This window comes from Lactuca virosa, chromosome 7, assembly GCF_052849685.1.
Source record: "Lactuca virosa cultivar CGN04683 chromosome 7, Lactuca_virosa_CGN04683_v6, whole genome shotgun sequence".
In the NCBI taxonomy this organism is placed as follows: domain Eukaryota; kingdom Viridiplantae; phylum Streptophyta; class Magnoliopsida; order Asterales; family Asteraceae; genus Lactuca; species Lactuca virosa.
The window spans coordinates 290,756,988-290,829,076 of NC_136432.1; the positions used below are offsets into that span (position 1 = coordinate 290,756,988).

Sequence of the window (72,089 nt, forward strand, 5' to 3'; positions counted from 1 at the left end):
TTCCGCGGCAGCTTTAGCAGCTGTAATGACGGCAAGGGGAGGATCTGGTCAAGCTTTCCAGTACTGGGACGTATTCTGATGAGCGGAGGGCTGCAGTTACTTGTGATCAGGGATGTATTCTATACTCATTATTTTTTCCGTGGGCTGAGCGGGAGTGGCTATCAGGCGTGTATGGATTTGAGGCTTCGGGGGTTTTGGTTGAGGCTGGAATGTGAGTTGCGGGGACTCTGGGAAGGAGTGATGATTATGTCCGGCTGGGGTTTTGATAGCTGGAAGTGGAATGGTTAATTTATGGATCGGGCTGTCGTTTATACGGCAAGGATTGTGCCCTATCAGTTTTTCGAGCTCGAAGGAGTGAGCAGACTTGTGACCCCAGGATCAGGTTGTATTCCAGCTCGGGGTCAGTTGGTTGCAGGAATAGGCAACATTATTTCAGCGCCGGTGAGCACAGGTGGGCCGACGTGGCATAAGTATTTGTGAGGTCCGGTTTGACTTGGATCTCTTGTATCGGACGGTAAGGATTGATTGTGCGATCTAATTCACTTTTGGGATTGAAGACTATGTCTTGGGAGTAGTTTGTAGCCCGGTTTAGGGTGGAGGTTGTTTCAGCTGCTGCATTTGAGCTGGTAAGTGAGTCATGGTGCGAACCCTGATGAGAATGATTTCTAGACCCCGAGAGCGGGAAGCTTGTTTGGAACACCTTTGGAAAAGGGGTATTATGTGGGAGGTCTGCAGATAGGATCCCACAGAAGGGTTATTCAGCATTGTCAGGATTTAGTGGTTAGCAACTGTTAGTGATTGCCGGACTAAAGCGCCAAAAGAAGTAGCTCGTTGCCGAGTTATTAGTTTGAGCATCTATCTGGTGGTCTTCAGGACTTGAGTGTGAGGTCATTCAAGCATTAGTGACTGTCGGTTCACTGGGGTTCAGAAAGTGTTCATCTGGTTCTTAAAAAGTGTGTGATCAACTGGGATTGGCTAGTGATGGAGCACTGACGGGAAATAGTTGGTTGTCATCGGGTCGATCGTTGGAAGTGAGAAGGATTGGGAATCCTCCAATCTTCATGTATTATGAAGGCTTGGTCGAATCTAAGTGCGGGAGAGTTACCCCGGGATGCAGAGCGGGAGAGGTTTTGAAATGGGGATAAGTTTCACAACCCGACGGGGAGAATGGAGGCCCTAGTGGCTGCTTGGTTTGAGGGTTGTGTTGATTGGAGGTTCGGCAAAACTTCCCAGCATTAGAAACACGTCTTCTTGGTGCTTGATAGCAGAATTTGGGGAACCAGGTTGGAGTTCTAGTCAGTAATTGAGTTCAGTTCGAGTATTCGGTCGAGGGTGTGCTCGACTCTGAGGGTTTTTGGATTGATAGATTGAGGGTTTTGCTAGCTGCCAGGGCTCAGCAGTGCATTCAGCACGGGTGCACGGGATATTCAGCGTATGTGGCAGACCACAAATTTCTGAGAGGGTGGACGATCGATATGAGGCCTAGGGTTAAGCCGAAGTTTGAGTCCACGGAATGGATCTGGAGTTCGGAACCCCAAGTGGGTGAGAACAGTTTGCATGGGAAGGATCACCATTAGGGGTGGTCCAGGGAGATACTCAACAATTTAGAACGGTCCAGACATGCTGAAGGCCCAGAGGGGCGGTCCAGACATATTGAATGTTCTGAGAGTGGTCCAGATAGACTGAAGGCCTGGTGAGGCGGTCCAGTCATACTGAAGACTTTGTATGTGTTTGTAGATCTATGTGCGGGTATTGAGTATGCTGATATGCTATAGCAATCAACAGGTCTGTCCCCAGGTATTGAGCATGTTGTTGGAGTAGGCTGAGGACTCCAATGTATTTTTGGGTTTGATCGGAAGTTATTATTAGAGATCGGATAGAGTACAGAGGATCTTGGTGATCTCATTAGTTCGGAGTGCCTCAAAGGATTAATATTCTTGGATCGGGTAATACTCCAGTTGGGGACTGGGAAGTAGATCCGATTGGGTATTCGTCAGCCTTAGGAGGGCTTGGGATTAGAATATCCTGTCATTCAGGTTCTGGGAACCGGGTTAGATCTTTCTCATGATTGCCTATGGCATTTGGATAGGGTTGAGGCGGTCCTGCTTTATGCGGTAGGCCAAGATACCTGGTGCGGGCCGACTGAAATTCATAGGCATGGAGGCTCAAGGGGAGCGGTAGGATTGAGGCAGTAGGCCAACAAACCCTGAGAATTTCAACTCGATAGTTGAATTGATTAGACATGTTGGTATTCCAACCCAAAGGGGGTGATATGGTGTAACATCCCAAATTTCAAGGCCAAAAAATTAATTTTTAAATAAGTTATTATAAAACCAACAGTATAAGAAAATATCCATAATATCATGACATGTCAAAACCAAAGTAGAAATAATCAAAACGTGTTATCATGAAACAATATCAGTGTGTAATCCCAAGGATCTCATGTGCGGAAAACCATAGTGTGATGCGCTGCCATCAAGCCGACTCCTTTCCTTTAAAAACAAAGTACCTGAAACCAAAACTGAAAACCGTAAGCACGAAGCTTAGTGAGTTCCCCCATCATACCACATACCATACAACCACGTAGCATACATACTGCCGGGCATTTCTAGGGTGCTCGACCTACCCATGTCAAGCCATTCTAGGGTGCTGACCTACCCTCCGGTCTATCTCAACAGGCAACGGGGACTATTTCACCCCTACTGCTATCAAATCATAATCATACTATCATAATCATGTTGTCATAATCATACTGTCGGAATCATACTATCAGGCATTCCTGGGGTACTGACCTACCCATCGGTCCTAACGACCGAGGCGAGGGACTATTCCCTCCTACTACCGCTATCACATAAAGCATATCATACTGGCACATAAAGCACATCTAGTAATAGCAACCTAGATAATTATCACACAGACAATCATCTAAAGACAATCCCTGCTGGTGGGCCGGCATTGTGGTCGTAGACTCACCTCTACTAGAAGGTAACTCATCTCACAATGCTGAAGTCCCGTAGACATAACCCCCAGCTGCTGGATGACAGATTCCCGAACTGTCAATATAAAAACATCACCCAATTAATAATTGGGTTCCAACACATAACTATAAATACATACTTGGGGGTAAATACTACTTTACCCCTAACTTAGCTTTAATACACAATTCCATTCCAATGGCCCAAATGTGGGTCCCGATAAGTCCAATCCCATAAATCAATTATTAGGGTTTTCTAAACCCTAATTAGGGTTTCCAATCTCCATCTTAGTCCAATAGGCCCAATAGCTAGGTCCTTTGACCAATTAGGGTTCACTTGACCCATTAGGGTTTCACTAAGCCCATTAGTCACATGTTCGGGCTTTTAGGTCCAATAGAGCTTCATTGGGTCCATTAGGGTTTAGTCCCTTTGTCCAAACATTCCAAACGAGTCACAATTCAAACAAGGCACACCGCCACCTGACACGGCGGTCGGTGGCGGCAGCCACCACCCTACGATGGTGGTTTGAGTTTCATTTCATTACTCTTCTTTTAATTACATATTACAACCCAAAATAAACAAACACACACTAAGAGGTAAACACACACACAACCACCCTTGTGGTGGCCGGCGGTGGCACGTGGCGGCAGCCACCACCTCACGGTGGTGGCAGTGGCTTTTTCTGATCCACAAAACACATATACAACCTCATAACAACCGGAAACATCAATAACATATGAGCACGCACCCATATAAACATCCACAGCCACCACCCACGGTGGCTGGTGGCGGCGGAATAAGGAAGAAATGGCAGCGACGCGTGATTCCTTTCAGCTCTTCAGCTCCGCCATCTGTCAACCGGCTCGCCGGTCCTTCAATCATTGGCATCTCCGGCAACGACGTTGTGGCCTGGCGATGGCGAAGGAGCGGCAGCAGCAACAGTGGCTTTCGATGACGACAACCACGTTCAGCTCTTCTGGTCTCTCCCAAGAGTCCCATCGCCCCCCATCTCGTTAAACCTTGTTCATGCCGGCGGCAGATGCAATGGCAACGACAATGTAACATTACCAGCTGCAACAACAGCGGTTGGCGGCGGCGCCCGACAGTCCTAGCGACATTGGCAGCATGGCGGAAGGCGAGATAAGAGAAGAAGGAGGGGAATGTTCGAGATCGACAGCAACATTGCCGAGGCGGCAGGCGGCGGTTGCTCGGGACTGCATCTGGTCGGAAAGCATGAGGGAACTCGGAGTGGTGGCGGCTGTGAATCCTTAGGGTTAGGGTTTGAATGGCAAGGGTGGCTGGTTATAAATCCCGACCACTCAACATCTTTTGCAAAATTACACTTCTGGCCTCTCCCTAATGCATCTTATCAAATGTAATCCGAATTTTACCCTTTCTACCCTGGCTTTGGAAATCTTCTTCAAATTAAATCAATAATTACCATCTAAACCCTCAACATTAAAATCCTTTACATCTTAGGTACAAAATTTACCAAACAACCCCTAATATTTTAATTATGACATAATCAGCCCTTCAACCTCATTTCCTTTTAAATTAATTCCAAATAATTACCACAGAGCCCCTGTCTTCATAAATAATTATAAACTGAGTCCGGAACTTACACTTTTTAACCCTCAACTTCTAAATTATGCCAATTAGCTCTTCGAGACCATCCTTTGATATATAATTATTTATTTTAGGGCTACCGTTCGTTCATTAATTTATTTATTTATTTAATAAATAAATGGGGTGTTATAACTCTCCCCCACTTAAATTAGATTTCGTCCTCGAAATTAGATTACCGTCTTGGGTACACCCTAGCCTTCCCAGGGTAGCCGTGACCAATCTTCGCGAAGCCCTAAAATCCGTAGATGGAAGAATTCCTCACAACAAGATAACATCCACTCGGTTTGAAAATCTGTTGTCTCGAGATGGTCTGAATCCCTGACAGCCTACTCATACTGGATCATTATCGGAAAATCCAGTCCGTTTATCCCTCAACAGGCTACTCAACTTTTGGATAGATCGAGGTTCCCACTATAAAACAGGGTCACAACCCAATTATCCCTACTGGTCACTTAGCATGACCCAAGCAATCTATTATTCCGTCCGTATTTGCAACCCAAAACACAAATACTAGTACTGCCCAAACACAGAAACTGCCTGACGCAGTATGCTGCTACATAGTTGCTTCCCAAAATCTATCGAGACCTCCCTGGTCTCAATTCGTTCGCCAATCGTCTGAAATATCGGGTTTTCTGCCCGGCTGCGGACCCAAAGGACTCCCACTTAGTCGTCTCACACGACATCTGAATGAGATCCTTCTCTGGAACTAATTGCGACTAGTTATCATACCATTGTGGTTCTAACAACCTCCTGATCCAACTGATCAGGTCCATGCGTCGAATCCTGACGTTACCGAATCCAAGACAAAAGGTGATTGCTACCCGACCAATGGTAGCCTGATATCCAAATGACCTTATCCAGTCCATTACTTCCCTGATCTCATAACTGTAGGGACGTTCCAACTATCGTATCGCTGGCTCAACCAGATCCAATCCATTTGGGTAATCCCGAAATCGAATCCGTGGATTTCCATATCCTCACTGCTACACCCGAACTGGTGGGTACTACTGTTCCTTCCGCGTCCTAACAATGCACTCATGCTATCTACCAACCTAGTGAATCCTATGGCTACACCCGCAAACTTACAACACTCTAACACTATCTGGCTGCTAGTGAATGCTACGGCTACACCCGCAGACTTACAACACTCTAACACTATCTGGCTGCTAGTGAATGTTACAGCTACACCCGCAGACTTACAACACTATAACACTATCTGGCTTCTAGTGAATGCTACAGCTACACCCGCACACTTCAACACTCTAACACTATCTGGCTGCTAGTGAATGCTACTGCTACCCCCGCAGACTTACAACACTCTCCATACTGGTCGAACACGCACTCGACCTAACACACCACTGAACGTGAGTCCTAACCGGAACTCTAACCTGGTTCCCGAAACCTGCTATCACGTGACCCCACTGTATCAGTACTACACCCATGCTCATGATTGAAGCGTCACAGTAAACCATGAAATCATCTACACCCTCTGGCAGGGTGAGAATCGGTGCCTCGCACAACCGCTGTCTGAGAGTCTCGAAGGCTGCCTGCTGCTCAGGCCCCCACCGAAAGGCCACCGATTTCTTGGTCAGTCGGGTCAAAGGAACTGCAACCTCGGAGAAGTCCCGTATAAATCTCCGGTAATGACCTACTAGACCCAGGAAAATCCGAATCTCGGTTGGAGACCTCGGAATCTCCCGCCGCATTACGGCCTCTAACTTGGCCGGATCGACTAGAATACTCTTCTGGTTGACAAGGTGCCCAAGAGATTGCACCCCACGCAACCAGAACTCACATTGGAGAACTTTATAAAAAGTCTCTTCCCCACTTAGATTCGACCAGGTCTTCATAGCACGCGAGAATTGAAGGACTCACAATCCTTCTCGCTTCCTAGTATCCCACTGATGACAACCTGTGCTTACTAATGCTAGCGATCAATCACCGGTTACATCCTAAGATCGCCCATCCTCTGAAATCTTGAAGAGTACTCATGAAACCTGGTCCAATCTGACACCTCAGTCCACCTCCAATGCTGACAACTGGAGGCCTCAATCTTCATCCCAGTTGATGAATTCTCGTCCCCACTTTCAAACTTGCAGCACCACTGGACTCTAACCGAATACAACCCATGCAAAAATACCATTCTTTCGAACATCCAATGACCGAACACTTATGCATCTAACCCCCACAACTAACAATACCATCTTCATTCTACCAGTCCTGTCCTAGCAACGGTAGTGCATTGAACTCCAAAGTTCATTCATAGACAATTGTCGACCATACCTGAACCATGATAGAGCCACTGGGCGCTAATTTCACTGAAGAACTATCGCTCTAACCCTGACTTGATATTCTCTAAACACTACTCCTGCATAGGTCCTGGCAAAGTTACGGAATGACAACGGTACACACGGAACCCACTCCACAAGATACGTTCCTTTGTAGGTTCATCAAGGACCTTTCGGCATGCAGGATGGCATATAACAATCCTTGATAAACCCCAAGCAAAACAGAGAATCGACTCGAGATCAGACTTATCCAACTCTCTCACAATTCTGAAGCGATACAGATTCCCAATATCCACCTTGAAGTGGCAGAAGATGACATACCCGCGAACATCTGACGAAATCCTGGTCTTGATGACAGGAACCAACTATAGATTCTTCCTTCCCAAGAATTCTAAGGGTCCACAAACCTTGGGTTTCAAATGAACCCCTAACTTCCCCGCGACAATCTGGCCCATAAGGCCCCGAGACGACCACCAAGAGCTCCTAAAGTCCTTCCTTGGCTGAACGAAAGACCACCGAGGTCCATTCCCATAACTCTGCAAGTAATCTCCGATGAGATGAACTTCTACGATCGCGCCTTGACTGGACCAGGCCCTGCTCCTGAGCCGGAACCAGAATCTGAATCTCATTCTTGGGTGCTTAACACCATTCTTAACTGACATTCCAAGGATTTGAATATACCCAAGAATCCTTACCACCTTCTGCTGGCATGACCAACCCCGCTACCTTGTAGCAGCCTAAACCCTTGGAGCGACAAACTCCCTCGTGCACCTTCCTGTACGTGCTACACTAACTTCGACCCTGCTGGACTTTCACCCGATGATCAGAAGTCATGGGTCTCTTCCTGGGACCCTGAATCGATCTCGCATCTAAAACCTATTGGAATTCATATTCTTCAGGGTCTGACACCCTGTCACGCCCACCAGCTCACTTGCAATGGCTAAGCTGCCACAACTGAAACATCCTCTGTCCCCAATCGGGTCATAAAATCTTCCCCGAAGCTTCTCAGATTCTCCAAGACTCTCACCGATTCGAGTATAGATCCTGTGCTTTCAGTAGTACGGGCCCAATACTACCTTCCATACCTATCCATACTTCCCTCAGCAATCCTCCTGAATCCTCCAAGTCACTTCCTTAAACTGGTACCCTGAATGCTTGAAAACAGCGCAACCAAACCCACTAAAGCACTTCCTAGGCTTTCCTATGTTCCCGAACTCACCCAGTCCTCAGCTACTGAAAGATTCCCAGTAATGTCAACTAGCTACCTCATGAATATAGCTAGCTCACATTACTAAGAGTCCCACAAAGCACAAAGCAAGCAGCATTCAGACAATGGAAAATCTAACCATCATATTCCAATCACACCTTTCTATTCTCTACTCAGGGATCTGTACATGCAATTCAAAGGTTCCTACAATCAGACATAACCCATACAGGCTATCCTATTACTGACTGATCAGTACTAGCATGCAAGTCTAGAAGCACATACAATAGGCATATAAGGCATCCTTCCTAGATCCTCAGCCCTAATCTAGCATGCAGTTCTCATAATCATAGAATAACATAAGATAACATGTATGGGTATCTTGGGGAAAACTTACTTGAGCTCGGCTGATTGAACGCATCACACACCTTGTTCTTTTCAAAGTTCTTTTCTCCTTCCAAATTCTTTTCAAACTCTTTTAATAAATGATTTTCTTTTGAAAATTTTCATACCAAGTCCTTAGTTTGAGTTCAGACACACCCGAGAGTGTGCCCGAATCCCTCAAACCAAGGCTTTGATACCAACTTGTAATATCCCAAAATTCAAGGCCAAAAATTTAATTTTTAAATAAGTTATTATAAAACCAACAGTATAAGAAAACATCCATAATATCATGACATGTCAAAACCAAAGTTGAAATAATCAAAACGTGTTATCATGAAACAATATCAAAGTGTAATCCCAAGGATCTCATGTGCGGAAAACCATAGTGTGATGCGCTGCGATCAAGCCGACTCCTTTCCTTTAAAAACGAAGTACCTGAAACCAAAACTGAAATCCCTAAGCACGAAGCTTAGTGAGTTCCCCCATCATACCACATACCATACAACCACGTAGCATACATACTGCCGAGCAATTCTGGGGTGCCCGACCTACCCATGTCAAGCCATTCTGGGGTGTTGACTACCCGTGTCAAGCCATTCTGGGGTGCTGGCTACCCGTGTCAAGGAGTTCTGGGGTGCTGACCTACCTTCCGGTCTATCTCAACCGGCAACGGGGACTATTTCACCCCCTACTGCTATGAAATCATAATCATACTATCATAATCATGTTGTCATAATCATACTGTCGGAATCATACTATCAGGCATTCCTGGGGTACTGACCTACCCTTCGGTCCTAACGACCGAGGCGAGGGACTATTCCCTCCTACTACCGCTATTACATAAAGCATATCATACTGGCACATAAAGCACATCTAGTAATAGCAACCTAGATAATTATCACACAGACAATCATCTATAGACAATCCCTGCTGGTAGGCCGACATTATGGCCGTAGACCCACCTCTACTGGAAGGTAACTCACCTCATAATGCTGAAGTCCCGTAGACATAACCCCCAGCTGCTGGATGATAGATTCCCAAACTGTCAATATCAAAACATCACCCAATTAATAATTGGGTTCCAACACATAACCATAAATACATACTTGGGGGTAAATACTAGTTTACCCCTAACTTAGCTTTATTCAAGCCCAAGGCCCAATCCAAAGGCCCAAAAGTCAACTATGAGTCAAAGCCCAACATATGGCCCAATTTTCCAAATTGGGCCCAAACCTTTACAAGGTCTTACCATAAGGCCCAACCATTTAGTCCAGTCCAACATTCAACATTCTAATGCCCCAATATCACATTATCATAAAAGGCCCAAACTATGGCCCATCTATGGCCAGATTTTCCAGATTGGGCCCAACTCCTCATATGGGCCTTACCTCAAAGCCCATTAATTATTCTAGTCCATTTGCTTGATCTTGGATGGCCCATTAATAACCCAATCATCATGGCCCAATAGAAAGGCCCAACAATAAACCCAAGTGAAATTAGGGTTTCTCATAAAATGACGATTAGGTTTAAGTGTTTCTCACTTAACCCATTTAGTTTGAGGGACGCAACATGTTTAGCATCGTGTACTTGAAATGTATCCAGGAAAGCTTGAGTAGTCATTGCACATGAGACTAATGCCTTTAACCAATAAAGATGAAGTTAAATCCCCTTGCGTAAGCATAGTTTTTATAGGATTTTTAGTTTGAGTGAAAAAAAAAGAAAAAAAAAGAAAAAAAAGAGTGATGAAATGTTCGAATAAAGAATCTACAAAGCTATGAAGACAAAGAAAAATATCATGAAGAAAAGCAACAATGTATAAAAGATTTAATCAAAAGTTGTATTTTTCTTTTATTTGTAATTTTCTTTTCTAGGTTATTTTATCGTATGTGTGATTGGGGATTTAACCAAAAATGACTTGAGGTTAAGAAAGTTTTCTAGGGATGGATTCGGAGGGATGCATAAAATGAGCATTGTTCAAAAGAAGTGGACGAGTGTTTATGAGGATTGTAAATATTTAGGATTAGGAGGGGTCCTTACAAAAAATTTTAAACAAAAATGCGTGCGTTGCGGTCTTTACATAATGGTTGGGTTCGATTGGGATTGTCTTATGTGGTATTAGTGTGTTAAAATTCAGTTTTGCTTGGGGGAAAGCAAAAGTCAAGTGTGGGGTATTTTGATATGTGCATATTTAGTTATAAAATTCATGCATTATCTTAATACTTTATGTTGATTTTATCTCAAATAATGAACAAAAGGTGCTTAATTAGCTTAAATATTTCATTTTTAGCAATAAAGACATGCTCAGAAGGAAGAGGAAGCGGATTTAGTAATTGGAAGCTTGGATATTGGATTGAAAGAAGGATGTTGTTGGACAGCTTGACCCCTCTTCAGTGTTTTGGCCATATCTCATGAACCGTAACTCCGATTGACGAGATTCAAAATGTTCTGAAAACTAGACACAATTTCAGACGTCTTTCATCTTTTGAGAAAATGTTGATTCCAAGAGAACTCGACGAGTTGGGCCTCAACTCGAAGAGTTGATCAGAAAGTTCGTGATTCTTGACACAGACTTGCCATACACGGGATTTTAATGACCAAATCGATGATCTGGGTCACAAAACTCGTCGAGTTGGCTCTGTTTTCAGAATTTATATATAGAAACGCTTTCATTCGAAACCCTAACTAATGCTGGAAGCTTTGGACGATTTTTGGAGGCCATGAGGGTTTTAGAGTTGTGGTTTTCGAGAATTCAACCTAGAAGTCAATTTTGAAGAGATCAAAGGCAAACAAACATTAATTTTATCTTAATCGTTTGTGTGAACCATGTTTGAATCATTAGATTTTGATTTTAGGATGCTATTTGCTGTAGTTATGAGCTAAAAGCTTCATACTTCTGTTTAGACGAGATGAACTTATGAATATGGTGTGATTTTATGGCTTGGATTAATTCGATTTGATGAATTGTCTTGTTAAGCTTGTTAAAGACCCTTATGTGTTAGCGATAATTATTTTCTGTTAACAATCAAGTTATTGAGTTGCATTTACATCTTCTTAATTGCTTGAATCATATGGTTTTTGTGAAAACAATATTGTATGCCTAGTATTAGTGAATATGAACCTAGGATTAACAAGAAAATAAGTAAGTTAATCTGTAAGCATGTGTGATGAACAACCATACATGAGTTGATTGAATTGATAAATTTAGTTAACTAATATTACAAGTCTTACTTGATCCGAAGTGAACACTAGGAAACTTGTTAGTTTAATCAACTAATCACTGTTTGAATTAACTTGTTTGATAAGGATTAGTAATAGTGAACATGAACCTAATCACATTAGAAATCGGTAGCCAATGACATATTAATCCATTGCACTTGCTACGAAATCAACTATAGGAATAAGTGAATCGAATCTAAACGAAAGTCTCTTTAAATTGATTGAATCTAGTTGTCTTTTGTTTCTCCTTAGTTGTTAATTGTCCTTTGTTTAAGTGTTTAAGTAGTTGCTTAAGTTTCTAGTCTTGTAAAACTAGAGAAGAACCCTTCTTTTTACTTATTTTATTTAGATAATATTAACATTTATTTTAATTGTTTACCGTTCCCTGTGTTCGATACCCTACTTACCTGAACTAAATTGCTAATCGATAGGTACACTGCCTTTCGTGTGTTTTTCTTTGTGTTTAAGTTAGTAGGATTAAAACTAGTACATTCCACACACATCAAAGTAATTTTGATTTTGACAAATATTATAACATTCTCATGGAAAAAAATCATCTTAAAATAGTCTACATGTGTAATAATGTATATACATAAGATTGACAATTCTCATCTATACTAGTTAAATACTACATGTGCAATTGTAACTTTCCAACAAGCTTATGTTCTAGTTCATGGTATAATGGTAAAAAATCTCAAGAAATTGAAGATAATATTTTTCTTTAAAAAAACAACTTACCAAAATGAGATCTACAGCCGGAAGAAACTCGGCTTGGTGTGTAACATAAATCACAGTCTTTTCCTTGAACATTGCAAGAATGCGTTTCTATAATAGGAAAAATAATTAATCAACAGATGTAGAGATTTTGAGACAGAGAAAAATTGTCAACAAAAATAGTTCATATTAAAGACATGCATAAAGAGACTTAATAAAAAAAAGGTTAGCGACTCATGAAAAATTATAGAACACGGAAAAAACATGATAAAATGCCTAGTTTTCCCTTTATTTTATTGTGTAACAAACAAATAATCATTGTGGTTCTATATATTATGCATCATAAAAATTAAAGAATTGAAAGTCTAAAAGATTTTTCAAACCTGGAGGAGTTCAGTTCCTGTATGTGCATCGACAACACTAAACGGATCATCAAGCAGATTAACATCATCATACACAACACAAGCAATTTGAATCCTTTGTTTTTGACCTTCACTCATGTTTATCCCTCTTTCCCCGATCTCCATCAAGTCTTCGGTGCAAAAAAGCTCAAAATCTTTAGTCAAATCACATATTGTTTAAGCTTGATATCTTTGGCTTTATTGTTGAAGTCTTTGTTTAAGCCTGGTGAGATGGACTTGGAGTTGTTTGGAAGTAGTGTCATCACATCCTCCTAAAGCCTTAAGTTCATTCTCAGGGCATATGATTGAAGCTTTGTCTAGAGCGCTGATGTTAACTTTTACAGATTTTGTATAGAAAAAAGGGTAAAAAACGGAAATAGAAAGGAAAAAAATGTAATTCTTATATAATTGTTATAAAAAAATAATATACCACAAAGCTCTTTGAATGATACTTTGAGTTCATTTGCTTTGGCTGTAGTGATGTTGATTATGATGACAAATACGGAATACAAATGGGTTTGTAATGAAACTCTCTCTAAAACTAAACTCTCCAAATATTACATAATGGGAGTCACTCACTTCCTATTTATAGGAAAGACTCAACTCATTTACACATACAAGAGGGTAAGCACTAACACTCCACATCTGTAACATCCCCCTATCGCACGTATCAAGATATTGTCCGCTTAGGGCTCCCGGCGCGAAAACTTCCCAGGGGTCACCCATCCCTGGATTGCTCTTGCCCGAGCATGCTTAACTGCAGAGTTCTTATGGGATCTGTTGCCCTTACGGCTTTAAAACACGTTGTTACATGGAAGGTATCCACACCCCTTATAAGGAAATGTTTTGTTCTCCTTCCAAGCCAATGTGGGATCAGGTGCAACCCACCTTCACCCCCCATTATAGGGTTCGACGTCCCTGTCGAACACATCGACCTATGCCCTGGCTCTGATACCATTTGTAACATTCCCCTATGGCACGTATCACAATATTGTCCGCTTTAGGCTCCCAACGCGAAAACTTCCCAAGGGGTCACCCATCCCTGTATTGCTCTAGCCCGAGCACGCTTAACTGCAAAGTTCTTATGGGATCTGCTGCCCTCACGACTTTAAAACGCGTTGTGGCATGGAAGGTATCCACACCCATTATAAGGAAATGTTCTGTTCTCCTTCGAAGCCAATATGGGATCAGGTACAACCCACGCCCTGTTCCGAATCGCTTTCGTAATTCGAGACTGTAGCCTGAAGATCGGTTATCATAAGGCTTAGGGACCTTGGAAAAAGGAGATCTAGACCTATTTAGGTACAGATCATATAATTGAGGTGATTCGGGAGTTCGAGCTGTGTCTTGGAGCCAAGGGGTATATCGATGAAGTGGCAGTTCGGGCTCTTTATGAATTTTGGATTTTTGTTCAGAAAGTTTTGGGGTAAGGATAAGTTGATAGATGTGTAGGGCTTCTCGTTACCTTTCTGTGGATATAAAGAACGTCAAAATCAGAGTTAGAACGAAGAAGTTATGCCCGTTTGAAGTTTGGTCGGTTTTGAGATATGTTGTGTACGCTGGGCATACAGAAGGGAGTACGTTGGGCGTAATGAAGCACCCTTGTGTACGTTGGGCGTACCATAAGTACGCTGAGCGTACGCAATCAGTGGCCAAACCCTATTTTCGTGGTTTGAGCCCTATTTAAGCTCCTTAACTCCCCCAAACTCACTCTATTCTCAGACTCCACACCTCCAACACCTCTTCCATGAAACCCTAATCCTAGTTGAGCCTTTTATGCTAAAAGAAGGTGTTTTTGAGTGCTGTGGAGTATGCATGGTGCACCTTGGAGAAGAAGGAACTTCTTGGAGAAGTGTTGGTTTCCTTGGAGCTTGTAGATCTAGACTTTGTTCACCTTGATCTATCTTCTAAAGGTATAAAGTTTGAATCTTGATGATGCATTTGTTAGATCTAACTAGTTTTGGATGTTATTAACTTTTGGTCATTTTAGTGCATAAAGTTTAGATCTTGGAAGTTTGTGACCTTGTTATGGATAAAGTTGGAAACTTTATCCATCTATACATCATTTTGATTCAGATCTAAAAGTTGGAGACTTGTACTTAATGGATTAAGTTTAAAAAGATGAACTTTTGGGTCCCTTTAAGACTTAAAGTCTAGATCTTGTTTGTTGGGACCAATATAATGGATAAAGTTGGAAGCTTTATCCATTATAAAGCTATTATGAACTATAAAAATGTGATCTTGGCCCTTCTAACCCTTCCATGCAAGAGTTGTGATGTCTTATTGGGTTAAGAACTTAGGGTTTTAGATATTAAGCACTTTATATCCATGAAAAGTCATAAAGTCGGGAACTTTATGACTTAGGACATCATTTTGGCCTTGGATCTGAAGTATGGACGTAAGAGCTTAAACCATTAAGCTCTAAATGGAGTTTTGGAACTTGTGAGGGTACGCCCCGCGTTCGGAGTGGACTTTTGTATTTTGGGCCTTTTGAGCCATCTGGGACTAATTATTGGTCTAAGGGTGTATTGAGTTTTAGGATAAGGCCCATATGGGGATTGGGCCCAATTTTCCATAAGTGGGCCTTTGTGGATTCTTGGTTTTGGGCCTTTTGGTGCAAGTTGAGTCAGGGGTAAAATGGTCATTTTACCCCAAATTTGGATTATGGATCATGGTTTGGGAACCCAACTGCTAATTGGGTAATATTTTGGTATTCATAGCTTGGGAAGTATTCAGGGCAGCATCTAAGGATTTCTTGCAGCAAGCTTCAACATTCGAGGTGAGTTACCTTCCCTATATTAGTGGGTCGAAGGCACCAATGTCGGCCCACTAGTAGTTGTTTATAGGAGAGATGATTGTCTTGTGATAAATGTCTGGTATGCCACTATCTGTTGAGATTTATGTGTTTACGGCTATGTTATATGTGGTAGTGGTAATGGTGAAATAGACCCCGTAACCAGTTGTAACAGACCGAAGGGGCAGGTCGAGCACCCAGATATGATCAGCAGTATCCGGTTGAAATAGACCCAAGAGGTAGGCCAGCACGCAAATATGCTTTAATAATCTGGTAGAAAGAGACTGAAGGGGTAGGCCAGCACCCAGATATGCTCGGTAGCATCATGTTGAAAGAGACCGAAGGGGTAGGTCGATCACCCCGATATGCTCGGCAATATCCGATTGAAATAGACCGGAGGGGTAGGCCAGCACCCGGATATGCTTGGCAGTATGTTTGTTTTGTATGTGGTATGTTGGGAGAGCTCACTAAGCTTTGTGCTTACGGTTTTCAATTTGTGTTTCAGGTACTCGGTTTTCAAACAAGGGAGCTCCGGATGATTGCAGGGCACGCACCACATGTTTCCGCATTTTATAATTTACTTTGATTTGAAATAATACTCAAACACTTTCTTTCTTAAACTTGTATGGATAATGTTTGGAGCACTGTCTTTATTTGATTAAAAATGAAATTTTATGGCCTTATTTTTTTGGGACGTTACAGCATCCAAGCGTGACTTTGCACCCTAACATTCTCCCCTCAAAGTTAGGATTGGATGTCCCGGATTCAATATCCAACTAGCTCGCACGATCAAGACCAAACTCCCCCTCGAAATGATACCGGTCTTCAAATCCGCAAATGAATACCTGAAGCTTCGAATACCCACTTTTCATTCTCCCCTTTTTTATAATAAAAAAGTGATTATAAAACCCATTAAGGGTGAGAAGTGCCCAAGGATTAATCTTCACAAAACCCCCCTTGATGTGTGCCAAAAATGAAACACCGAAAAACTTGCATGGAAAAACAATCACGAAAAAGCCTTGAAAATTTTCCAATTTGTGAAAATTTTCGACTTTTGGGTGAGAGTTAGAAGATTTTCCAAATTTCGGGTAAAAACTGCCATTTTCAGAATTCTACGGGGACCCGTTGCACCAAAAACATTTTAAGATGCGAAACTCTACACCATTTGCGAAACTGGGCATAAAGTGTAAATTCGCATAAACTGCAGAGACTGAACTCGTAAAATCTTCAATTTCTCAGCATTATTACCCCAGTTTCGAAGTTGGATTATTTTTGCCAACATTTCGAACACTGGGGACTCAATGTGAAAATTTTTCCTTCTTCATTATCTTTTTACACCAATGTCGATTTTGGGTAATTTATGTCACATTTATGAAAGATTAGGGATTTGATTTGGAAAGTTTCCTTTCTTCCCCAATATACTTGTTCCAGTCGACCCTCGACTCTGATTCTTGGTAACGACCTTCAAAATCAGATGCGTTCAAAGAGAAAATTTATACAACGAAGGTTGTTTTACCCCAAATCGAAATAACATAGCCAACTCGATGTCGACTTCCCTTCCATTCGCTATCAAACAAACCAACTTCCCAATTGAATTCCTTCGCTTCCCAGATTAACAACACTCGATTGTGTTAACTCGACATCCAAATATGACTTCCTCATGTCGACAGGCATACATTGAACACGACTCCAATAACCCACAATGAACCTTGTTTCCAATTCGATTCGACTCGATTCAATTGCTTGTTCACATGTCAACATCGAACTGGAAATGATTCATTCGATATCAAGTAGTTAAAATTCGTTCGATACAATAACATCTACCATTTGATTTTGACTCAAGATCAACTATCAACAACAATTTTGACTTCAGTTCCATTCGAAATCAAATTCTTCATCGATTTCACAATCTTCGTTCAATCGACTTCCAATATCAACAGTTCGTCCTTCGGCAATAGCAAACTATCATCGACATCATCCGTTCTTCAAAATCAAAAGTCAAAATCCTGAGACTCGACTAATAGAAAAACGATATCAAATCGACTTCACAAAATCGACTTCAACTGCAATTGATTCCAAAAACATTCAACATTTGCAACCTAAAGCAGTTGACAATCGATAACCCCTGCATTCGCTTTTTCATTCAAACCAAAACATCAATAAAAAATTCAACATACGATTTGAGTCTTTAAGCTTTTGCCAATCAAAAACCAAACTCAGTTACGACCGAAGACAAATTCAAACTTCTCAAACATCAAAAACCCCATCTGCTTTCAGAATCAAATCTATACTCAATGTTCGACTCTTTTCTTGCGAGTCAGTCGTAACAATCGACATTATACAAATCTAATACCAAATTACCTCAATGTTCGAATCTTTTCTTGTGAGTCAGTCGTAACAATCAACATTATACAAATCTAATACCAAATTAAGGGGGGTGTTTGGGATTATTTTTAAGTGCTCAAAAGTCCTTTTGGTGTTAACTTTTGAAGGAGCAAAAGCCAAAAGTTAGTTTTAAAAAGTGTTTGCCTTAGCTTTTTTTCAAAATGACTTTTCAAAAGTTGGTGACTTTTTGAAAAAGCCAAAAGTTAAAAGTCAATTTAAAAGCAATCTCAAACACCCTCTAAGAGAGTTTGACCCCCAAATCAAGTTTGACAATTAGACTTTAACAACTTTTGACTCAAAGTCAGTCACAAAATTGAGTTCGACTAGGATGCAAACGGAACAGATGCGAACAAAACCAAAAACATCTGATCCTCAAATTGTTCACATATGCGAATGTACAGTAGCAATAAACAAAGATGATTTAAACTCCAAACAATGAATTTTCAATTTCGATTCATCAACAACGTAAGTTGAAATTTCAATTCTGACTTCAACCTTCGATTTTGACTTTTAAGAACGACTAAACTGATTAATTGTAATATTGGACTAAACATAAATGAGAAGAAAACAAAATGGACTCATGATATGAACAGTAACAAGACTTTTGGATTGGGCTTATTTAATTGATGAACAGTAATATTCGAATGAACAGTAAAAAAAATTTTGAATTTGATTTTGATTTTTGTGATTTGATCTAAACAAAAAATAATTGGATTAAACAAAGTGGTTGAAACGGATTTGATCCAATGAGGTAAGTCGATCAAAAATGAAAAACGCAAAGTACGAATCGAATTCATGGACGTTTTGGAATCCATTTAAGAATTTAAGATACCTTTTTGACGAATCGAGTTCCATTTTCAATGAACGAATCAAATTTAGAAGATCTTGGTTCTTTTGTTGGAACGAGAAAATCTCCAATTTGAACATTGTACCACCCACTATGCGTGATGTACAACTCGTTCTTCGTGTTCTTCAAAGATCCAAGAACATCTTCATATGAACCACCAACACTTTTGGGTTTTGAATTCAAATTCAATGCAACACTTAGAGATTGTTGCTTTGGAACCCAAATTTGCTTCACAACAACACTTGATGATTTTTGTGAGTAAACCCGCTTGTTTTTGCGTTTAATCTTCTTCTTTTTCTTTCTCAACTTTTTGCATCTTGAAGATTTGATTTCATGAACAAACCCACTTTCCACAACTTCAACTTTGCTTGCGAGTTTGAATCAAATCTTTGTAGTTTGATACTTGTGAATTTCTTGGATTACTGGCTTTCGATAAGGAATCATTCCTTCAAACGAATCACAAAAACAAAAAATATCATCGGTTTGAACTCCAATCGAGCAAAAAACTTTTTCATCTTCATGAGAATCAACTTGAATCTTTTTATCATGAACTTCAAGAACATCAAGAACATCACATTGAACTCCATTGTCTTGAACTTCAACAAACTTAAGAGCAAGAAGATTTGGGTTTTCAATTAGAGAAATGTATTTCTTATTAAACAAATCTCTTTCTTCTCCTTCCTTTTGATTTCTACTACGGACTAACATGGACAAGGTAATTTTATTCAACCATACAATCTTACATAGTGGTTGAAATATCAAGCTTCCATGATCATCCTTCAAGCCTCCATAAGAAACCTTATTACCCCATGAAATCAACCCGCTTAACAATAACCCATAAAATTGATTTTCGTTGACTTTGTATTTGACATCTTCAACGATCACAATTCAAGAATCATACTGCACTTCCACCATCTCCGATAAATCAACAAGATCTTGAGTTTTTCTAGAGAGAGAAAGTGATTTGGAATGGGTTTTCTAGAGAGAGAAAATAAAAATCACTTGAATTCTAGTGAAGAAAATCGAATTATGAATAGAATCAAAGATGAATTCGATTTCTAGAATCCAAACTCTCTAAAACACGAAGATCAAAAAGCAAATGAAGAATCACCAAATCTAGAATGCCATCATGGATCAATTCATGATCAAATCAAGAAGACTCACTCTGATACCAATTGTAGTGGTGTTGATTATGATGACAAATGCGGAATAAGAAAAGATCTAGTGAATCATCATACAAATCATGAACACATGGAGTACATAAATCTTTTACGCTCTCATTAGTTGAATTAGAAAGAGTACAAATGGGTTTGTAATGAAATTCTCTCTAATACTAATGATCTTGCCTTCGGCTTTGGCGGTGCATTTGGCTTTAAGGCCACAAAAAAAATCGATTAATTATAAGATGTTATAATTAATTGTAAAAAATCCACTCCTAAATGATGATAAAATGGGTCGTAAAAAGGCCACAAGATTTGTCTATACATACACGAGGATCCTTCATAGAAGGCCTGGCTAAATGAAATAAAATAATAGCTACATATGTTCATATATACAAATGCCACACGTATTTCACTTCTATTCAGGGATAAATATTACGTAGTTTGTGAATTGTGATGCATACGATAGGTTTGCTTCCTGACCTTTAGCACATCCCTTGATATTAACCTTCAAAACCAAACTTGTTATCAAATATGCATCAAAAAATAAGTTGCAACAAAATATGACAACAATCTCGATCAGTTTTCTTCCTTCCATGATACGATTACTTTGTTGTAAATATATGGACTCTTTATTCATAGTTTACAAAATACAACACATGATCTACCTTGTTTCAAGAAAAAATATATATAGATATTTACCAATATCAGTTTCAAAACGTAAGATAAATGAAAAGTGAATTAATTAGCATTTACTTTTCTTTATAAAGGATATGTATGAGAGGGTTAAAAAGAAACCAATCTTAATTAATTTCAAAGAACATTAGGAAAAGAAAAGAAGAACTAATAAAAAAATAACAATCACAATAAGAGCAATAACATCTCTCCACCTTATCTATTTAACTAATAATACAAACAAACATAAAGAAAATACAAAACAAAAATTCGTGCAATAAACACTACCTCAATATTTATGCATCATGAAATAACAAATTAAATAGAAAGTAGTATAGTAGCAATGCTTAATGATTTTATAAATGGAAGAAAGAAAGCTACTCTTCATTTGCAGCAACATCACAGAAGATATTCAAGAGAATTTCTCTCAAAGTTTAACACCTTTGAGGCCCGTAAGGTTTAAAAATTTAAGAATTAAATCAAATCAACACCCAAAAAATTAGAACATAATCAATACAGTAGACTTTTATCTTACATTGGAACAAACATTTCTTATAATATGTAAAGCATAATCTTCAAAATGAGAGGAACCTTGTTTTTAGAGAATGAAGGTCTGCAAGAGTAACTATGTCTTTCTCTTTTGATTTCAAAGTGGGTCCGTATTAGGAACCTATAACTACAAACTTTTCTTCTTCATTATGATCACCAATACAAGTTGAAACTTTCACTTGTTATGCAACAATCAGCTATATGAAAGTTTATAAGAGAAAATAAATCATAACTCATGTTTCAAGATCTACAGTTAATACATGACCATAATCTATCTCACTTATATATAAACCCATTCCCACCCACACCTAGATAAAATAAAAGAATAACAATAGATTAAAACATAATTATATGAAATCAAGTTCAAAACCGATATAAAACGACCATTATACCCTTAGAATTTTTTTTTGTGGGAACCCAATTTCAATCCAAGAGTGAAAGGTCCTCTTTTTTTATACTTATTAACTTAACATTAAGCCCAAAAAATTTAATCGGACTAATGTAAGACCAAACACCCTTGACAAATTTTCTTTTATGTAGACCAATTTTCAATACAAGATACTATTAAATATGAAACAGTCTTAACATGAATTCATAGAAATAATTACCTTTTTGAGTATTTAAACAACAAAGACCAGTAAAGAGGATGAGAAATATACTTACTCCATATACTTACAATTCAATCCATTCCATACTTACTCCATATACTTACAATTCAATCCATTCCATAACACTATACGACTTTTTTATTATATATCTCTTCTTAATGACATAATTTAGCTGCATTTGTAGATGAAGAAGATTTTGCAAAGTTTACTGATGTTGTGAGGGAATTTGACAGCATGGTAATTAAGAAATAGCACTATACATTCATTTTTTATAGCATACCATTTTTCTCACTTTCTATCATGATACTTTGAATTGTCTTGTGAAATTCGTATCCAACACTACAAGAAAAAGACCCTTTTACGACGCGCAAACCACGACACTCATTGATTTATGTTACGCAAAAGAGAGTGACATTAAAAAAGTGTCGTCTCTTAAAAAAATTTAAGGATTTAGGTCACGCATTATTGAGTGTCCTTAAATTAGTGTCTAAACAAAAAAAAACACGGAGGGCACCTATAATAAAATGTGCGTCGTCTAATGATGTCGCTTTATAAATTTTAATGGAACGCGCGTTCCATCCTTCCCCCTCCCGACATTGACTGCCGCCTACTTCTTCCCTCTTGCCCTAATTATCGACGCTCCTTCCTTTCCCTCTTGTCTCTCTCGGTCGCTACCTAGGGTTTTTATTGAAAGCTTGTTACTCTTTGAAATCGGATGCAATCCTACCTTCGCCCAATCCTTCTTGTCTCTATTGGTCACGACCTAGGGTTTTTCGTGAAAACGTGAGTCGATCGACTAGGGTAACCAAAGGGTAAGCGAACCAGGAAAGGGAAGCAATAAATCCAACACTCACTCTCAAATCGATTCTACTGGACAAGGTTTTAATTTGGGCTCTCTACATTCTCATCGATTCTACTTTCATTCAAGCTTACATCAGTTTTTTTGGTATCCAGTAACCGAAGGGGTATTAACATCAGTCGGAGGCACTCCTTAAACATTCAAGATCTCATAATTTCCTTTAGTCTACATCTGAGTTGCAAAACGTATCTCAAGATCTGCAAAAAAACTGGTCAGTTCCTTCTATCTAAGTCTCTCAATGTGTGTGAATCTGCATGGGTGTGCATATACATACAGATTTATGCATACTATGCATTGGTGATAAATTAATATCAGTCACACGTGAGGCTGCTTAAGATTCAGAAAATTTTAACATAAACCAGATAGATCAGATTTCTCCCGATGTTAAAGAGTCGAGACAAAGAATTGCTCCATCGGATTCCGGTTCTCATAATGCAAGGGCTACTTTTGAGCAAGCTCGCTTTAATCTGGTTAGTAGATTATTATTATTTGTTTCTGCCACTTATTAAACAATGAAAGAATTCTTGGTTTGTTATTTAGGTTACAGCACTTTCTAATGTTGAAGCAAAAACGAGATTTGAATTTCTGGAAGCAGTGAGCGGTACGATGGACGCCCATCTTCGTTACTTCAAAAAGGTAGACAATTCAATTCGATAGCAGCAGTGTGTGTTTGTGGAGCTTTATAAAATCTAAATCTGAATTATTCTTGTTGTAGGGATACGAGCTTTTGCATCAGATGGAGCCGTATATAAATCAGGTTTGGTATTTATTTTAGTTTAGAGATTAGACATACAAAAAAAAAAAAAGAATGCATGTTGTGTTTTATTTTAATTTTAATATAAAAAAAAAACTGGGCAGGTGTTGACATATGCTCAGCAATCTCGAGAGAGATCAAATTATGAGCAGGCAGCTCTGAACGAAAGAATGCAAGAGTACAAAAGACAGATTGATCGGGAGAGCAGGTGGTGTTCAAATTCAAATACAAATACAAATGGTTCCAACGGATCTCCAAATGGTGGGGATGGCATTCAAGCCATCGGGAGAAGCTCCCATAAAATGATAGAGGCGGTCATGCAGTCTGCTTCAAAAGGCATGGTTGAAACCATTTTCCAAGCGCTCCTCAACCCTCAGGGGCGACTGGAAGCGAAGGTTTTTTTAGTTCTCGATAGCCGAGGAATGCTCTACTACTACCGCAAACAAAGCAGCAAACCATCTGTAACTCAAGTTCCTTTACTTTACTTCAGTCTTTACTTCACTTATTATACATTTATATTTTTATTTTCGGCAACAGGGCTCTGGCAGTCAAATCTCTGGTCAGAGGAATAGCCCTGAACTCGGTCATGGCCTGCTGAGTCGTTGGCTTTCTTCTCATCATCACCATGGTGGAGGCGGAGTACATGATGAGAAATCTGTTGCTCATCACACTGTTAACCTCTTGACTTCAACAATAAAGGTTGATGCTGACCAATCCGACCTTAGGTTTTGCTTCAGGATTATTTCCCCCACAAAAAACTATACTTTGCAGTCAGAGAGAACCCTTGATCAGATGGATTGGATAGAGAAGATAACAGGAGTTATTGCCTCGTTGCTAAGCTCTCAGGTTCCCGAGAGGGTGAGTAATCTAGTTCGACGGACATATGAAATTATGAATATTAAATATCTTGTGTTTATGTTTATGTTTTCAGTGTTTATCTGGTAGTCCTATGGGCAGTTGCCATCATCGATCCGCCGGTGATAGCAGTTCATTTGAAAGTTCTGATTTTGATCACACAGCTGTTGAAGAGTATGCATCGGAGAGGGAGAGGCGTGCCTATCCAAACCCCGGCCGCCTATCAAGAATTTCACATCATCGTCAGCAACAATCAGCTCTGAAACCTGAGAAACCCATAGATATGCTGCATAGGGTTTGTGGAAATGACAGGTGTGCAGACTGTGGTATCTCTGACCCCGATTGGGCATGCTTGAATCTAGGAGTTGTTGTCTGCATTGAATGTTCTGGTGTCCACTGCAACCTTGGTGTGCACATATCAAAGGTTGGTTGATACACTCACTAATCGCTGCTAATTCATTGAAATAATAATAATAACAACATATTAACATTGCATTGCAGGTACGTTCATTGACACTTGATGTCAAAGTGTGGGAGCCGTCTGTGATCACCTTGTTTCAGTCTTTAGGCAATGCCTTTTCTAATTCGGTTTGGGAGGAATTATTACAGTCCAAAGGTGCCTATAAGACGGAACTGGTACCTACTGGGTAAACACCCTGCCCCCCCCCCCCCCCCCCCCCCAGTTCATTTCTTCTTTATGTGAGGTAACTAACATGGTTTTTGTATTATTATTAATTTACTACATATGTACTAGAACTGCATGCACATTTAATATATATATATATATATATATATATATATATATATATATATATATATATATATATATATATATATATATATATATATATATATATATATATATATATATATGTATTTTCTTTTATTAATTGCTGCAGCCTAATTGTTATACTAACGTTATAAGTGTGGATGGTCAGAAAAAGATATTTATTAATGCAAAAAGGGTTTTAAAGTGACATTTTCAGCCTGATGTGCAGGAGTCACTTTCTTTTCATGATTAAATCTTATCCAGATTGAAGAAGATCAACACCTGTATCAGGTTAGTGCTTTAAATCGATTCCATGTTTCTTATAACTTTACTCTGTTTTTTGCTGGATACTCAAACTTTTAGATGCAGACATGCAGTCCATTGCTTTTTAGCTATTTGATTAATTTGTTACTTTTGGTGTACGGTCTTCTGTTTCTTTTAATAGGGATGAACAACTTTTAATGCTACCAACAGGTATTTGAATTGTTTCAATGCCCATATCTGATTGTTACGTTAATGTTAGTTGAGCTCTTGAGAGTTCAGAATTAAGAAACCATAAACAGTAGGATGCTAAGACCAACATAATAGCATCTTTATCCAACTATAGGATAAGAGTAGGGCAAAGGGAATTAATTTATGCTAGGTAAAAGCAAGGTGATGTTTATGTTTCACCTTAAGATATTTCAAATTGTGTTAGAATATTGAACAAATTAGGGATTGTTATTTTTTTTATGCCCTGTGTGTGTCAATTGGGTTTATGATATCTGTTTGTATGCCTAATTTGGTGTAAATACTAATTCCTTTCTTATGTATCCCTTTCAGATTCTATGTTTACCCATCCACTTGATGTTAGATTGAAAAGAAAGTTTTTTGTTGCACACCAACTGCTTGATGAAATGCTTGAACCATATTTCTAATCAAATGGAAATTGGATTCAAGAACATGAATGAATAGAACTCAAGAAATAGAAAAGATGCGTATTCAAAAGACAAAGCTAATGCATTTTCACTACTTGGAAAATTTTTTAATTAGGTAAATTAGTTTTCATTATTTTCAAGTACATTTCTTTCTGGGTCTTTTTTTTCATTAACATCTTCTTTATTTTCAGTTTCTTTATTTGAAATATCTTGAGATTCTACCACTTATAAAAGTGTTTTCTTAAACTTCTTGAACATTACTAACATTGGCTATATTACTTAAACAAGTAAACTGTATTGATATTTTTTATAACTTACCCTTTATAATAATAGTTTGTTCAAAGACTATTACATTACTTTCATAATTACTTGCATCAGAGTTTCATTTACAACGTTAATAACATACTCACTTTTAATTGGCTGGAAACCTTCATAAATGATGGTTCTCATTGCTTCTAGGACAAAATTAGAATCTCGAGAAGGTCATACCTCGTTGCAAGATGATGGAGCAACATATTATTAGTTGCTTGTATTATAACATTCTATTTCTATTTCTTTTTATTATAATCCTATACTTCAATTCTTTTCTTATTTTGGCCTTTTATTTTGAAAATCATACCAACATTCAGCAATGTACTTTCATTTTCCTTCTTAGTAAGACACTAAATTATGCTTTAACAATATTCTTGGGCATCATTATTGATCATCTTTTTACATTGTATCTTTCAATTTATCTTTTCTCTTCACCATGATGAAACTTATCTTTGATATCGATTCTTGTGGGCTGTGATTATCACGGCCCATCTAAGTTTCCTAGTGTGTGTGTGTGTATATATATATATATATATATATATATATATATATATACAAGAATACTAGTGTAAACTTTGACAACATCTTATTTCATATGATGATGATTCACTTCAGGTAGAGAATGTTAGTCGTGAGCTGAATAAGACGTTTCCTGCTGATGGATTGCTTCCTATCTATATAAACCCACACAAAGGGACAACATTATACTCCACCATTACTTTTGGGGCCATGGGGGACAGGTATTTGATAATGTTCATTGGATTCGATTGTTTTCTAATGATATTCAATATATTAAGTTTTGTAAAAAAGTAACTTTGTGCAGTTTCTATGAGTATTTACTTAAAGTGTGGATACAAGGAAACAAAACTGCAGCTGTGAAGCCTCTAATATATTTTTTTTTTTGCTAGCCACAATCCAAGAATGGTGTTGATAGCTTTAGTGGTCTGGGTGCGATTTTAATTGACTCTCTTGATACATTATATGTAATGGGTCTTGATGAGGAGTTCCAAAGGGCAAAAGAGTAAGATTCAGTAACTCTGTTCTTTAAAGCTTTTTCAATAAAATGAGGAGTTCCTATTTTAGGGAGTGTAGTAGTAAAACCGAGGTTTGAAGGCATGCTGTTGCCACCATTGTTATGGCCTCATTCGCCATTGTTTTAGACAGGTTTGCCTCCCCCTCTCTCTCTAATTTCAAATTTTATTTTTCTCTATCTTAATTTTTTTTCATTGATTAATTATCATGCAACTGTAACAGAAAAATACTGTCAAAGATGACTCGCCCCATTTTCATCAAGCTTATGCTTCTTGCACTACTCAAATAAGTTTTTCTCGGTTTTCTATAGCTATTTTCGTTCATGACAAAACGAAGGGTATTTTTGTCTTTTTACAGGAGATCAACACTCTCTCTAACTGAGCTTTCTTTGACTGCTTGGATATGTTTATTGGGAACAACAGAGGGAGCAATAGTGACACTGGTGATGGAGAGGGGGAACACTACTTGGATATGTATTCTTATAACTAGTTTGATTTGTTGAATCATAGTACATATAATTGATATTAACTATAAACATCATGAAAAAGAATACAATTTCTGTGTTGCTTCTGTTGGTGCTTTGGTTGGATGTATTTCCATAGAAAGACCTAAAGAGGTAAACATGTATATTTTTTTTTTCAAAAAGCTTTTCTTATTTCCTGTTAATTTATTTAGGTTTCAGCACTATCAGTTATTTATGAATGTAACAGATTCTTGAGTCATCACCAAATGGCGTGGAGAATGTTCTACTTTGTTTGTGTGTGCGCCTTCGCAATATTCAGGTGAAGTCTTAAATATAAAAATAGTACAAATAAACTAAATGTCTGATATCATTTTTTTAAAACGAATGAACTTACAATAATCTATCTGAATTGGTTCAGAGAGCTTGTGGATATTTCAAATACTAACTTTGCTCATAATATCTATGTTCGGTTAATATCTCCCAACTCGGTATGTCTACTTTTCTTTATGAATAGCAATGCTTCATTATTTATTTATTTATTTATTTTAGAACAGCTAGTGTTAATGTAAATGTATTTACTATATATATTCTTGTAATCCTTCCTTACGTATGATTTTTTAAGAATACAATTCCTTATTCACCAAGTTTATTTTGGTATCAGAGCACTTTTATCTCTAACCCTAAAGCGGCCATAACAACCCCTCTACACCCATCGTCGACCAGCTACTACAATGGCAGACATCACGATTTTTTCTACTACCGAGAAAACAAGCCACAATTCTCATAAATTTGCTTTTACTTTGACTCCAAGCAATTATGGGTACTGGAAAACCATGTTACAACCATTCTTGATCACCAACAATTTGTTTGGTTATGTCGATGGCACCATATTGTGCCCTCCAGCCACCATCGTATCCACCACATCTTCTGGCAAAGAAGGAGACGCAGTGACCTCCACATCGACAGCCAACCCTTGTTACAAAGCTTGGGTATCCAATGATGCGCATGTTCGGATGCTCATTCTGTCCACCATCTCAGAAACCTCTTTTCAACATGTTCAAGGTAATTCGTCTCGTGACCTTTGGCTGTCTTTAGAACGTGCTTATGCTCCTCATACCTCCTCTCGTGAATATACTCTTAAAACCCAACTCTTGAAAATTTCAATGAAGGAAGATGAATCTTCATCTGCCTATTTAACCCGGGCACAAGAGTACTCTAATGCTCTAGCCAACATTGGTGAACCAATGAAAGAAAAGGACCTCGTGATGCTTGTTATATCAGGTTTAAGAGACGAATATAATGGGTTGAAATCCACCTTGTTAGCCCGACACTCTCCCACTGCCTTTGCTGAACTTCATGGTCTTCTCTCCGACCACGACTACATGATCAGAAAGACCTCTACAGAGGTACCACCAGCTCAAGCATTCACTGCTGCCACCCGACAACCTAATCCCTCTCTTGTCGGACACTCCCTGTCACGAGATGATGCTGTACATACTATTCAACAACTCGCACAACAGCTTGGGTTACAACTTCAGCCAACAAGTTCACCACCAGCCCAAGCCTTCTACACAAACCGATCAGGCAACAATCGCAACAATCGCTCAACAAATGCTCGCACCAAACATGTTGAGGTTGATTTTTCACTTTGTTCGAGAAAAGGTTGCTCAAAAACAACTCTTGGTTCAATTTATTTCCACGGATGACCAGATAGCGGATGTGTTTACCAAACCTTTACCCTCGCAGCGTTTTCAGTTCTTACGGTCCAAGCTAAAGGTCGCTCCCCGGCCTTAGCTTGCGGGGGAATATTAGACGATAGTTATAAAGGATAGAAATATATATAGTAAATACATTTACATTAACACCCCCTGTAGGTTCAATTTATTTCCACGGATGACCAGATAGCGGATGTGTTTACCAAACCTTTACCCTCGCAGCGTTTTCAGTTCTTACGGTCCAAGCTAAAGGTCGCTCCCCGGCCTTAGCTTGCGGGGGAATATTAGACGATAGTTATAAAGGATAGAAATATATATAGTAAATACATTTACATTAACACCCCCTGTAGAATATACATGAACTTCGAGTCTCGTCTCGCTCTGTTCCTGTTTTGTGGTGTGATAATCTTGGCGCAACGTACTTATCTGCTAATCCTGTCTTTCATGCTCGCACCAAACATGTTGAGGTTGATTTTTCACTTTGTTCGAGAAAAGGTTGCTCAAAAACAACTCTTGGTTCAATTTATTTCCACGGATGACCAGATAGCGGATGTGTTTACCAAACCTTTACCCTCGCAGCGTTTTCAGTTCTTACGGTCCAAGCTAAAGGTCGCTCCCCGGCCTTAGCTTGCGGGGGAATATTAGACGATAGTTATAAAGGATAGAAATATATATAGTAAATACATTTACATTAACACCCCCTGTAGAATATAAACTATATATATTTCTATCCTTTATAACTATCGTCTAATAGCTAGCAATGCTTCATTTATATTGCAATGTCTTGATCAAAATTATTGTGTTCTTCCATGATCAACATGCAGTAGACAAGAGTTATGAAAATTACTTGACCCACAAGCTTGTAGATAGTGTGTTTGGTTCTTTTTAAAAGGTATTATAACTAGTCCCCAAAACATCATTATTATTACTTCATGGCTTGTAGAGGGCATGTTTGGTTTTTTTCATTTGTTGTATTTTAGATTTTAAGATTGTTGATTGTGTATTACAATTTTTTAATATGATGTTATTGGATGAAATTGAAGCTAAGAGACATGATGATTGGTTGGATACATGATGGGTTTCAGAGCTTCTTAAGACAGCTTAATGATGAGTTATTGAAACAAGAAGGTACCCCTTTATAGCAAAGTAGTATTAGGTTATATAGTTAGGGAAAACCTCTTAATAACATTGTACAATCAGATCCCTTTACTATTAATGTATTACAATTTTTTGATATGATGTTATTGGATGAAATTGATTGTTTTGGTATATATTTGTTTCTATATTTTTGTATTATGCGTAAAAGAGTATCGTAAAGGCACGTCGTATATGTATATCGTAAATGGTTGTTGAAGTTTATGACACACAAATGCATGTCATCTTCATTTATGACGGGTTTTAATGATACGCAATGCGTGTCCTAAACGCGCGTCGTAAGGTTACGAGACGCAAATGCATGTCGTCTTCCTTTATGACAGGGGCTTTAATGATACGCAATGTGTGTCCTAAACGCGCGTCGTAAGGTTACGACACGCAAATGCGTGTCGTCTTCATTTATGACAGGGCCTTCCTTGATACGCATTGCATGTCATAACTGCGCGTTGTAAATGCGTATCATAAATGCGCGTCGTAAATGCGCGTTGTAAATAGACGACGCGCAAAAGCGTGTCGTCTCTCGTTATGACAGGGCCTTTCTTGACACGCATTTGCGCGTCGTCTGAACGTTTTACGACACGCATTGCGCGTCGTAAAAGGCTGTTTTTCTAGTGCAAGTATGGCATTCTACTTTCACTTGTTTCTTATTCTAACATTTTATTTGGGAAAACCTACCTAATTTGGACTCCATTGTTATAACTGGATGTTTTAAAGTAAAATGTTGTAATAGGAATAAATGAAACTAGGATGTCGTAGTAAACAAATCAATAAACTCATCATACTATATACAATCAAATGATAACATATGTAGTAAACAAATCACTAAATTCATCATCCGCAAAGTACATTACTTATTATGACGTTATATTTTGAATGTCATTTAACATCCACAATTATTTGCGTGCTAATTGGCGTACATTTTGGTTCCTTTATTTTAAACGGGTTTTCATTTCGTCTGTGATATATTAAGTTGGGTTTGTTCGGTTTCTGTGTTTTTGTTGTGCTTTTTTCAATTGATTCAAGGGCATTGGCTGCTTAGGAGGTGTAAAGGTTTCAAAGGGTAATTAGGGAATTACATAAGGGTATGTTGATTTGCCATAATAAAATAAGTGAAAATATATTGTTATAATAAAATAAGTGAAAAATGTTATTTCAAAGTGTAATGTCCAAAAAAGAAAAACAATGGAAGTACAATGCTATATTTTGATAGATTTTACAAAGACAGTGTCTTATTAAGCTAAAAACTATAATTGTAGAGATGTAATAGAAAAAAATGGAATCAGGATGCTACAATACACAAATAAGCTTATGTTTGTTGCCATTTCTTGCATTTACCCCTTTTTCTTTTATTCAGAAGTGTTTTTTTTCACCTTTGTATACAAGGTGATGCAGGAAGAGATGGTTTTGGCTGACATGCACTTAAAACCTGGCCATGTCTGGGAGTATTGCCCACGAAAAACACAAAGAAGAGTTTCAAAAGTTCTCAAACAAGAATTTAATTTTGTATAATCAAATAATTATTCCTTCAATTTTGTTGAATTAAGATCCTGATTTTGCAAACTTACCATTTAAATGGCTTTTATCCGGGTAATCATACTTTAATATAGTTTAGTATTTAATTTTTAATTTTTTTTTAATTTATTAATCTATTTTTATTGTCTCTCTCTCTCTCTCTCTCTCTCTCTCTTTGTATATATATATATATATATAGGCTTAGGTTATTGTGTTCTAACTAATTATTGTGTGGATGTAGGAATGATTGTGGACCAATCAAATTTTATTAATTTAAGAAAGTGATTATACTATGTGATTAAAATAAAAAAAATAAAAGAAATAATTTTATTAAATGTCAACGGCTCTAAAAGGGTATTTCTGTACATTTATCATGCCCATCAAAATAGGAAACAATGTTTTTTTTGTCAACCGAGTTTTTGTCAATCGATTCCATAATACCAAATTTCTCGCAGGAAGCAGAATCAAGAACCCTTTCTATCAGAACTCAAAATCAATTAAGATTTTGTAGAATCAACCTTAAAGTCGGATGTTTTTGTTAATATTATTTATATAATGATGGCTGTAGAGCTGATTCTTTAAGTAGCGTTGGGGGATTTAGGAGATCACGAATTCGCAAAGAATGAGGAGTAGAAGGTCGACTGGTTTCAAGTCGAAATTCAAGAACACTGCTGACACATTGTTGAATATTGATGGCGACGACGATGCTTTCGTTTCTCCACCTCAAGGTACTTGTTTTTTTGTTTTGGTTTTGGGGTTGATTACCTAAACTTCTGTTTGAATATTTTTTAGAATTTATAGGTTTTTTTTGGTGTTTTGTAACTTTGAATAACATAAACCTGTTATGATACATGAAGAATCTAGGGTTTTTTTTAGGGTTTTGTTACTTGAATTCCGAAATTCTTCTCGAATAAAAATACAAATATGTGTTGTATTAAAACAAAAAAAAATATGTTCGAATAAAAATACAAATATGTACAGTTTGTAAGAATGTGTAGTAAAAGAGTAAATATTGTTTTGGTTGGTGTTTTTTTGTACATAATACAAAGATTATAGTGAAGTTGGTGTTTTTGTGTTTGTTTTGGTTTGGTTTTTTTTCATATGGTAGCAACAAGAATGGTTTTTTTGAAATTGATGTTGCCGACCAATATAATCTAATTCTTGGGTTTGTGGTACTTAATTGTTTGTTATTGGTTTTTTTTTAATGAATGCAAATATGTATTCTACCAAAATGAGTATAGTTCGAATGTAAGATGCATCTATGATACAAATATATTGTGCTATGAGAATAAGGTTTGTGGTTTATGTTTTTTACTCTAGTGTTGTGTTACAGTTCATTTTTTTTTATCAAATAGACTACTATAATTCTGTTAGAATATACATATTCTAGTAGAATGTTAAAGTTAACATAACAAATTCAAAGAAGCTACGCAATGAAAATAGATCTTAATTGTATATTCTGTAAGAATATATGAATCTTGTGAGAAGTAATATTCTATTAGAATGTTGTTATTTTTTCATTAAATGATAATGTGATAAGTAATAGAGTTTAACTGTATATTCTGTAAGAATAGTATGTATTCTTTTAGAATCAGTAATTCATAACTTACTAACTCTATTTGCTCATATAGAAGGGGGTTGTTATTTGAATGATTATAGTTCGTTTTAGTACAACTTAACTGTTGTAATTGAATTATTATAGTTTCTTTTACATTGTTTGTTGGTTTTTTAATGTGTAGTGAATGTAGAGGTTCCATATCAAGCAGTAAAAAATGAACAATAAGAGCTTCAATGTGGGTGATTTTTCTTCTTTACCAATTCTTGAAAGGTACGATGGGGAAACAAAGTGGGGTTTGGGTCAACCCATTTTTGGACAGGGGTGAGATTGTGTTGGAAGTTTGTGGATTGGATTGTGACTGAATTGATACAAACATGAAGAAAGTGATGGGTTTTGAGAACTACAACATTCATATGGTGTATATGCAACCATAATACTTTGGATCTAGGTTTTCTCAAGTTATACATGCAAATTCATATGCAAAGCATAAACCCTAAGACTAGCATACACAATTCAAAATTCTTATGTAAATTAGGGTTAGAAGCTTACCTTACTTGTTATGTAGCAATAACAAGAATAATCCTTCTTGATCTTGACTTTTGAAAGCCTAGTGCCCCAAGTGTTGCACCTCTAATGGAGTCACAAACACCCAATGCAACAAGATGACTTGGAGAGGGAAGGAAAATCGGCTAGGGTTCTCTCAAACTCTTAGGGGGCTAAAATCCTTATGTTAGGAGGGTTTATATAGTTGAGGCTATTAGGGTTTTCAGGTGGAAACCCAAATTCCCTTGCTTAGGTCTTAAGCAATCCATGGATCCCCATATGATAGGCCTTGGATGAAAACCCTATTGGCTTCCCATAGATTTTCGTCCACCCCTTATCAATAAGGTCCATTTGCCCAAACTATAACTTCTACTGATTTACATAATCAGTCCCTCCATTATTAATCAGTTCCTTTAATCCCAAAATTAATACTAGATTAATTTCTGATTAATTACTAATTAATAACATGATTTCCAAATAATATATTATTCTTATAATATATAAATAAAACCATTTTGAGTACCAATTTATTATTCATATAATAAATCCTACTCTCTCCTCTTGTCATCCTATCAAGTTGCATGAGTGAAGGCAACCCAAAAGGACAATGATCATAATCAAATCAAGTACATACCAAAAATAGTTATGGGCTTGGACATCTAATTCAATAGTCTCCCACTTGGATAAGTCCAATAACTATTATTGCAAGTATGACTTCAGAATCTAATTAGCAATCGTAGCTTTCAAAAGCCGTTGTCGAACTCTGATCTTATCAGTAACGTATCCTTTAGATAAGGGATCAAATATTCCTCCATTCTACAAGATATCGTATGGACATGAGACATGGATTTAAAATCATTCTCTTTGTCCATGTGTTGTTTCCTGATTTCCAATTTATGACGACTGACTATAGACTACAATTGAACACATCAACTTAGTTCAGGCTTGGCTAAGCGCTTAGGTTGTCATCACTAAATAATCGAGGGTCCCACAAATATCACTTTTATCCTCTTAGGGTAAAAGGAACAAATAAACTTCGACTCATATGTTTGTCAATTTACTCATCAAATCACACACAACAATACGTTTTATAACACCAAGTTACGTACTGGTGCGTTTTCATATCATCAATGTGCAACCGACTTGTAAACTACAACTCATATGTCTTGGTTTCAAGAATATATGATATTATCATATCACAATCATTCGTGATAAAATCCATGAAGTGATTCAGATGAGCGTGGGTTTAATCAATTACTCAAATCCTATTGCGGGAGTACTCATGAACACTGCAACAAACTTGTGCTATGTCTAGACACTTAGGCAATCTACAGTCGTATTCATGACAGTCTTACCTCATTACTTATTACCAAATTATGATTGACTGTGGATGTTTGCATAACCTAGTTATTCGGGAAGTAAAACAGGCGAAGTGAAACACAAGAATAATCTAATTAACTATGGTCTCAAAACTTTTGAATATAAATAAAACACTTATTATTTAATCACCATATTAATTTAACTTTATTCATTGTATACTATTTCGACTAATCAACTCAATACTTGAATTAAAACAATAGTTGTAATATGCTTCAAGCATGCACACTATGTTTATCTATGGTCCTTACTTTGTGAAATAGATCAATTAAACACATTTTCAATGACGCTCATTTCACAATTCCAAATCCTTATCGTAAGTGTTAGAATACCAAATTCTTCCCATTTACTGTAAGTTGTTAGATTCTAAACTTTTATGCAATGATCATTTTGTAATGACTATGCACAAAAGTCACAGAGACTTGGCAAAAGATATTACAAAGTATTCCAATGGAGAACAATTCCATGGAAACGAAGTCTCATATTCAAAGTACATTCCTTTGAACATCCTTCTTGCATTAAGGTTTCTAATCTTACACAGATTTTATGATTAACTTCCACTTATGGAAACATTTCCATATTCCCATTTTGACCATCACTTCTGAATAAGAGTTGCCTCTTATCAGAACATGTCAATATGGTCCTTCCAAAATCATACTATACTTCCAACTGTCCACAAGCAGCCAATCTTTGGTAAGCCTCAGATTGTCCTCGACAGTTGCTTAACCATTTTAGTCACATCTCGTCCTAGTCCTTTTCCCCTCTTAATGCCCTAGGCATTTGGAAAATTATAACAGATTAATATTATAGCATACGTAATCCATCCTATATACCAAGTATATGGGATTTGATACATAATGTCTTGCATAAAGACATGATACTTTATCGGTCTCTTGCTATAATATTTCCATATATATAATTTCCTTATGTTGAATCATTTCAACGTAACATTCATATATGTCCATGACTAAGTTCAATTAAAATTTCAATCTAAGCTTTTAGATTCGAAATGAAGTATGAGTATTTACTCCCTACAATCTTCTATAGCGAAACAATATCCAAACTTACAACTTTGCAAACTTGTAACCTTTGTTTCCTATAAATAGTATTACAACCTTGCAATACTTAGTATAATAGTTGTGCTCCCACTAGCTTAACAATTATACCCTTGCCAGCATAACAATTTTGCTTACTTTAACACAACCCTTATGCTCCTACTAGCCTTGACATGTACCCAGAAATCAGCTGGACTTCTAGAAATCAATACTTATTGACTTTCATACCAAAGTTCAGATTTCTAATACATGATGCTTCAATAAGTCTTTGCCTAGACTTATCAAGCACATACACCTTTTAGATTAAATAGCACAAGTGTGTGTTTGAACCTTTCAGAAACTTATAGCAATAAGTCTCGAATGTTCAAACTATAGCCATTTTCTCATAATTCGAACTATGAAAAGGGATGCCGTAATCATACTCGAATTTGAGAACTCAATTATGATAATTGCAAACTCTAATCCTCTAAAATCTACTTAGTGAAAGCGTTTCCTCACAATCATTTTCATGAAGTGGAGAGAAACCTTATGCCACTTAGATTTTATGGTATATGTATTCCTATCCATATAAATCTGTCATTTCCAACCACTATCTTACGATAAGGTCTATGACAAATTCAAACTCATATGGACTGAACTTGCTTAATCTTAATTTCTTGTCATCTGGTAGCACAAGGGTCCTACCATTGCTTCCAAGTTATTGAGCAGCTCACCCCTAAAGATCAATGTACTTTTCATTGATCAAGGTGCTTTTTCTTATGCAATCAATTGAGAACTCATAGAACTCACACGCATAGTCAAACTAACTGGAATGGCACAGATACAAGAATATGTCACCACGATAGGTTGTAAACCTCAGATCGTGTGCTAGTGATAACTTTAGGTTTATTCCTGATTAGTACTTGAAACTATTCAAGACCATTTAAGACTCTTACTGACCTCTTGACATATAAGGTTCTATATTGTCAAGAAACATTTCTTAACAACCATATATTCAAGAGTTAGCATGAAATCTTGTTTTATCTCGATTATGCCCTTCAAGTTTGTCACTGGGATACCAAGGATCGCAAACAAGGTGTGAATAACCATGCAAATTAGCTTGGTACTCTCGATAACATTTATCACCTAATCAATGTGTCGGTTAACCACACACGCTCCATTGATCTATGATAATTAACGAGCTACCCATTTCCGTCCTTCATTAGTCCCAGATTAGTGTGTCGGTTAACCACACACGCTCCTCTAACGACCAATAAGGTGCAATGTGCAATTTCATGGATTAGCACCAAATTCACATTTTTCCTAAAGTAACTAAGATTGGGAATTTATAAAAACATTTAGTTACTTTATATATTCATTATACTTATAATGAGGTGTCCTATCAAACTCGTTCGACTAACGACCCTCCACTGGTCAAGGGTGCGGTGGGTAATAGTGGATACCCAATGACGATCATTTTACAGGCTGGTTCCTTAAACACTTCCTATAGACCAGCTTCGTGAATGAGTCCTACTAACGGTAAGACTGACTTTTAACTTATACATATATAATATTAAACTTTTAATTCTATATATCGTATAAGGGTGTATTTTATACATTTAAAATACTAAGGTTTAATCTTTTGATAAATTATACTTTTAACTTAATTAAACCTAAACTATCTATGGACTTATTAATTGTCCTTTAATTAAAACACTTAATTAATTAATTAATTAATTAATACAATCCATGAGGGTGTATTTTAAACTATTAAAATACTAGGGTTTAAAATTTAAATATTTCAAAATTAAAACTCTTATTCAAATTTTAAATTCCAAAACTTGAGGGCAAATTTTGAAACTTTTCAAAACTCTTTAAATCAAACTTGAAGACATTTATATTAATCATATAATTTATCTTTATCACATAATTTGACCTAATCCATTATTAATGGTATGATAATTCAAATCAACTTCTACAAATAATTAATCTATCATATAATCTAGTAATTATCTTAAAATTTGACAATTATCTTGCAATTAGATGAGGATAATCATTACCATATCAGAAAACACGTTTTGGATCAGTAAAAACAACTTATGGTAATGATCCTAATTTAATTCTGGTCAAGATCCAGAAAATCCTGCCAACAGACGAGTCAACTCGTCGAGTTAGGCAATGGACTCGTAGAGTTGCCCCAACTCGTCGAGTCCTGCTATGGACTCGTTGAGTTCATCTGGCAGAGTCCAGATTTCGACTTGCTTCAGCTTTGAACAGTTAAGCAATGCATCATATACAACAGAAAAACGATCTAGGCTCTGATACCACTGATGGGTTTTGAGCACTACAACATTCCTATGGTGTACATGCAACCCTAATACTTTGGATCTAGGTTTTTCTCAAGTTATACATGCAAATTCATATCCAAAGCATAAACCCTAAGACTAGCATACACAATTCAAATTCTTATGTAAATTAGGTTTAGAAGCTTACCTTACTTGTTATGTAGCAATAAAAAGAATATTCCTTCTTGATCTTGACTTCTGAAAGTCTAGTGCCCCAAGTGTTGCACCTCTAATGGAGTCACAAACACCCAATGCAACAAGATGACTTAGAGAGGGAAGGAAAATCGACTAGGGTTCTCTCAAACTCTTAGGGGGCCGAAAATCCTTATGTTAGGAAGGTTTATATAGTTGAGGCTATTAGGATTTTCAGGTGGAAACCCTAATTCCCTTACTTAGGCCTTAAGTAATCCATGGACCCCTATATTACAGGCCTTGGACGAAAACTCTATGGGCTTCCCATAGATTTTCGTCCACCCCTTATCAATAAGGTCCATTAGCCCAAACTATAACTTCTACTGATTTACATAATCAGTCCCTCCAATATTAACCAGTTCCTTTAATCCCAAAATTAATACTAGATTAACTACTAATTAATAACATGATTTCCGAATAATATATTAATCTTATAATATATTAATAAAACCATTTTGAGTACCAATTTATTATTCATATAATAAATCCTACTCTCTCTCCTTTTATCATCCTATCAAGTTGCATGAGTGAAGGCAACCCAAAATGACCATGTTCATAATCAAATCAAGTACATAACAAAAATAGTTATGGGCTTAGACACCTAATCCAACAGAAAGAAGATTGAAGATTGAAGAAAGAAGAATATAGATGTTACAGAATAAGGAAGAAAGGTCTGGATGAAGGTTTTGATTGGTCTGTAAGTGAAATATATATCAGTGAATGATTGTAGCTGTTAGATGCATTTTATATGCATCTTTTAGCACAATTTCCTTGTTATTTCATTATAAAAAGCTAACTAACTCCCGATTATTCTTATGAATTTTGTGTTTTGTGATTATTTTGTAGAATTCCCGTACTGCTCACTTTTATTATGGCTTTTCAGGGTACTTGGAGCACATGGAGGATTACACGAGTTCGGGATGCGTTAATGGATGCTTTGGAGCTTAACTGGAGTCTAGACTAAGGAAGGATGTCGAGGAACGATCAAGAACTGCTTGGAAGGATGAATGGCGATCAAAAGACGCAAAAATGACAACATGCGATCGCATGTTGCCCCTATGCGATCGCAGGTATGCCTTTGCGATCGCAGGTTTGGTCGCAGCCTTGCTTCGTGGTTTTTTCGTGCCAAAAATTCCTCAGACTAGAAGAAAAGAGATACATGCGATCGCAGGTTGTGCCCTTGCGATCGCAGGTTGGCCAAAATGCATCGAAATGGTAACGTACTTCATTTAAAAGGCTCGTGACGCGCTTTTCCGTAATACATGCGATCGCAGGTTGTCCCTATGCGATCGCAGCTACGGCGTTTTTACAGCCAGGCGTATAAATACAACCCCATACTCATCCAACAACCCTAATTGGCGATTCCTGGCGATTCTAAGGCGATTTTCAGAGGGTTTCAAGTGAAGAACGCAGATCTAAAGGAGACGAATCAATTTCTTTTCATTGTTTAGTAAGATTTATTGTTTAGACTCTATTTTCTACTGTTTGTAATCTGTTTTTAGCCATGTCAGGCTAAATACTCAGATTTCAGTTTCGCAAGACATAACCTTTTCGTATGATTAATCAGTGGACACTATGTTTGACAGTGATTACTGTTTAGTTTGATCAGTTCTATGTTTAATTGAGTGTTTGATTTTGATTTCAATTTCTGTTGGCCACTTAAATTGTTTGTGAATCATTCTAGTCATCTAATTGTTTAGATCTGTAACTGTCTAGATTAGTTGGGAAAAAGTGAAAAATATTAGATTAATCTGCATTTAGGGTTAACTCTAATATGGATTGATCAAACAAGTTTTTACACCTCCGAGCTTATGAGAGGTATTGAACTTTACTGGGAAATTACACTGTGTTTAATGCAACTTTTCTTTGTTAATCAAGAGCTTGTTTGGTTAATTGGGTAAAAAGTTAGGTTTAATTCAAAGAACTTATTTTGATTAAATAATTTCTGTAATAGAGGTCATTAGAGCTTGTTAATGAATTTCAGTACCAGTTTGAACAAGTGTACAGTCAAATATTGTGTTGAGGGTTAATTATATGATTAGGGGTGTCACCGCGAAACTGGAATTGCCTCCTCTTATTTGAATTTTCATCACTTTAAATTTAGTTATTCTTTTGACATTTTCGATGTTTATTAGTCCGATTTTCAGAAATAACCCCCCCTCTTTATGTTTATTGCACTCATCAAGAGTTAGCTCACGCCTTACGCAAAGAGGTGTAAACTTTAGAACGTGTACCTGAGGATCCGACCCTGCTTACCTGTACTACCTGTTAGTGCGATAGAGCAGTTTAATTTATATTTATATTTTTATTTCTTTAAATCGTGCACGACAGCGGTTTTAACAAATTGGCGCCGTTGCTGGGGACACGGTAAACACTAATAGTTTTATGCCAAGATCTTCACGTACATGTGATCTAATTTTTGATCCAGAGATTGAGAAGATTTCTAGGAAGCTAAAGAAGGAGGCAAAACTTCGGAAGCAACAAGCAGGAACCTCAGCCTCCCCCCCTCACATTATAAAATACCCACACCACAAGGCACTCCCTTGTGGAACAAAACCGAAACCTCATTTCAACCTTTTCTAAAAGGACCACCTGCCTCACCCGTTAACAACCCGTTCAAAACATACTCCTCATCATCTTCAGACAAACCCGAACTCACAGACTCTTTTGAAACTGAAACAGAAATCACTATGAGCGAAAACGGAGACGAAACCGAAAAGACTCTCCGCGAATGGGCAACACAAGAGGTTACCCAGCAACCCTTGTGTATCACATTTCCTGAGGCTTAAAATTTTGAGCTAAAATCATGTTTGATCCATTTGCTACCCCCATTCCGAGGCCTTGAGAATGAAGATCCTCATAAATTTCTCAAGGAATTCCATGTCGTTTGTTCTGGAATGAAGCCCCATACAGTCACTAAAGATCAGATCAAACTAAGGGCATTTCCCCTCTCAGTTCAAGATACAGCAAAGGAGTGGTTATATGACCTCCCGTCTGGTTCAATAACAAGCTGGAATGAACTCGCCAAACTTTTTCTAGAAAAATATTTTCCCAAGGCGAAAGTGTCAAATCTGTGCATAGAGATTCTAGGTGTAAAGCAAGGTAAAAGAGAAGCTCTCCACACTTATTGGGAGCGATTTAAGAAGCTGCTAGTCCGATGCCCGCAAGATGGCATTAGTGATTATTAGTCATATCAGTGTTTCTGCGAACGATTGATACCCATGGAGAGGCGACTTATAAATGCATCAAGTGGAGGGTCACTTTCAGACATGACACCAACAGAGATTAAGGAAATAATTGAGATGTTGGCAAATGAATCAAAACATTCAGCAACTGAGGAAGAGTGGTACCCAGACCGTCCAAGAGGAGTCAATGAGATGAGTAATGCCCACCTGGAATGCCAGATTTCAGAATTGACTAAGCCTGTCCTTTTGTTGACAAAACAAAAAGGTATTGAGCCAAAGGTCAAACCTTATGGGATCTGCTGCAAAACCGGGCACCCAACTGATATGTGCCAACTACTTCAAGAAGATAATGAATATGTGCAAGCTATAGGAGGATTTCAGCAAAGGCCATCTGATCAGCATCGCAACAACCAAGCTCGGGGAGGGCCTCAAAATAACAATTTCCAGCCAAGGCCTCAGTAGAACTTCCAGCAAAGAAACCAATACCAAGCTCCACCTGGATTTCAGCAACCTTTCCATCAAAATCAGCACCAAAGCAACTTTCAGCAACCACCTGTTCAGTCACAAGCTAGTAGTTCCAGCATGTCTTTGGAGGACATATGTCACACCCCCAAACCAGAACGGCAGAAACATTCGGGGGTGGAGGACTTCATGTATAGTATCACAACAATGCATAATAGTAATCAAAGTACAACAACAACCATTGTATTTACAAAGTTATAAGTTTTACAAGTGTGTTCAAAACTTAATATATATGAACTTAAAAGTACAAGTTTTAAAAGACATGAGTTTATAGATCTCCGTCTTCTCAAAAATATGTGGTTGTACCTATATCACTGTTTCCCTGAGAATACAAGTTGATTTTGAAAATGTGTCAACAATTAAGTTGGTGAGTTCATAAGTATGTTTGTAACTAAAATATGTTTTTCCTTGTTCATTGATAAAGTAAACATGTTTTTCCCAGAAAATCCTATATTTTCTGCTATGTTATTCTGTAGGCAAAATGTGTGATACTTTCTGTACTGTGAGTTTGTAAAATGTAGTTTAGTTCTCATTTAACCATGAAAATTATGTTTTCTCCATATTGAAATGGTAATATGTGTTTATACTTGTAAAATACTGTATTATAGTCTTATAATTAAATAAAACTACGTGAAGTGTTACTTATTCATACACCAATCATTTTGTTCAATACCAAATTGTGAGTTATTATAACCATGCTTGATGACCTAGAATCGCCTAAACACGACGTTCTTCAGGTGTCAAAATATGGTACGACAGTTGTCACCCCAGGCCTGCCGGCCTAGCTGTTGCAAGCAGCTTAGGTGCTGGATTGTCAGTCCCGTATAGATATATACACAAATGTCACGCTCTCACACAAGGAGACTATGGTTATAATTTTAGGGCTTGGTGGGTACTTAGATAAGTACTTGAAGTAAGTCTCATAAAAGCTATATTTTATGATTACGAGTAGAGTAAAGGAAAAGTTATTTTGAAATAAATACACTGTAAGTAAGTTTCATAAACTGTATAGAATATAGTTTATAAGTTTGTTTTCTCACTAAAGTATTCTATTTGTTTTCTGTTATGTACTTTGATTCTTGAAACCAATGAATGAGTCCTCTAAACTATACCTATTATAGTTTAGCTGTTTGTTTTACTGTAATTATCTGTAATACTGTTATTCCATGAAAATTCTCTGTTTGTACTCATGTAGTATCAAGCAGTTTGAAAATCATTTTATATTTATATAAATGTAATATTTATATAATTGTGATTAATTAGATCTTCGATTAAATAACTTTACCCCAAGCCCACAACCAAACAAGGAACAGGAAATGGGGTCAAATTACATATTCTAAATCTTCAGAATCCAAGTTATATAATTTACATAGATATAAATATGTAATTTTTAAAAATTATAACAATTTAAAATATATTAAAACCTTTAAAATTCTTTTGAGATATTAACACAATTTTTCGTTGTGTTTCACTTGTATTCCCCCCCCCCCTAAAATAGATAAAATCATGAAAATGTAAGGGTATGAACTCACTTGATAGGTGGTGATTTGGGCAGAGTTTCGTTTCTTAAAAGAGAGTTTTCTTGATGAAACTGAGAGTTTTTGATGAAAAGTCAGCTTCACGCTGGCAGAGTTTCAGCTTAAAATTGAGGACTTCGGGACTTCGGGGCTTGCTTCAGGTGGTAAGGAGGTACCCGGGACTTCGGAGGGCTTAGAAAGGCTTAAAAGAGTGTTTGAGTGGAGAGGGGATTTGAAATTTCTAAACAAAACCCGGAGGCCTCGCATCCTATTTATAGGATGGGTCTGGTCCTCGGTATGCTGGGCGTAACATTCACGTACGTTGGGCGTACTACTGAAAACCTCAGTACGCTAGGCGTACCGCTTGTACGCGGGGCGTACTAGTTGGAGTCTTATCCGATCTTCGGATGTGGCGAAGCTACGTGGCACGCGTCGAGGCTAGTCTTATTACGCAGGGCGTAATCTTTTCGTACGTTGTGCGTAGTGGCCACCTGGCTTCGGACACTTTGATTAGGCGAGATACGTGTCACTTGCGAAGAAAGAGGCTACGTGGTCAATCTGAGGCCTTGTTTCCGAGTACGTTGGGCGTACTCTTGTACGCGGGGTGTACTTCTCTTTTCCAAACTTCAAAAATTCATATCTTTTACATACGAACTCCATTTTTTACGTTGTTTATATACACGCGTAGGTGAGACCATGCTCTAAAACTTTCGTTTAGACTCCATCGGCTAGTTTTGACATTATTTTTAAAGTTATATTTTTAATAAGCCGGGACAGGAAAAGTCCGTTAAAAATTCATAACTTCTTCATCCGACGTTCTTTTTCGTCTGTCTTTTTACCGTTGGATTTCTTTTGATAAGATCTCCGATTCTCGTTTAGGTTGTTTTGGCCAAAAGTAGTTCGATCTAAATTTTGAGTTTCAGGCTGTGTACTGCTGTGTCGAAATTTAGAAAAATCATAACTTCTTCACACGAAGTCAGATTTGGACGTTCTTTTTATGGACATTCTCAGTTTAACGTATACTATAACCTGCATTTAGATAGTTAAGGCTAAAAATCATTTTATTGAAAACTCACTTTTTTACGTTAAACAGTGTTTTGCCGGTTTTGTCGCGGATTTTCGATAGGTCATAACTTCTTCGTATAACTCGGGTTTGGGCGTTCTTTATATTTTTGGAATCCTTGACACGATCTCTACCATTATATTCATCCCAAACAAGTTTATTTAACATTTCATTTTTGAGGGTCGATTATGTAAATGCACATAGTATTCAAAAATTTCTCTTTATTATTTTAAAAAGAACTACAAATTGATCTATACTATTACATTGATTCGAAATAACGGGTTGTTACAACATAGTTAAAAGTCTTGCTACTAATACCCAAGCCTTCCAGAATGAAACAAAGTCTAGCATCAAAAATCTGGAGCAGCAGGTATCACAACTCGCGAACTCCATGAGCAAACTAGAAGCACAAACCCAAGGAAAATTCTGATCTCAGACTGAGAAAAACCTGAAGTGCAATGCTTGTGTTGTCACCCTCAGAAGTGGTAAAAACTACAAAGGACCAGATCAGCAAGAAGATGAGGAAGAAGATATCGTGGTTGAGCAAGAATCTGAGGCAACTGAAGAGGTGCAGAAAAAAGATATACTTGCTGAAGTTGAAGTGAAAATCACCCCTCCTCCTTTTCCCTCAAGACTGGAAAACACGAAAAAAGAGAAGGAAGACAAAGACATTATGGATTTCTTCAGAAAGGTTGAGGTAAATATTCCCCTTCTTGATGCAATTAAACAACTACCCCGATATGCTAAATTTTTAAAAGAGTTATGTACTTCAAAAAGAAAATTGAAAGGAAACAAAACAGTTAAAGTAAGCGAGAATGTTTCAGCTGTCTTACAAAAAAGGTTACCCCCAAAGTGTAAGGATCCAGGAGTATTTACTGTTCCTTGCAAGTTGGGGAACCTTTCAGTTCCGCGAGCTATGTTGGACTTAGGAGCTTCTATAAATGATTTGCCATACTCACTTTTAAAAACTATCGGGGTAGGGACTTTAAAAAGAACAGGAGTCAACATTCAGTTAGCTGATCGTTCTCTGGTGCACCCAAAAGGTGTGATGGAAGACGTTTTGGTTCAAGTGAATGAACTTATATTCCCAACTGATTTCTATGTTTTAGATATGGGAGATGACGACTCACCAAATTCAGGTTCCATTCTTTTGGGGAGACCATTTTTAAAAACTGCCAGAACCAAAATAGATGTTTATGACGGTACCCTTTCAATGGAATTTGATGGTGAAGTTATCAACTTCAATATTTATGACGCCTTGTGTTATCCTGATGATGTTTCAGCCCTTAATCTCATTGATGTAATTGAACCATTATCTGCAGAATATTTTGAGATTGCTAATCGTGAGTCACTAGCATTAGTGCTCCATAGAAATTTGTCTATTAATGCAGCTCAGATTTTATCAGAAAATTATGTGGTTGACAGAGAAGTTCAAGAGATGGCAGCTAATATGGACCAGCAGAGAAAGTTGAGGTATGGTTCCCAAACCCTTAAATTACCAGTTTCTAACTCCAATCTTTTTCCTTTTGTAATGCAAGCCCCCATCTTGGAGCTGAAGACACTTCCAGAACATCTGAAATATGCATATCTTGGAGAAAAAGAAACATTACCAGTTATCATATCCAACAAGTTGTCAGAAAAAGTAGAGTTAGAGCTGATCAGAATTTTAAAAGAAGTATAAAAGTGCATTTGGGTGGACTATTGTAGACATCAAAGGACTCATCCCATCTCTCTGCATGTATAAAATTTTGATGGAAGAAGATTATAAGCTATCGCGGGAAGCCCAACGCAGATTAAACCCACCAATGATGGAGGTGGTTAAAAAAGAAGTTATGAAGTTATTTGATGCTTGGATGATATACCCAATATCTGACAGCAAATGGGTCAGCCCAGTTTAAGTTGTACCCAGAAAGGATGGAGTGACAATAGTAGAGAACAAAGAAGGAGAAATGGTTCCAACTCGGGTGCAGAACGGATGGCGCGTTTGCATCGATTACAGATAATTAAACGCAGCCACCCGGAAATATCATTTTCCCCTCCCATTCATGGATCAGATGCTAGAGAGGCTTGCTGGAAAATCCCATTACTGTTGTTTGGATGGATTTTCAAGTTTTCATCAGATTCCAGTCGCTCCAGAAGACCAGGAGAAAACGACCTTCACCTGCCCTTTCGGGACATTCGCGTATAGGCGTATGCCCTTTGGACTCTGCAACGCACCCGCTACATTTCAAAGGTGTATGGTTAGTATATTTTCTGAATATGTCAAGAATACTGTAGAAGTCTTCATGGATGATTTTACCGTCTATGGAGACTCCTTTGATATTTGTTTGAAAAACCTCACAAAAATTTTGCAAAGATGTATTGAAACAGACTTGGTCTTAAATTTTGAAAAATGTCACTTTATGGTTGACCAAGGTCTGATTCTTGGTCATATTGTTTCAAAAAGAGGTTTGGAAGTCGATAAAGCAAAAATAGATGTTATAAAAAGCTTACCCTACCCGAAGAATGTTCGGGAAGTGCGTTCCTTTCTTGGTCATGCGGGTTTTTACAGGAGGTTTATAAAAGATTTTTCGAAGATATCAGTTCCCATGTGCCACTTCTTGAAAAAAGATGTTGAGTTCGACTTCAATGAAGACTGCAAAAAAGCTTTTGATGTGCTGAAAAACCTTCTTACTTCTGCCCCCATCATTCAACACCCAGACTGGAGTTTAGCATTCGAGATAATGTGTGACGCCGGTAACACTGTTGTTGGAGCTGTTTTGGACAGAGAAAAGACCGGGTTCCCCACGTTATATACTACGCATCAAAAACTTTGGACAGCGCCCAAGCAAATTACTCCACCACAGAAAAAGAGTTGTTATCAATCGTTTTTGCATTGGAAAAATTCAGACAATACTTGTTGAGTACGAAAGTTATAATCTTTTTTGATCACGCAGCTATTCGGTACCTTCTTGCCAAAAAAGACTCAAAGCCAAGGTTGATCAGATGGATTTTGCTGCTACAGGAATTTGATATAGAGATCAGGGACAAAAGCGGGAGAGAAAATTTGGTAGCTGATCATTTGAGCCGAATCACTCCACCTGAAGACCCGACACCGATCCGCGAAACATTTCCTGACGAGCATCTATTCGCTGTTCAGAACCCTCCTTGGTTTGCTGATATAGTGAACTACTTGGTCTCCAGAGAACTCCCTTCAGATCTCACCCGGGCCCAGAAAGATAAAATAAAGAAGGATGCGAAAAGATATGTTTGGGACGAGTCGTATCTATGGAAACACTGTGCTGATCAGGTGATTAGAAGATGTGTGCCTCAAGATGAAGTCAAGTTGATTCTGAATTTCTGCCATTCAGAAGCTTGTGGAGGGCATTATGGTCCACAACAAACCGCACGTAAGGTCTTGGACATCGGTCTTTATTGGCCTCATATTTTTCGTGACTCTTTTCTGTTTTGCAAAACTTGTGAAAGGTGCCAAATGACTGGGTCTTTGACATCTCGTAACCAGATTCCACTTACTCCAATATTAGTATGCGAAATCTTTGACGTTTGGGGTATAGATTTCACGGGTCCGTTTCCGCCATCTTTCGGGCTTGTGCACATCTTACTTGCTATGGATTACGTGTCCAAATGGGTAGAGGCAAAAGCTACACGAACAGACGATGCCAAGGTTGTAGTTGATTTTGTCAAGACAAATATATTTGCTAGGTTTGGGACACCAAAAGCCATTATTAGTGATCGGGGAACGCATTTCTGCAATCGCACCCTTGAAGTAGTCCTCAAGAAATATGGTGTCACACACCAGGTATCCACAACATATCACCCACAAACCAACGGGCAAGCTGAAGCTTCAAACAGACAGATCAAGGGCATTATAGAGAAACCCATCAATCCGGTCAAGAAAGATTGGAGTATTCGATTGGATGATGCGTTATGGGCTCATCGGACAGCATAAAAAACTTCTATCGGTATGTCACCATATCGAATCGTTTTTTGGAAAACTGTGTCGATTACCGGTTGAATTGGAGCATCGAGCATATTGGGTTGTCAAAAAGTTGAATATGAGCATGGATGAAGCTGGTAAGAAAAGAAGATTGAATATCCAAGAGTTAGAAGAAATCCGGAATGATGCTTACGAGAACGAAGCAATCTTTAAGGAGAAGACAAAAGCTTTTTACGACAAGATGATCTTGCGAAAGGTATTCACTACCAGTCAAAAGGTACTCTTATATCATTCTTGTTTCAAACTTATTTACGGTAAATTGAGGTCTCGTTGGGTGGGACCTTTTGTTGTTACTAACATGTTTGATCATGGTGCCATAGAAATTAAGAATGAACAAACAGGAAAGATTTTTAAGGTAAATGGTCATCGTCTCAAACCATTTTATGAAGGGTTTCAAGTTACGAACGAGGAAGTGGAGGTAGTTGAGGCCCCGACTTACCGCAATTGAGGAAACCAAGTAACAATGTCGAGCCAAAGACAGTAAAAACGGGCAGCTTACCGGGAGGCAACCCGGGCGTTTGTTTTCGTTTTCGTTTTTGCAACTTCTTTTCACTTTTTGTGTGTTTTTAGTTACTTAGGTCGTCTCTTTTTAACTAAATCGTGTCTTTAATACAAAAAGGAACAGAGAGAATTTGAAAATTGTTGAAAAAATCAGTTTTCGTGGTCCATGCGATCGCAGGTCCAGTCCACACGATCACAGGTTATGCATTTTGGGATCGCAGAAGGTGATCGAGATTTTTGGGAACGATTTTTGATGAAAAAAGAAAACCTGCGATCACAGGTTCTATACATGCGATCGCATGTATCAGTTTTTACCACCCCTTCCATACCTTGAGCGTTAAAGGATCGAATCCAGCCTCTTTATTAAAACCTGCGGTCGCAAGTTCTATACATGTGATCGCATGTATCACTTTTCTTGCATTTAGACGTTACCTGCTTCGTAAAACACCCGAACAGCTATAAATTTAAAAACCTGCGATCGCAGGTCCTCCCTATGTAACACCGTAAATTTCCAAACAAATTTTTCTTTTTAAAATCATAAAATTCTCATAACGCATTTCACAAAATCTCATTTAGTTAATTTAAAAAACGCATCTGCATATTGTTTAATTAATAATCTAGGATCCTCAAACATAACTCTTTCTCTGGTGTGTACAATCGAGCCGGTGCCTTTCCGCGATCCTGAGAAAAACCTGAAACACATAACACATAACACGGTAAGCACGAAGCTTAGTTGTAACACCCCGATTCTCTGGTATTGATTTTTGGTATGAATCCTTCTTGGTCTTTGGGTCTACTCGACGAGTTGGCTACCCTACTCGTCGAGTAGCAGTGGGTTGGTCCACGTATTTTAGTGACCTACTCATCGAGTCCAACAAGGGACTCGACGAGTAGGAGCTGGCAAATGAAACCCTAAATCTCGGGGCATTGCACCCTATTTAAAGGATCATTGGCCTCCCCCAGCCTCCCCTTTACTACTTCTTGTCCCTCTCAGTCCCTAACTTGAGTGTGTGTGTTCTTTTGGTGTGTTCAAGCTTGGAGGAGGAATTTTGGAGGAGAAAACACTTGGAGAAGCAAGAAAATCAAGGCTAGGAACTCGTGGGGAGCTAATAGATTCATCAGTTGTCACTCTCTGGAAGGTATTAAGCTGCTTCTTTGGCTCATCTCTCTTTTAACCTGTTTTGCATAAGTTTTAAGAAAGGTTTATTGTGCTTAAGCAAAGATCTGAAGTTGTAACTTCAGATCTGGACTCCCCTTGGCCTCTAGATTCATAAAGTCATCAACTTTGCCTAGTATGAGCCTTCCCTCAAGTGTGTAACTTCATTGCAAGCTTAGTTTTGTTATTTTAGGGTCTTAAAAGCCTTGCATGCACGTAAAGTTTGCAACTTTACGTGATAAGCATGCCTAAGGAAGTTGGATCTGCAATTTGGAGCCTTGGAATGGCCTAAAAAGTGTCTGTATGGTTAAAGGACTGAAGGGACTCGGCGAGTCGCATGGTCGACTCGGCGAGTCGTATGGTCGACTCGGCGAGTCATATGAAGATGGGCATGGACCCGACGAGTTGGATGAACAACTCGGCGAGTTAGTTAGGGTTTCCCAATTAATGGATGCATGTGGACTTGTCGAGTGCAAGAAGGAAACCCGACGAGTAGCCGTGGAGCTTCGACCACGAGCCTTAGGAACTCGACGAGTCACTCTGGTGACTCGGTGAGCGGACAAGGATTGCAAGAAACTCGGTGAGTAGCTGAGGGTACTCGACGAGTTGAGGTCAACATGGACTGTTGACCTTGACAGTTGACTTTGAATTTGACCAAGGGTTGACCAGTTGACTTATGGTGTATTCAGGAATTTATAAACCTGATGATGTGTTGGGTATAGGTGATGGGGTTCGTGGCGGTGATTTGAGAGTTGAGCTTTCTATTTCCAGTCGACAGTCGCAAGGTGAGTTATCCTCACTATACTAAGGGGTCTAAGGCACCAAGGCCGGCCCATTGGATATGTTATCCTAGCAGTGTTAGATGTTGAGTATGAGTTAGTGTTGCATGCTAGTGGTTATGCCAGTTAAGTAGACCTGTAGGACTACCTGTGATGTTATATGATTATTTCACGCTAAGTGGTTGTGTTATATGTTATATGTTATGTGGGATGGGTTGAGGTTGTATTGCTCCGTGTGGTAGCCAACAAACCCTAGGAGCATTCCAGTTACAGGCTAAGGGAGACTCGTACTGAGGGCTCGAGAGTATTCCAGTTACGAGCTGAGGGAGCCTCGTATTGTGGGCTCGATGGCAAGCCAGATGTGAGCTGTGGGCCCGCAAGGCAATCCAGACTCACACTGTGGGCCCAGGGGGTAATCCGGTCTGTAAAGCTATGGACCCAGTACATGTTGTTGTTTATATATGTGTTATGTGCGGTGTATCGGTATTTTGGGGGAACTCACTAAGCTCTCGGGCTTACAGTTTCAGTTTACTGTTTCAGGTACATCAGGGGATCGTGGCAAGGCAAAGGCGTGATCGTACAGCTCCTCACTTTTTATGACTTTGTTTCTGGGATACTCTGATATGATACATTTTGAAAACAAGTTTTGTAATAGTTAATGGATTTGCAATGTTTTTAAAAGTTTAAATTGGCTTGAATTTTTCGGGTGTTACATTAGTGAGTTCCCCAAAATACCACATACAACACATTAGCCACTCGAGGCTATAACTCTGTAAGACCCTCCGGTCTATGTGTCTCAGTGGAACCCTCCAGTCCCATGGCTCGTTGGACCCTCTGGTCCGGTCTAAGTGAGGACCCTTCGGTCTCACAGCTCGTTGGACCCTTCGATCCGGTCTCAGTAACACATAATATAGCATATATATCACACAGACAAATGCATAACTCAAGTAAGCACATAAGACCCTCTGGTCACACATAAATACCACTCTAGGTAAATTATAGTGAGACGACTCACCTCGGATGATGAACAACCCCTATAAACGCTGTTGCTACGCACTGGCCTCTAATATCTGAGCCAAAACCACAATTAACCCAATTAGGAACTAAGTCCAGACTCTCACTCATTAGGTCTAAAGGAAGACCACTAACCAGCCCATTAATAGCCTAAAACCGATTGGGCCCACCAAGGCCCAATAATAAATGGGCTCACCCGAGGCCCACTCTCAAAACTAAATGGCAAGCCCAACTCAAGGGCCCAAGCATGAATATATATATTCCTCTGGTCCAATACTCTATTGCAACAAGCCCAAACTCCAAGCCCAACACTCAAGGCCCAAAATGAGACTTAACCCAAAAGTCCACAGTGAGGTTACGCGGGGCGTACCTGTCTTGGTACGCTCAGCGTACTCACGAATCCGGATTAGCCATCAGGGACATCTGGTCAGTACGCGGGCGTACAGGAATTACGCTCAGCGTACGACCAAGATTGGTTTTTCTACTCCTTTGGTCTTAACCCGTTATGGATCAGCCCAACCTGAATATGAGACAGAGGAGGTGGTTGGATGTAGTGAAAGACTATGATTATGAGCTTTTGTATCACCCTGGAAAGGCTAATGTGGTAGCCGATGCCCTGAGTCATAGAGCAGTGAGTGCTCTGATCCGAGATGTGTGCATGAGGATGACGGTGATGACTCCAGTCTTAGATACCATCCGAGAGGCCCAAGTGGTGGTCGTGAGACCAGAGAACCGTAAAAGAGAGCGGGTGACCATGCAGGTTTCTGAGTTTGAGACGGATAGTCGGGGCTTATGACCTTCCGTGGGCAGATATGGGTGACATATACAGGTGGAGCTCGACGTATTTTGATGGAGGAGGACCATAGGTCGAGATTCTCGATCCATCCGGGGGCCACCAATATGTATTTGGACTTAAACAGGGATTATTGGTGGCCCTGTATGAAGAGATATGTGACATGGGTAGTCGAGAGATGCTTGACCTGTCATCAGGTCAAGGCGGAGCACCAGCGTCCTCATGGCCAGTTGCAAATTTTAGAGATTCCCCTGTGGAAGTGGGAACAAATTTCTATGGATTTTATTACCAAATTAACGAGGACCGTGCGAGGTGTCGATGCGATATGGGTGATTGTAGATCGGTTGACGAAGAGTGCTCACCTTCTTGCTATAATTGAGAGCTCTTCTGCGGAGAAATTGGCCGAGATCTACGTTTGAGAGGTGGTGGCACGGCATGGGGTGCCCACATCGATAGTGTCAGATCGGGATATGCGTTTTACTTCCAGGTTCAGGATGAAATTTCATGAGGAGTTGGGTACCCGGTTGCATTTCAGTACCACATATCACCCACAGATAAACGGGCAGAGCGAGCGGACGATTCGGACGCTCGAGGACATGCTACGTGTATGTGTTATGGACTTCGCTGGAAGTTGGGACACTTACTTTCCCTTGGCTGAGTTTTCATACAACAACAGCGATCAATCCAGAATCAGTATGCCTCCCTTTGAGCTTTTATATGGGAGGAGGTGCCGAACTCCCATCTGTTGCGGAGAGGTAGGGCAGAGAGCGATGGGGGCACTGATATAGTGCTCAATATGACAAAGCAGATCCAGCAGGTCAGACAAAGGTTACTGACGGCCCAGATTCACCGGAAGAGTTACGCAGACCGACGACGTTAATAGCTAGAGTTTCAGTTCGGAGATTTTGTCCTCCTTAAGGTATCCCCATGGAAAGGGGTGATCTAATTCAGGAAGTGGGGCAAGCTGGGCCCTAGATACATCGGTCCATTCAGAGTGATCGCGCGAGTGGGTAAGGTAGCTTATCGATTAGAGCTGCCTGCAGAGTTGAGCCACATTCATAACACTTTCCATGTGTCCTAACTGAGGAAGTGTGTAGCCGATGACATTCAGGTTGACGATCGCCTGAACTACATTGAGAAGCCGATAGCGATCTTGGATAGGAAAGTGAAGGTCTTGAGGAATAAATAGGTGCCCTTGGTTCAGGTTCAGTGGCAGCATCGGAAGGGATCCGAGTGGACTTGGGAGCCGGAGTCCAATATGCGGGAGCAGTACCCAGATTTGTTTCCGGAGGATGACTTCGAGGACGAAGTCTGATTCTACTGAGGGAGAATTGTAACATCCCGACTCCCAGGTATAATATCTAATTAATTTATATTCATGTTGTTAGAGCAACTCGACGAGTTGGAGGCCCCAACTTGCCGAGTAGAGAGATAAATGGCCGCGTGATTTTTAGAGTCTACTCGACGAGTTGGAGGACCCCAACTCGACGAGTAGGAGCTTAGTGTGAAAACCCTAATTTTCAGGATTTGTGCCCTATTTAAAGGACCTTAAGCCTTCATTTCCGCCTCCTTTATCATCTTGACACACTGAGAGAAACCCGAAGTGAGATGTAGTCATTTGTGAGAGAGAGAGAAAGGCTAAGATTGTGTGTTCTAGTGCATTTTTGAAAGGGGATTGAAGAGAAAAAAAGGCTTGGAGCGAGAAGAAGCCTTTGGATCCGGTGTTCTTTTAGTGCTAGCTGCTATTTGGAGGTAAAAAAGCATTCACCTTGATCATTGTTTGCTTAGATCTCATCACTAGGTAGGTTATGGCCATTTCCATCCTTTCTTTGGGTCCTTAAGTTGTTTGAGCTTGCCATGGAGTTGAGACTCCATATCTGGACAGTATGAGGTCCCTTGGGCCTAAAGATTCAGGCTTTATCAAGCTATTGGCCAGCTTTCATGCATTAAACCCTCTATAGAGCTTGTTTTGGCATTTTGAGCCCTAGATTCCATGCATGGACGTAAAGCTTGCAACTTTACGTGATACTTCAGCCTTAAAAGTCTAGATCTAGAGTATGGAGCCTTAGTTCTGCTTAAAAACGTATGAATGAGAGAATGGACTGAAGGGACTCGACGAGTTGATGAGCCAACTCGACAAGTTGGCTAGGGTTTTCCCCGATAGTCTGGACGCGTTACAACTCGGCGAGTTGGTGAGACAACTCGACGAGTTGAGTTGGATTTTCCCGATACTTCAGAGAAAACGAAGGAACTCGACGAGTCGCATAGATGCACTCGACGAGTTGGGTCAACATGAACTGTTGACTCGGGTGTTGACTTCCGTTGACTTTTAGGGTTTGGTCAAGACATGAGTTATGGAGACCATGGACGGGTAAAATGGTCTTTCACCCTTTCCGATAGTTAGAGATATGGGTTAGCCTAACTTTTTAGGGTTGTGGTTATAAAGTGTTAATTAAAGATGATTATGATATGTAGGTGGACTCTAGACAGTTCGTGGAGTACGAGACCTACTTGCTTACTTACGAGGTGAGTCTTCTCACTATACTTACCTGATTGGTAATACTGTGTGACCGGAGGGTCTTATCTGAGTTACTGACCGGAGGGTCTTATGTGCTTATACTGAGTTATGTGATATTATGCATTCCGTCTTTGTGATTTATGTTGTATATTGTTTCTGTGCCTTTTTAAGTTAGGACCATAAGGTCCAAACCGAGTTGTGAGACCGGAGGGTCGTCACTGAGATACATGATTGGAGGGTCCAACCTGAGCTGTGAGACCAGAGAGTCTTCACTGAGACACATGACCGGAGGGTCCTTATCGAGTTATAGTCATGAGAGGCTAATTATTTATGTGTGGTATTTTTAGGAACTCACTAAGCTTTATGTTTACAGTGTTGTGTGAAATGTGTTTCAGGTACATCTCGGGATCGCGAGAAATGTGATATTGGGTTTTATGTGATTTTAAAAAAGAAAATTTTGTTTGAAAATTTAGAGTGTTACAGGTTTTGAGCAAAACCACAATTTCTATGTGTGTATGCAACCCAAATGCTTTGGATCTAGGTTTTCTCTTATTGAACATGCAAACTTGAAAAAAAAATGAGAAACCCTAGGAAGTGTATACTATTTTCGAAATCATATAAAACTAGGGTTAGGTTACATACCTTGATTGTTATATTGCAATAACAATGAATCCCTTGTAGATCTTGAAGCTTGAGAACTTAGTGTCACATGTGTAACACCTCTAATGGCTCACAAACACACAATTCAAGAGAATGGTATGAGAGTGGAGGAGGTGACATTTTCGGTTCTAGCTTCTCAAAAGAGTGGCCGAAATTCAAAGCCACTAGGGTTCTATTTATAGTGTACCAAGGATGCTATGAATAACCCTAATCTCAAATATGGTAATTATCCACCTCCTTTGATTATCCATATATGATAAGATATTCTAGAAACTCTAGAATAATATTTCATATACCATTAAAAACTGTCCACCCTTCCCCTAGGAAGGTTATGGACCCTTTTGTTCAACTATCGAACAATTGCACTTTAGTCCCTGCACTTTTAATTAATTCCTTTAATCCCAAAATTAATTTTTGTTTAACTAATAATTAATAATATGATTACTAATTAATATATTATTTCCATAACATATTAATAAATCATTTAATCTAATATATTAGTCAATTAATAAATTCTTCCTCTTCCTCAATTAATCATCTTGTCTAGTTGTATGTGTGAAGGCAACCCAAAAGGACGATGTCACAATTAATTTCAAGTACATACCAATTATAGTTATGGGCTTAGACACCAAATCCAACAGTATCCCACTTGGATAAGTCTTATAACTATAATTGCAGGTATGACTTTAAAAACTGATAAGCAATCGTAACTCTCATAGCTTTTTATCGAACTCTGGCCTAGTCAGTTGCGTGTCCTAAGATAAGTGATCATATAATCCTCCGTTCTGCAATATATCATGTGAACAAATGACATGGAACAAAATCATTCTCATTGTCCAACAGTTTGTTTCCCGATTTTTGATTTGTAATGAGAAAGAACTTAATCGAACACATCAATTCAGTCCTGACCAGGCCCGACACATAAGTCAACACCAAATCATCGAGGGGCCCAAGATATCGCTTTTCCTCCCTTAGGGCAAAAGGAACAGATAAACTTTGACTCATATGCTTGTACTATTTACTCATCAAATCATGCACAACAATACGTTTTATAACACCAAGTTACTGGTGCGTTTACGCATTATCAATGCACAACCAACTCGTAAACAACAACTCATATATCTCGGTTTAAAGATTATACGATATTATCGTCTCAGAATTACTCGTGATAAATCCCATGAAGTAATTCACTAAGCGTGGGTTTAATCCAATACTTAAATCCCCATTTCAAAAGCACTCATGAATGTTGCAGCAAACTATTGCTATGTCTAAAGACTTAGACAATCTACAAGCCAATTCATGACAGTCTTAATTCGCGACTTACTTCCAAAGTATGATCGACTTTGGATATTTTGAATAATCCAATTATTCGGGAAGTAAAACATGCAAAATAAACACAAAGATAAATAACTGACAAAAGATAGTAAACGATACTTATAAATAAATCTCTATTATGTAATCATCAAATGTCAATTACATTTATTTGTTACAAGTTTCTAAACAACTATCTAATCACTAAAACTAATATCAACCTTCAGACCAATGCTCCTCGCATGCTGAACATGCTTAATCCTACTAAGACCCTTTGTGAGGGGATCTGTAGGATTCTCTTCTGATGATACCCTCTTTAACGATGGGGCTTCCTTCTTCTACACGATGTCTAATAAATTAATATTTTCTGTCGATATGCCTATATCTACCATGATTTCTTGGTTCCTTGGTCAAGCCAACCGCTGATTCAATATCACAGAAATTTCCATCGGCTCCTCAATGGTTGGTACTACTCCTAGATCTCCAATGAAGTTCTTCAACCATATAGCCTCTTTCGATGCTTCGTTCACGGCAATGTACTCTAATTCACAAGTAGAATCAACCACGGTCTCCTGCTTGGAACTTTTCCAAGTTACTGCTCCTCCATTAAGCGTAAATACCCAGCCTGACTGAGAACGAAAGTTGTCTCTGTCTGTCTGAAAGCTGGCGTCACTATACGCAGTAACTTTTAAGTCATCACTGCCACCAAGCACAAGGACCCAGTCCTTAGTTCTTTGCAGATACTTAAGTATGTTCTTAACCGCTATCTAGTGAGCTTTACCCGGATTTCCCTGATATCGACTAACCATGCTCAAAGCAAAAGCCACGTCAGGGCGAGTACATGTCATAGCATACATGATCGATCCAACAGTGGAAGCATATGGAACTCGACTCATTTCTGCTATCTCTGCATCGGTACTCGGACTCCGAGTCTTACTCAGCTTGGTATTACTTTGGATAGGTAACTCCCCTTTCTTTGAATTCTCCAGGCTAAAACTCTTTAGCACCTTATCCAAATACGTTCTTTGACTAAGTCCAATTAGTCTTCTACTCCTATTTCTCAAAATCCTTATTCCTAGAATATAAGTAGCCTCTCCTAGATCCTTCATAGCGAAACACTTTCCAGGCCAGGACTTAACTTCATGCAAGGTTGGAATTTCGTTTCCTATAAGTAATATGTCATCAACATACAATACCAAGAAGGTGACTATACTCCCACTAGTTTTAACATATATACAAGATTCATCCTCGCATCTAGAGAAGCCAAACTCTTTGACTTTCTCATCAAAGCAAAGATTCCATCTGCAAGAAGCTTGTTTCAATCCATAGATTGATTTCTCAAGCTTACACACTCTATTGGGGTATTTAGCATCTACAAAACCCTCTGGCTAACTCATGTAAATATCCTCAGCCAACTTTCCATTAAGGAAAGCGGTTTTGACATCTATCTGCCAAATTTCATTATCATGAAATGCAGCTATGGCTAACATAACCCTAATAGATTTAATCTTGGCCACCGGTGAGAAGGTCTCATCATAGTCAACCCCTGGGGTTTGAGTAAAGCCCTTCGCAACCAGTTGAGTCTTGAAGGTGTGCACCTTTCCTCCCATGTCGGTCTTCTTCTTGAAGATCCATTTGCACCCAACTGTCTTTCGACCTAGCACATTGTCAACCAAGTTCTAAACTTGATTGTCATACATGGACTGGATCTCGTTGTCCATTGCCTCTTTCCATTTAGCAGACTTAGGGCCCGCCATGGCTTCCATGTAGTTAGAAGGTTCATCCAAATTTACCAGTGTACTATCACTGATAAACGTATCACCATCCGTAGTTATATGGAAACCATAAAACTCTGGTGTCATTCTAACTCGAGTGGAACGCCTAAGAGGTAACGACTCGTCTATAGGTTCAACGGGAATTTCTTCCTCGAGTTGAGTGATAGTGTTAGAGGTTCCTTCATTGCTTGGTTCTTGAATTTCTTCAAGATCAATCGTACTCCCACTGTCCTCTTTGCATATGAGCTTTCTCTCACGAAAAGAATCTTCTTCTTGCTACGAAGACCCCGTTCTCACTAGGTATGTAGAACAAGTACCCAAAGGACTTATGTGGATAGCCGATGAAAATGCATCGCTCACTACGAGGTTCATGCTTGTTGTGAGTCTCTCGACTAACGAAATCTTCACAACCCCAAACCTTGATATGTGCTAATGAGGTAACCTTCCATGTCCACATTTCGTGAGGTGTTTTGGCAACCTTCTTTGTCGGAACAAGATTTAGAATGTGGGCGGCAGTCTCTAAGGCATACCCCTAGAATGAGATTGGTAGTGAAGCTCGAATCATCATGGAACGAACAATGTCCAAGAAGGTTCGATTACGCCTCTCAGCTACGCCATTAAGTTGTGGCGTCCTAGGAGGTGTCAATTGTGAAACAATTCCACATTCCTTGAGGTAGTCGTGGAACTCGATACTAAGATACTCACCACCCCCTATCAGATCCGAGAATCTTGATCTTCCTGTCCAATTGATTCTCGACTTCATGTTTGAATTCTTTTAACTTTTCAAAGGTTTCTGACTTGTACTTAATTAAGTAGATATACCAATATCTGCTATATTCATCGGTGAAAGTCACATAAAATCGATTTGCATCCCTTGTGGTGGATCTGAAGGGCCCATACACATCTGTGTGTATGAGATCCAATAATCCCTCACTTCTTGGATAAGAACCCGTGAAAGGTGATTTAGTCATTTTTCCAAGTAAACAAGACTCGCATGTATCATCCGTCCTTAAGTCAAATGATTCCAACACTCCGTCCTTTTGGAGTTGGGAAATGTGTTTCTTGTTGACATGTCCAAGAAGACAATGCCACAATCATGCTTTGTCTAAACCATTAGACGAATCAATTTGCACCACACTATTTGTTAAATTGTCTACAACCATCACAGTTTCATACACGACATCACAAGGTAATGCTTGAAAATAAAATACACCGTTATAATAAGCATAAATAGAACCATTCTCATTATCAAAAGTATATCTAAAAACTTGTTTATATAAACCATGAAATGAAATAATATTTCTTGTCATTTCTGACGAGTAACAACAATTATTTAAATCTAAACATAACCCGCTACTAAGCACTAAAGAATAAACACCAATCTTGGTAACAGGGTACGATCTTCTATTGCCCATTGATAGTTTCATCTTCCCATGCTCCACATCTTCACTTCTTCTTAGTCCCTGTAAGTTAGAGAAAATATGAAAACCACATCTTGTATCAAGAACCCAAGATTTCGAATGTGATGAGTGTTTAGATAGAATAGTGTAAATACCTGCCGAGGTTGGCTTGACCTTGCCATCCTTTATGTCTTGCAAGTACTTGGGGCAACTTTTCTTCTAATGCCCCTTGTCATGGCAGTAAAAGAAAGTAGCCTCCTTAGGATCGGAGGCAGGGGGAGCTTCGGAACTAGATTTGCCTTTGGGGCCATTACTTGACGACCCAACTTGAGACTTTCCCTTCCATTTCTGTTTCGAGGGAGCTTTCCTCTTTTTCCCTTTCCCTTGCCATATGGCCAAGACAGTAGCAACAGCAGGAGTGGAGGCAATACTTTTTCCCTTCATCCCACTCTCGGCGGTTCTTAGCAAGCTTTGGAGTTGACTCAATGTAGTTTCCTCCTTGTTCAGATGATAAGCCATAATAAACTAATCATAACATCTAGGTAATGAGTGCAAGAGTATGTCAATAGCCAATTCCTCATCGAAGTTAACATTGAGCTTCAACAAACGATCCACGTAGCGTTGCATACGTTGCAAGTGGGTTGTAACAGAATCTCCATCCTTCATCTTGATTGTTATGAGTGACTTGACTATTTCGTACCTTTCTTGATGGGCTCGTTGATGGTAATTCTCCATCAAGTCCTTGCACATCTCATAAGGCCAATAGTCGTCATAGAACCTTTCCATCTCGGGAGTCATAGTAGCCATCATGATGCATGCCACTTTGGTAGCATCGTTACATTGTCTCTTATATTCAACAATTTCTTCGGGAGTAGATTTAGTTTCATCAATCTCGTTCAGCTCCTTTTCGAGAACGTATTCCTTGTCCTCAAACCTCAAGGCCATTCTGATGTTACGCATCCAATCATTAAAATTAAAACCATCAAAGGTGACCTTCGAGTAGATGCTCAAGAGCGAGAACTGGTTGGAGTTGTTGTTGGATGAGCCGGAAGTATTGTTTGAAGTTGACATCTAAAAAAGAAAAATGATAAGATTTGATTAGATAATAAAATCCTTAACATAACACCCAAATGAAATATTAAGGCTAGGATCCAACTAAATAATTCACAATTCAGAAGAGGGATGTCATAATCCAATTGCAAATTATTTAAAGGTAGGTAAATGACAAATTACCAATTTCATCACTACGAAAACGAAATTTTAAACGAATTAAGTTTTAAATGAAATTCCTAGGTCTTTTGAGATTCATTGAACTATTCAATGTCATGTTTAATCTCGATTATGCCCTTTCCATTTGTGACTGGGATACCGAGGATCACAAACAATGTGTGAATAACCATGCAAATTAGTTTGGTACTCTCGATGTCATTTATCATCTAATTAATGTGTCGGTTAACCACACACGCTCCATTAATCAACAATAATTTACGAGCTACCCACTGCCACCCTTTATTAGTCCATATTAGTGTGTCGGTTAACCACATATGTTAATTAGATGATAAAACGACTTTAATAAAGTGCAATGTGCAATTTCATGGATTAGCATCAAGTTCACATTTTCCTAAAGTAATTAAGATTGGGAATTTTATGAAAAATATTTAGTTACTTCATATATTTCATTATACTTGTTAATGAGAATTAAGTGTCCTATCAAACCCGTTCGGCTAACGACCCTCCCCTAATCAAAAGAGCGGCGGGTAAGACTGGATACCCAATGACGGTCATTTTATAGGTCGCTTCCTTAAACTCCCCTTATAGACCAGCTTCGTGAATGAGGCCTACTAACTGTAACAGTGACTTTTCTTATACATATATATAAATATTAACATTTAATTTTACAATATATATAAGGGTGTATTTGAAACTTTTAAAATACTAGGGTTCTAAATTTTAAAAATTTCAAAATTAAACTATTTAATTTAAATTTTAAATTTTAAATCCAAGGGTGTGTTTTTTTAAAACCTTTCCAAACTACTAGGTTAAATTTTAAATAATTAAATTAGCAAATTAATTTTATCTTTATCAAAAACTTTAACCCAATCATGAATTTATGATAAGGATACAAAATTACTGATTAAAATATCCCATTTTAAAAAATTAAAACAAATTTAAGGTAATTATCCTAATCAATCCATGAGAGAATTATCAAAACCAAAAATTTAGGATCTGACAGTGCAACTCGTCGAGTTGGGCAATGACCTCATCGATTTGCATGCCAACTCGTCGAGTTCATGAACTAACTTGCCGAGTTCCATGAACAGAATGACGATTATGTTCCCTTCTCCTTTGAAAAATTCACAATTGCATCATATTCAACAGAAAACTAATCCTAGTCTATGATACCACTGATGGGTCTTGAGTAAAACAACAATTCCTATGTGTGCATGCAACCCTAATGTTTTGGATCTAGGTTTTCTCTAATTGAACATGCAAACTTGAACACAAATGGAGAAACCCTAGGAAGTGTATACTATTTTCAAAATTCATATAAAACTAGGGTTAGGTTACATACCCTGATTGTTATATTGCAATAACAATGAATCCCTTGTAGATCTTGAAGCTTGAGAAATTAGTGTCACAAGTGTAACACCTCTAATGGCTCACAAACACATAATGCTAGAGAATGATATGAGAGAGGAAGAGGTGAAATTTTTGGTTCTAGCTTCTCAAAAGAGTGGCCAAAATTGAAAGCCTTCTTGGGTTCTATTTATAGTGTACCAAGGATGTTATGGATAACCCTAATCTCAAATATGGTAATTATCCACCTCCTTTGATTATTCATATATGATAAGATATTCTAGAAACTCTAGAATAATCTTTCATATACCATTAAAAACCGTCCACCCTTCCCCTAGGAAGGTTTTGGACCCTTTTGTTCAACTATTGAACAATTGCACTTTAGTCCATGCACTTTTAATTAATTCCTTTAATCCCAAAATTAATTCCAAATTAATTTGATTAAATATTAATTAATAATATGATTACTAATTAATATATTATTTCCATAACATATTAATAATCATTTAATCTAGTTTATTAATTAATTAATAAATTATTCCTCTTCCTCAATTAATCATCATGTCTAGTTGCACGTGTGAAGGCAACCCAAAAGGACCATGTCATTATCAATTTCAAGTGCATACCAATTATAGTTATGGGCTTAGACACCTAATCCAACACAGACTACAATTGGTCATGTAGCGTTCAGTTTAGCATCAGGTCGGTGTCGTGATGGTTCAAGAATTAGTGCCAGTCGAGGTTTTCTTTCGGAAGTCGCTTGGGGTGACTTTTTGAGGGTCTTTTGGCTCAGCAACCGGGCGGGAGTCTGGTATTTCAGATAGTTGGCAGACAAGTTGGGACCAAGGAGGTCTCGACTGCTTTTGGGAAAGCAACTAGGAGGTAGTGTGGTGTTTTGAGCAATAGTAGTGATTTGGGATTCTTGTGTGTATGGGAGCTTGCTGATCGGAAAATGCTAAGTCACTTGCAGTAGGATTAAATAATCTTAGAAAAATTGATTTGACCCTGTTGCACAGCTCTCGTTTGAGTCTAACCGTTGCAGGGATAGATCTTCTACTCGAAGGATTATCTGAGCCTTCTGTTAAGTATAGGCGTTCTACATTTGGTTATGGTCAGTGTATTTGTGTTGTTGGTAGCATCAAGATGGTCAGGGTTTGAAGTGTTATGTTGGACTGTTATTCGATGAGGATTTGGCATGGAGTTGTTTCAGCATGGGCGGTCTGTCGGGGAGTCTGTCCAATATAGATTTCAGGTTTCAGAAAGGTAGAAGTGGTTTTCTGCAGGGACTAAGGAATAGAAGTATCGGTTTGGGTTCGGTTATCTTGGGAAGATCATTCTATGCGTAGAATTTTCGGTTGCGTTTCTCGGTCGTTTGGTATGGTCTAAGTGTTAGTAAGGAGCGATTTCGAGGACGAAATCTAATTTAAATGGGGGAGAGTTGTAACACTCGGTTTTGGATTTGCTTCATTTTCGGGGCTGTGGCCCAATCATCAGTTATCATGAGGCTTAGGGCCTTAGGGAAGAAGGAATTTGTCCTTTTCGGATGTGGGTATTATGGTTTAAGTTATCTAAGTGTTCGATGGTGCCTTCGGAGGTCAAAGGTATGATTATAATTCGATAACTCGGTCTTTTATGGATTTTGGGTTTTGTTCAGGAAGTTTTAAGACTTAGGTGTGCTGTTAGAAGCGTAGGGTTTCTCGCCACCTTTCCGTGGATATAAGGTTCGTTGGAAACGGACCTAAGATGATGGAGTTATGGCATTTTGAAGATATTTGAAGATTTGGCCCCTAATGGAAATAGTTGGCAAATCGGTCCCATGCATGCAAGGAGGGTATGCACGTGTTGGGCTGAGTATGCCTAGCGTAAGCTGGGGTACGCCCGTCGTAGGTTAGTAAGTCGACGCGGGTGTTGAAGCTGTACGCCTAGTGCACAGACATTACACCCAGCGTAAGGAGCTGGATCCCAAAACCCTAAATTTTAAGGTTGGCTCAACACCTTAAGTCCTAGGTGTTAGCCTCTCTTTCACCCTCCATTGTCCTCCAACCCTAATCTCAAATCCTAGCCTCATCTAAGAGTGTTGTGAGCCCTTTATGTGCATCTTTGGTGGGTTTTAGTATATATTCAAGAGTGGAAGCTTTGTGCAAAGGGGGTGAATCAAGGGTAAGCTTGTAGATCTCGACTCTTTCCTCCATTTCTAGCTCTTTTAAGGTAAAAAGTTATAAACTTGCTCATTAGAAGTTAAGATCTAAGATTATGTGAGTTTTGGTCCCATTTTGACCTCATGGGTGAGATCTAGTGGTTGGACACCACTCCAGGAGCTTTAAGTTGCTACTCTTAGCATTTCTGAGGTTATAAGTTCATAAAAATGTTTGCTTGATGTTTAGAATTGGTCCATGCATGTTTTAGTTGGATTATGTTGGGTCTTAATGGATTAAGTTGGTTGTTGGGCCCATTGAGTCATGTAAATGCATAAAGGTGCCGACTTTATGCATTAAGAGCTTGGTTGGAAGGTCTTCTGTGGTTTTAATGCAAAGACTTAACGGATTAAGACGTGTTTTGAATTTTGGAGAAATCACGGTTACGCCCAGCGTAACTGATGGTACGCCCAAAGTACCATCTTTTGGTTGCGATCTAGGTTCCTCTAGTACGACCAGCGTAGTTGAGCGTACGCCTCGCGTTCGACGTGGATTGGGCTCGATGTGTTTTTGGGCTTCGCACCTTTGGGCCACTTTATTGGACCTGTTGTTTGGGCCTTTGGGCCATCTGTGATTTATTACTGGTTTAAGGGAATTTTGGGCTTAGGATAAGGCCCATAGAATTTTGGGCTTAGGATAAGGCCCATATGGGGGTTGGGCCCAATTAGGAAAATTGGGCCATTAGTGGGCTTTGTGGATCTTTCGGATTTTGGGCCTTATTGGCCTTGGGCTTGGGCCTCATTTTTGGTTCATGTTGGGTCGGGGGTAAAGTGGTCATTTTACCCCAAGTATGGATTATGGATCATAGTTTGGAACCCAATTGCTAATGGGGTGTTATTTTGGTATTGATAGCTTGGGAAGCCGTCAGGGCAACAACTAAGGATTTCTTTCAGTGAACTTCTGCATTCGAGGTGAGTCTCCTCATTGTTCTATGGGTCGAAGGCACCAATGTTGGCCCATTTGGTTTATGTATTGTAGAAAGACCCGAAGGTGGCTCCTGGCACTTGTATGCTAGTTAAGTAGTGTAGATTGTATGCTAGTTGTCTTTGTGATGTTTGCATGGAAGACCCGGAGGTGGCTCCTGACACTTGTCTATAAGACCCAGGGTTTTGGCCCCCGGCATGGCAAGGAAGACCACGAGGCGGCTCGTGGCATAATGACAACGGTTGGCACATAGCACTCTTATTGACTGATTGGACATGTATGTCATGTATGGCTCGTATAATCTGTATGGTATATGGTATTTGGGGAACTCACTAATCTTTGTGCTTACAGTTTGTGGTTTATGGTTTCAGGTACTTTCGGTTCGAAAGGGAAGGGTCCGACTTGATCGCAGCAAACACACCTATGTTTTTCCGCAACCGTTGATTTTGGGAGTTACTCTGATAATTGTTTTAATTTGGGATACCTTAATATTTGGATAAATGTTAATGGATGTTTGGAATTATATATTAAAAATGAAATTTTTACCTTTGATTTTCGGGATGTTACAGCTACACCTTCCGGTATGCCAAGCCACAATTATTTATTGTGACAATATCTCAACCATTTATCTCACACAAAACCCCATACAATACCAACGCACGAAACATGTTGAAATCGATATTCACTTTGTCCGAGAAAAAGTACGTATGGGTTCTCTTCGAGTTCTCCATGTTCCGGCAGATTACCAATATGCCGATATCTTCACAAAGGGATTGCCACGTCAACTTTTCACTCGCTTCCGATCCAGTCTCTCCATCCGAACAGCGACAGTTTCGACTGCGGGGGACTATTAGTAGAATATATCTCCATATATATTTGTATTTATTGTATTCATTGTAAACTGATAGTGATTAGCCATTTCCTAGAATAAATCTTTGTATATCCCTGTAATCTCTCCTATACCTGTTGTATATATAGAGGGCTCCTCATTACAATAAGATCATCAAGATTCACAGAATTACAGCGAGTTACCTATCAGTTTACTTATCTGTTTACCAGTAGTCAAACCAAAGCACATTGCTGTTTCTTGAGCCATTCTATGTGCATTTTGAAAAATATTTACCTGTTGCCAAAGATACAAATGGGGCATATACTACGCTACAAATTAAATTTTAGAGGATAGAATTTCGAACAAAAAAAAAGTAGATTGTTGTTTGTGGATCTAAGATCCCACATATCCTAATCGGAATTAACAGATTGAACCTGATGTACATCAAAAGAAAATAGATTGTGGGGAAAAAAACAAACTAATCAGATTTAACCTGTTGTAAAACAAATTAAGATAATGAAAAAGCAACAGCAATCAAGTTTAAATCAATTCAGATCAACTGCTCTGCGTTGAAAAAAATAAATAAGAAGAACATAACATATGTAACGTCCTACTTTATAGCATCATAATACTTGGGTAATTCTGTATCTAACATTTTACTTTAAAGCGTCAATAGAACACTGAGTTCAAAGCATCATCAATCAGGTCACTTGAGGAAACTTCACATTTGATGGAACAATGAAACCTTCAGCTTGCAAAGAAGAAAGCGCCTACCAAGAGAGAAGACAACAAATATTAGAAGCACTGATTGTTCTAAAATGGAAAAAAAGCAAATATATTTTACCTTAGTTAATGAAAACCCAATTTTAACCTCCTTAACATGGTGAAGATTTTGTATAACTTCTTTAAGCATCTTTGGTTCTATATCTTTAGTCGTTCCCTTTCTAAGATACGAGAATGGTGGAGAAGCCCGAAAATCTAAAGTGGCTTTAACTAAAGAAGACACATTTACGAGCACAACATTACTCGTAGTCAAATGACGTTCAATTGTTAGTGATAAAATATAAGGAGCATTGATTTCGATATCATAATTATCATAGTTCTTTTCGTTTCCGGCTAACACCAAGTTTTTAACACTCTTTGAAGTAATAACGAGCCGCTTATAACCAGAGCAAAAAGTCAATTGCAAAGTTTCCAATACTGGACTCCCGGATAAAATATTTTCAATCAAAACTTCATCTATAAAACCATATAATATATGTAAACTTGTAAGATTTTTCCAACTTATAGCCCCAACTGGATCAACCCTGCACCCCATTAATAAAAGCTCATTAAAACATGAACTTGTGAAAAGAATTTGATCTATTTTAAACTTTTCACTATGGTAGAAAATTATATTAATCTCTTTAACGTTACCGGTCGAATAGTGATTCGAACCGAATATCATAGGAATTCAATTCGAGTTTCTTGAGCTTCTTCAGTTGGGGCCATTGATTAAGTAGTGATAAACTATTATGATCGGGGTACTGTTGTTGTTCTAAACTATTTGGAGCTTCAATTTCATCATCTGAATCTGAACTAATATAATCGCTATGGAAATAGTCATAATTCAACACTAAAGTTTCCAATAGAGGACAACCAGATAATAAATATATTTACGATCAAGTCTTCATCTAAATTCTGAGTCCAAATACACAAACTCCGAAGATTCTTCCAGCTAATCGCCCCATTTGGATTCAAAATGCAGCCTCTTAAACTCAGATCAGTAAAACAAGAATTGATGAAGAAAACAGATTGATCTAACCGAAAATTGGCTTCCCATCCTAAATACTCAAAGTGCACGTTAAGCTTTTCAACGTTACAACTTATAGCAAAAAGAATCCAATTGTTGAACTGCGATTCAAATCGAATATCATACTTGGTATACACTAAAAATTTCTTGAGCTTCCGTTGGCGACATTGAGTTAGGGATTTGTCCACCAATAAAGCGAATTCAGGGTTTTTGAAACAAAGATGTCGGGGGTAATCTTTAAGACTAAAACTCAGAGTAGGTACCAAAGTCCAAAGATGCTCCCATCTCTTGGAGAGTGTGCCTGTTCTAATGGCATATTTTGTGGAGGGTAAACGAGAGAGGATTTCAAGAAGCAAGCAATCAGGCAACTCACTGATTTCATCCTCATCCCCTTTCTCTGTGATTTCTTGAAACTTATGGGCGTTTTTTGGTTGATTTCGACCTACTTCCAACATCAATCCCTCGCTGCTTTCCCCCATGACAAACTGCACAAAACTCAAGTTACTCAAAGAAAAGAAAAGAAAATCGAATATGTACCATAAAACAAAATAAGTCTATTGTGAATCTATCAACAATGAATTGAATATTGTTATGTAGCACACTTTTAAAGTCAACGTGGTGATACCGTGAAGACTTTTGCACAATTTTATCTTTATACGGTAACAAAAGTAGTTATTAACTGACAAAAAGCTAATACATTTTTCTAGTATAACAATTGTATAGTATAGTAATTGTATAAACAATTCTAGTATAGCAATTGTATAAACACAGACAAATATATCAAAATATCTCTTTGATTTATAATTGGAAATATCACTCAAAAACCAATTGGTTTACACTGTGTTTGTGTTGTACTACATATTCATAACTCGATATATGCTGTATATATATATAAGCTGGAGTAAGCTTATAATATTAAACAAGTAAAGAGACCCAACCACTTTTTGATGATGTCCCCTACTTTGTTCCAGAAATTGTGTTAGCTTTTTAGGAGTGGAAGACATGGGTGGAGGGAAATGATGACTTAAGATTCCAACAATTTTTTCAAGGAAGCACGGTGTTTATGATCTGATCTTTGAGGGCTGTATATATTTTCTGCTTGTTGCATGGAGCAAGTATTTATTTTATTTTTTTTTATAGCTTGGAGATGTGCTATTATAATTACACATGTTGAATATCTGTATCCGTTGCATAAACTTAGATATCCATTCATGCAATAACTTGAATATATAAATATGATTGATTCTGGTTGGTAATTTTTGGAGATATTTTTCTATACGATTTATATTTCAATGATGATGTTGACCTGCATGCATCTTTTGCAGTTTAACTTTGTAATTAAGAATCAAATTTTCTACCATTGTAGTGATGGAACTCAACTCAAACTATGGCAATGTAACAGTGGAGAATAAAAGAAAGTAAAGTGACACACAAAAAATGAAAAAGCTTCAAGCTTTATTCAGTTGACAATAACATAGAAGGTGTATATACGAACACCAATAAAACAAGCTATTTAAACAAAAAACTATGCTAGACTCCACTTAACTTAAGACTCGGTCCTTCTAAACCACAAGGTTTGATTTATTCAAATCTAAAACTAAACGTGCATTAAAAATAAACTTCAAAATTATTTCATCATTTTCCCCCTTAATTCAGAAGTTCAAACCTTCTTAATTCCAAGGAGAAATCGCATCACTTCAAACTTCTGTCTTCCCAGTGACTTTGTAAATATATTTTCCCCCTTAATTCAGAAGTTCAAACCTTCTTATACAATTTCAAGCATGTGAGTGTGGTCAGTTATGCAGTGAAGCACGTTATTACACAGAATTTTGTATCTCGCTACGTTAATACAGAAAAAGAACGTTGATAATAAGTTTTAAAACTATGATTAAATTATGGTCAGTTATGCAGTGACGCAAGTTAATACAGAAAAAGAAGAAGAGAAAAATATCAAATAATTAATGGAGGAAGGAGAGTACCTGATCGAACGGATACGCTGGACAGGAAATCGATTATGGGTGAACTTTCTGAGCAGTACGATGATGGTGGTACGAGAAAATGCGGCTACGTCGTTTGTTATATAGAATAGGGTTAGTTTGTTATATATAATAGGGTTGAGGGTATAAAGGTCTAGGATAAAAATATGTATGATACGTGATATATTTCCCTCCACTTCCCCAAATTGGGAAGGAAATTTTGGAAGGATAATATCACCCCCATATCCTTTCATTTCCATCCATATTCTTCCAACAATAAAACCATTCCTTATCTAAGTCAATGAATCCCTAGAAATCCTGGATATTTTAAAAACCATTCATTATCTAAATCAATAAATCCTTAAAACTTTGGTCATATTACGTTGT

General features: G+C 38.3%; 3 protein-coding genes and 1 pseudogene across 4 annotated transcripts; 3 read left to right on the plus strand and 1 right to left on the minus strand.

Moving 5' to 3' along the window:
* Nucleotides 1-21,031: 21,031 nt before the first annotated feature.
* Nucleotides 21,032-24,945, plus strand: LOC145127835 (ADP-ribosylation factor GTPase-activating protein AGD3-like; annotated as a pseudogene). The gene is made up of 9 exons (XR_013716473.1): nucleotides 21,032-21,101; nucleotides 21,999-22,063; nucleotides 23,048-23,155; nucleotides 23,226-23,321; nucleotides 23,401-23,442; nucleotides 23,544-23,900; nucleotides 23,977-24,297; nucleotides 24,371-24,718; nucleotides 24,796-24,945. The product of XR_013716473.1 is annotated as an ADP-ribosylation factor GTPase-activating protein AGD3-like (transcript).
* A 17,494-nt stretch (nucleotides 24,946-42,439) lies between these two features.
* LOC145127836 (uncharacterized) lies at nucleotides 42,440-47,186 on the plus strand. The gene is made up of 2 exons (XM_079062958.1): nucleotides 42,440-42,682; nucleotides 45,942-47,186. Exons 1-2 carry the CDS (start codon nucleotides 42,440-42,442, stop codon nucleotides 47,184-47,186), a joined length of 1,488 nt encoding a protein of 495 aa, XP_078919084.1.
* A 2,380-nt stretch (nucleotides 47,187-49,566) lies between these two features.
* Nucleotides 49,567-50,099, plus strand: LOC145127837 (uncharacterized). The gene is made up of 2 exons (XM_079062959.1): nucleotides 49,567-49,920; nucleotides 50,073-50,099. The coding sequence occupies exons 1-2, from the start codon at nucleotides 49,567-49,569 to the stop codon at nucleotides 50,097-50,099; spliced, it is 381 nt and encodes a 126-aa protein (XP_078919085.1).
* Nucleotides 50,100-61,934: 11,835 nt separating this feature from the next.
* LOC145127838 (uncharacterized) lies at nucleotides 61,935-63,194 on the minus strand. The gene is made up of 2 exons (XM_079062960.1): nucleotides 63,126-63,194; nucleotides 61,935-62,480 (listed from the first exon to the last, which is right to left on the minus strand). Exons 1-2 carry the CDS (start codon nucleotides 63,192-63,194, stop codon nucleotides 61,935-61,937), a joined length of 615 nt encoding a protein of 204 aa, XP_078919086.1.
* Between the last annotated feature and the right edge of the window lie 8,895 nt (nucleotides 63,195-72,089).

Coding starts and splice junctions, on each gene's coding strand:
- LOC145127836 (XM_079062958.1), top strand. CDS start 42,440: ATGGAGAGGCGACTTATAAATGCATCAAGTGGAGGGTCACTTTCAGAC. Junction 42,683..45,941: donor AAAAAGGTATTGAGCCAAAG/GTCAAACCTTAT, acceptor TTCTGATCTCAG/ACTGAGAAAAACCTGAAGTG.
- LOC145127837 (XM_079062959.1), top strand. CDS start 49,567: ATGGATGAAGCTGGTAAGAAAAGAAGATTGAATATCCAAGAGTTAGAA. Junction 49,921..50,072: donor TTACGAACGAGGAAGTGGAG/GTAGTTGAGGCC, acceptor GTGTGTTTTTAG/TTACTTAGGTCGTCTCTTTT.
- LOC145127838 (XM_079062960.1), bottom strand. CDS start 63,194: ATGACCGTCATTGGGTATCCAGTCTTACCCGCCGCTCTTTTGATTAGG. Junction 62,481..63,125: donor GAGGGTCGTTAGCCGAACGG/GTTTGATAGGAC, acceptor TTTCTTTTTTAG/ATGTCAACTTCAAACAATAC.